Source organism: Gopherus flavomarginatus, chromosome 1 (genome assembly GCF_025201925.1).
Source record: "Gopherus flavomarginatus isolate rGopFla2 chromosome 1, rGopFla2.mat.asm, whole genome shotgun sequence".
In the NCBI taxonomy this organism is placed as follows: domain Eukaryota; kingdom Metazoa; phylum Chordata; order Testudines; family Testudinidae; genus Gopherus; species Gopherus flavomarginatus.
This window is the reverse complement of record NC_066617.1, coordinates 339,707,904-339,779,992: the sequence shown is the minus strand read 5'-3', so window position 1 is coordinate 339,779,992 and position 72,089 is coordinate 339,707,904. Positions and strand designations below refer to the sequence as shown.

The following is a 72,089-nucleotide window of genomic DNA, read 5'->3' as shown; positions in this document are numbered from 1 at the left end:
TTAACTATTCACGGAGGCTGTGTTTCTTCAGCTGTGCTTTCTATTTATAAGTTAAAGTTTATTAGATTAATAGATTTTAAGGCCAGAGGGGACCATTGTGATCATCTCGTCTGACCTCCTGGAGAATCATAGAAATTAATGATTCCTGCATCAAGCACATAACTTATGGTTGAGCAAGAGCCTCTCTTTTATACAGGTTTTCAAAACTGAGTTACTGTCAAGGTTTGAATTAGCCCTGTAGCTACAGGGAGGAGGTAGGGGCATCACTTCCCCACTTTCTCCCCTATAGCATTAGCAGCAGCTCTGGTGTGAGATGGGAGTGATCTGAGAAGCTGCTGTTTCCTCTCCACTATGGTTTCTCATCAGCTCCTCCACTGGTTGCCTGTTGCATGGCAGAGGAGGGAAGAGACAGTATTCCATAGCCTGCTTTCCTGCCATTCTGTGGGAGCCCAAGAAGAGTAGGGTAGAAGCCTATGAGAGCACCTAGGAAGGGATGACTGCTCTACCCCACCCCCCCATGACAGGCTAGCAGAGGATAAAGAGTAGAAATGTAAACCAGCAACCAGTTATAGCTCCTTGATTCTTTGTGTCAGAGCTACCTCAACAGTGCTCTAATCTGTGCCAGCCCTCTGTCATCCCAGTAGCTGGGTAAATAGCAACAAGTATACTAAAAACCAAAACACCCTAACAAAACACGATGCCACTGCACACACTTCTCCTTAGTATGTTGCCTGTATCTGAGGCTGCCCAAAGAGGACCGGAATCAGACTATGCTGTGAGTGAACTTTATTTCAGTATCAGAAAAATTAGTTAAAACAACAATGGAATAAATGGAGATATCCTATCTCATAGAACTGGAAGGGACCTTGAAAGGTCATTGAGTTCAGCCCCCTGCCTTTACTAGCAGGACAAAGTACTGATTTTGCCCGTGATCCCTAGGTGGCCCCCTCAAGGATTAAACTCACAATCCTGGATTTAGCAGGCTAATGATCAAACCACTGAGCTATCCCTCCCCCCACAAAGCACCTAAATGAACTTGATGTGATAGAGACAAATGAATATGAATTCTGCAAAAGAAAATTATGCCCCTCCAATCTACTAGAATTTTGGGGGTATAGTCAACAAATACTGGATAATGGAGAAATGGTTAGAACAATTTATTTGAACTTTCACAAAACTTTTGGCAAAATCCCTCCTAAGAGACCCTTCAGGAATTGAAGTAGTGAATGCTGAGAGTTAAAGTACTGTCATAGACTGGATTTGACTAAGATAGAAAACAAAGAGTAGGAATAAATGGCTAATGTTCATCATGGAAAGGGTTAACAGAGGGGTGCCCAAAGTTCCATAGCAGGACCAGTGATGTTTGTTTATTAATGATCTAGAAAGGGTGTGTGTGTGGGGGGGGTGCTAATGATTTGGTAAAACTTGCACAACACAATATTATTTATGCTAGTCAAGACTAAAAAAGACTGTCAGGCACATGAGAAGAACTTTTCAATGCTAGAAAAATAGGCACCAAAGTGGCAGATGAAAGTAATTGTGGACCAGTACAAAGTAGCATAAAAAAATAACTGTTGACAAATTATCCTGCACTGGAATAAATAATTCCACACACAGATAGATTCTGGAGTCCTGGTTCCACTAAAATCAGTGGAAGTTTTGTTATTGGCTTCAGTGAGGCCAGGATTTGATCCCTGGCCATCATTACTGGAAGTGCAATGTTAATCTCTTCTCTGTGTGAATCAGTGGCCAAAAAAAATAAATAAAATATTAGGGTGCATAAAAACAAGATGGAAACGAATATGGAAAAATATAATATACGATAAATCAATTGTTAAATATGTACTTGGGTTAACATGTGGTATTTGTGTTTGAAATCCAGAAAGTAAGACTATTTTGAACTGAGTTGATACTTTAGTAAGCAGGTAACAGCTTACATTTCTGAGTTTTTAAAGTAACTTTTGGTTAATCGTTAATGAGATTTTTTAATAATATTTGTTGGTCTAAGGTTGATTTGCAAATTGATGAAGACCTCTATTAAGGATCCATAGTTAGACCTAAATCAACTCCTCAGAACAGGAGAGAAATAGGATTAAAATAAATTTAAATCTTTGTGATAAAGGGCTTTGATTTATTGCAGTTTGATAAGTTTTTACGTCCTATGTTTAATTAATTCATTAATGTTTTACACGCTTGCATATCACCATCTTTGTTTTGATTTCTATCATTTCTTTTTTATCTCTAAATTCTATTTTGATTAATGAAATATCTATAAGAATTCTTTTAATATGAAACTCAACAAATCCTTGAGAAACATACTATAGATAGCTGAGTAAATAAAATTACTTAACCAATATGTGTTTTACTCACTTAACGGTACTGTTCTCACAGGAAGAAGAACATCCATATTTTACAGTGTAGTTAAAAAAATTATAACCCTCATGCTTCAGGGCACATGGCAGTCCCTAGATGCCTGAGATTAGGAAGAAATTCATCTTAAATGCAATTTATTCCATAAATGAGACTGGGTACCAGACTACATGAATCACTACTTTGATTTGGTATAGTAATTCCTACATGTCTTATGTTTATTAGTAGAACTGGTAGAATACTGCAAATATAGTGAGTGTTCCCTCAAATGCTGAATGGCTGTTCATTTTCACTATTTGCTAGCATTCGTGTGAAAGGTTTCACTCCTATCCAGGAGGAGTGGCTATTCTTTGTATGAATATTCATACCCCATACAAAGAAAAGTATGCATCTAAACAAGAATATTTACCATTTATTCATCATCTGGTATTCATTACTCTCCTCTTTTAGAAATTACATATGCAGTTTTTAGGGCAACTATATCATAGAAACATCATCTGCACCCCAGAAACAGGCTCTGGGCAACTAGGTTTGCCTGAATTCACTATTTTCATGGCTTTTCTGTGGGATCTTCTTCTCCTATTGCTTTATATGTGTCCAGTGCTTAGATCCCATCACTGTTCTGCTCTCCAACTGTATCAAGTTTAAGCTACTTGTTCTCCCTTTCGTGGCTCTCAACATCTCTTTTTCACCTTAACTGGAAAATGAATGGATGAATGTGTAATATGTAGGTGTCTATAAAGCATCAGGCTCTCCAGTTATGTTGCCATTTTGTTTTCTATTTTTAAAATGTGGATTCTCTTAGGAATTAATTCTGGGCCATAAATGTTCCTGAATGTAGAAGGAGTAATGCAGCTCCACTGCGTGACAAAAAGGATGACATGAAGCATCAGAGAAGCAGAGCTCAGCAGTTGGCCATAGAGAGAAATTTGGGGCTGGGAAGGGGAGAGGTTTGAGTATGACTAATGGATTGATGAGAGAGGGGATCTGCTGGCACCACAGAAATTTTCCAGTGGCCATGGATGGTAATGCAGCCTAGAGCGGTGTGGCTGCTCCATTCTCTGCTTTTGAGTTGAGGGAAGATTTTTATCCCCTAAGACTCCATGTAATTTCCTTGGGCACAGCCCATTTGCTCAGCCTGTGCTTGGGAGCAGAGTGTAGCTCTTGAGCAGTGGCAATGATGACAAGACACAGGAAGTGGTAGGACAAATATAAAATACTTTATGGGTAATCAAAAGTCCAGCCCATAATAATACAATAAATTACATAATGACAGTACTCGAACATTCTGAAGTTATTCAGACAGAGCTCCCAGAGCCTCAGGCCAGAGAACTGTACAATTTTTTTGATTTTTTAAGATCTATTAATAGATTAATAATACTGCATATAAAACAACTGTAACATGCAAGAAGGAAATCAATGGAATTAATCAGCAATTAAACCAGCTATTGCTTTTCATGACACTGACAACTCTCTTGACGTTAGGATCAAACTGGAACTGTCTTGTTCCTATGAAGAAATAGATGTATCCTAGAAATAAAAATAAATTGGATGGTTATATTTCATAGGTGAAATGTTTTCCAACAAATATTTCTAAAAAGCAAAATATAACATTGGCAGTACCTACTTAGTCATTTGTGTTAATTTCTGATCTTAATACAGTAGTGAAAATACGAATAATGATTCTCTTTTAAAAGATTTCTTCAACCTAGAGAAGCACAAGTATTCTAGCATAGTAAACTGTTTTTAAAGATTTGTTTTACTTACTACCATACTGGAAAGCAGCATCAATATTTTTGCTAATTCCTCGGAACTCATTGATTATCTTCTTTGGATAACCCTGATCCATGGACTGCCTGTTTTCATCGTATCTGCATAGAAGAAATATATTTACAATGTATGGTAAATAAATGACATTTAAAAAGTTGAAAACAAACCCTGACACATAAATGAGACTATTCTTGGTAGAAAATCCACTAAGAATGAGCTAAACTAACTGAACTCTTAAAATCCTTGCTATTCTGTTTTCAGGTTTGTGTACAAAACTTCCATTGAGCTTTCATCTCAGGAGTGCATGTGTGTGTATGTATAGGAGTTTTGGCTGAATGCGCAGGCAGGAACTACGTCTGGTAAAGATAAGCTAGAACCTGAGCTGGTAAGTTTACCTGACAGTTTTGCAAGGCTGCCCCAAATGAATAAAACTCTTCTAGTCTATATACAGCTTTGGCCACGCCATCCTAATCAATCAGTGCTTCTTGGGAAAGTGAAGCACCAGCACCGGGAAGCGGAAGGCCTGTATGTGTGACTCTGAAATCATATTTGTCTTAGTGTCAACTGCCTAGCAGATATATTATTTATTAAGCAAAAGTCACATGTATCTTTGATTACTGTTACATTATGCAGCGGTGGCACCAGCTCCCAGTGGAGGGACTGAGGCGGGCCAGACAGAACATTGCCACAAGGCCCTGCCCCCTCTGTGGCACTTCCCTGGGGCTAGGTCAGAGGCTGGAAGGGGTTAATCCAGTAGGTGTGCTCTGAACATGCCTAATGCCACACAAAATGACCAGTGAACAAGGAGGAGGCAGAATCTTCCCAGAGAAGTTTTAGCCCTGTGATTAGGGAACTCACTCAGGAGGTGACAGATTCTGATTCAGTTCCCTCCTCTGGAAGCAAGAGCTGGGCAGTACAGGGTGCTGGCTGCTCGCAGCTGGTAAGAGCTGTCCAGGCAGGGGGACCCAGCTCGGGGGCTGGCAGAACCCTCGGGGAGCAGCAACTTGGGGACTGGGAACAGAAGCCCAGGCCAGAGCGATTCAGTCTAGGCTACTGTTGGTAGCCCTGGATCCTGTACCTGCCCTGTGCAGCGTGCCCCAGCAGGCAGGGACACGGGCTGGAGACTGCTCTCCTTCACTCCAGTATTACTTCGCCACTGCTGCCGGAGCTAGGCACCCAGCGAGCAACTGCCACTCTTTCCACTGTGCCTTCAGAGCTGGATGGCTGGAAAGCAGCAGCAGCTACAGGGTGGCTGCCGGGGGCAAAGGCAAATTTTGGAATGGCTTCCCCATACCCCTGATATTGTGATTCCAAGAGTCCATTCAACTGCATTCTAAACTGTTTTCAGATGAAAAGCCGAAGAGCCATTGCAATGTGATGCAGGTATTAGTTCAACGGAGTAATTTATTGCAAAAGATTACTGAGCTACTATGAAATATAAACAAACCGTAATGACAAACTACTGTATAATCACACAGCATAAACCTATTTGACTGTTCACACTGAAGGAACAAAAATCCAGTATATTAAGACTTCTTTTAGTTGAAGTTTTTAGAGACACAGGAATATAATTTCAGAACATTACATCCTTTGGGTAATTCTTAAAGAACTGAAACAACTTTTAGATAATGTTTTCACCTCTTAGCTCAGATACTATATATTAATGTTTCTACAGGTTTTGTGTCTCATCCTCTAAAACACGGATCAGCAACCTTTGGCACATGGCTTGACAGGGTAAGCATCTTGGTGGGCCGGGCCAATTTGTTTACCTGCCGCTTTCTCAGGTTCGGCCGATCGCAGCTCCCACTGGCCCCAGTTTGCCGCTCCAGGCCAACGGCGGCTGCGAAAAGTGGCGTGGGCCGAGGGATGTGCTGGCCACCGCTTCCTGCAGCCTCCATTGGCCTGGAGCGGTGAATCGTGGCCAGTGGGAGCTGCGATTGGCCGAACCTGCAGATGCGGCAGGTAAACAAGCTGGCCCGACCCGCCAGGATGCTTACCCTGGTGGACCACGTGCCAAAGGTTGCCGATTCCTGCTCTAGAATATAATTACATCCCTGCCACAGATTTCTAAAGGATTTTTGGAAAAAACCTGTAGAAAGGTTAGGTTAACTTTTTCTATCAGACTCCCTGGATTTTAAAACTAACTTGCATCAAACCCTATTCAGTTTTGTGGAATCCAATTGGTTTAATCCCTATTACATTTTATTTTATGTTTCCATATTAATCCTCCAAGCCTATAGAGAGAATATAACTTAAGTCTGTTGAACATTAAATCTTACCTCCAGTACTTGTCACCTACAAAGAAGTATGTTTTCCCTGAATTCTCATCACTGAAAGCTGCATTAATTCTCTTAACTGTTTTTGGGAAGCCCAAGTCATAGATGCTTTTTGGGTGGTTATACACTAAGTCATACCCACTGAGGATCCAATATTTGTTCTCTGCAAAGAAAAAATAGAATTAATGCTTCACCGGCAGCTTCTGCTCATACTAAGCAACATCAGATCATCGCTTCTGGCTTAGTACTTTCATTACAAGGATGGTAACAAAGCAACTTAATTTTCAAGAGACATGTATAGCTGAGTAGTGATTCTGAGATTTCATTCTCTCCTTTACTTTCAGTAAATTAAGGAATGGCACTGATCTTTGTATTTTAAACATAGCATAAATCCTAGGGGAGATGTCTTTCATGGACAGAAATTAGACCTTGGAACAATGAGTCCAAGAAGAACCCTTCCCGTACACTTATACACGTTATACATTTTGGGAGAAGACTCCTTGAATTCTATGAATTGTTAAGTAATCCACCAAGAGTAGTTTATTGGGATGCAGAAGATTAACGATACTTGGGATATGTTCAGATACTTTGGTGATGGAGGCATATACATGTCTTAATAGAGGTATATACAGAAACTTAACTATTAATAAGTGCAAATGTCTTATCTAAATGATCAGGTGATTTTATGTATCTTTTCTCTCTCTCCCTCTCCCCACCTAAGTGTATCGTTAAGAGAGCTAGTTGAACTATTTCAAACAAACAGCTATTCTCATCAACAAACAGCCTTTTTACTAAACAAAGTTTTTCACAAACAAGTGTCAGCATTGTCAACATTTTGGGTCAGGAATGGGGATTGTGGAAAATTTTGTATCCCTTTTAATATTCTTGCCAAAATTTGTAATAAAAATATTATTGAAATTCTTCTTAAAATGTTTGTTTACCAAAAGTGGTCTCTTTTGAACACTTCCAAAGAAAAACAGTTTGACATTTTTCACATAAATAGGTTTATATTTTTTGACCACCTCTAGTAATTACCCTCACCTGTATGTCCTGTCTATGCCTAGATTCTAAAAGCTCTGGAGAGCTTTTATTCTCTGTGTTCTGTCAGGTACCTAGCAGACCTTTTGGATGGGGCATCAATAATTAACTAATACTCTGCTGAATGCTTTTCAAAACAGCTGCTAGTTCTTTGACTTAGTACTGAGAATTAGTGTATTCATTCAAGACTGCTAGTGCTCTAGTCCACAGCACATTTTGAATTTAGCCAAAGTGCTTCTTAATAGCTGTATGTTATTTCCTATGATAAAAGTAGATTTGAAGGAAAAGTGAAGCCATTTTCATATCTTGCTTTTCAGAGCATTTATATTAAATAGATGAGCAACCTTTTAATTTCATTATTCACACATTTTGGAGGCTTTTGTAATTTGAACATTTGAGTCATTTTGTGCAAGTTCTTCTAAGGAGAATTGCACAATCTGTGGAGCAAAGTATTCCCAGTAAATTCATATATCAGAAGAACTAACAAATGTCAGATTCTGTTACCTTTAAAAAGAAAAACTTGATCCCTTTCAACATTTTCATAAGCAGCTTGAATTCCAGATGGCAGATTTGGCCAGAATAAAGAAATGAAATTGAGTTCGACCTCTGTCATCTGAGGATGCTTGCGCCAGAAATACCTGGTTTAAATAAAATTTTCATATTAGAAACTGTTCCTGCACCTAACATAAACGTAATACAAAGGTGAAGTGTGTCTGATTCTGTCTCCCATTAGTGTTTGAGCCAGAGTGCGGAAAGGAGTGCTATGATTGCTATCTACTAGAACTAATCCTTTAGTAGTTTTGGTGCCAGAGGTCACATATTCTATCCCTGCCAATGACCTACAGTGTGGTGGAGTAGTGGCCCAGTGTGTCACATAAACATACCATTCCAAATCATGAGTTTGCTGCTGCCCTCTTTTCAGTTGAATCTAGACTGGTGAAAAATCTATCATTCCACTGATTACAGTGGCAGAGTAGTTGGAATAGAGTCTAGGGGGGAGTCCTGACTCACCTTCACCAGCCTTAGCCAATAGACCACTAACATTTAGGTTCCTCTCCTCTGATCAGAGTGGTGCATAGCAGAATCTGGGTCATAGTTCCCATTGAAAACAATTAGAATTCCTTAGCAACTACAGTACAGTGGTTGGTGCCCTTTAGCCATCTCACCATTTGATGCAGCCACTTTGGAAACAGCTGAAGCATTTTGTCATGCCTGAGAGAAATGTTAGGTAAAGCTAGGCACCCATCATCAGAGAATTTGGGCCACCTTTTGTATGTGATTTTTATTGTTAGCGCTACATTTCTAAGTGACTGTTTCCCCTCATGCCTCTTGGGAATTAAATGATCTGAAATATTGTTTCCTTTTAAGTACTGCAGTTCAAAGAAGTAACTCAGAAGTTCTTTGTTGTTACCTGCCCTTAAAGAACAGCTGTTCTCCACGCATGGTAGCGACAGCATCAAAAGTCAATTTGGGGTCACAAGTTCCTGGCGTTGTGGGTCCGGTTGGTTGAATGGGGTTATCTGACTGTCCTACATGAAGATTAAAGAACAGTTGGCATTGTATAATATGGAGAAATATAGCTGAAAACCAACATTATGAAGGACTTGGTGGACACACAAAATCTTCTCATGAGAAATTGTGGGGAGGTGGACATTAATCAGGGTTCTGCCAAGTAACTTCAGGTCTGTGGAGTTCCTAAACTCAGCACAAGTGAGGCTTAGTTTCTACAAAACTACTGAAGTGTGCAAGAATGAGCATGCAGAGGAGCTGAACTTCAGTGCAACCACCTTCACGGCCATTGCCCACCTCTAGTTAACAGGAGCTCAGCAATAGTGGAATTTCTCTGTGCAGCAACACTAGAATGTTTCCAGAATTAGTAGAATGCTTCTTAAAATATACATTTTTTATTGATTAAGCAGCATTCTGCATAAAAGTGAAATTAACCCAGCATATGACTAAATGTTTAATTTTCCTACCATAGATCTTTTGAATGCCGTTAATGTCATCCTGAGGAAGGCGAAATTCGTTAGGCTCAGTGTAGGAATAGGTGGGGTACATCAGGGCACCAGGATCAGTAGAATGAGACAGACCCAGTGAATGGCCAAGTTCATGGGCAGCAACAAAGAACAAGTTGTATCCTGAGGAATTAAAAAAAATGTACATTTAAAATAGGTGAACTGTGTTTGAATCTACAGTACAGCTGTCTAAGTAGGAAATACCTATACATGCCAGCTCAAAGCATATTAGAGACACTTGAGATTCTTTCAGTAATGTGCAAACATTACAATATAAAGAAATATAGAAGGAGAGGATTTTTTATATGGACATATAAACCAATCAGGCCCCAGTTACTGCTTCCCTTGCCCTTATTGTAACCCCCCAACCCTTCACAAATGACCCAATTTTCCTTCTTAGACGGATGTAAATCAGGAATAATGCCATTGAAATAAATGGAGGGTCACTGACTTTAATAAAATTCATCCTTATTTACATGAAAGTATATGAGAGGAGAATTGTAGTGATGCCCAAAAAACCCAGTCAGCATCAAACCCCTTTGTGCTAGGCCTGGGCATAGAAAAGCACTGTCCCTGTCTTGAAGAGTCTGTGATATTTTCAGCATGGACTGATGTTTCCTTGCTGCCAAAGAAAACTAACTTTTCTAAGCACCACAATTTCTTTAGTGTAACCCATCATAAAACGTGCCAGACTGAAACAACCCAATCTGAACCTCATCAAAACATATCATCCTACAGAGCCGTTTCCCTCAAATAAGTTTGTTGAAGAAGTGAGGTAGGAAAAACCAGTCAGAGAGTCAGATTCTGCTACCCTCATTCACACCCTGACATCAAAGGAACAGCTCATAGAGTAAGGCTCAGGTCCATGTAAGGACTTAGGTGCCTAATTCCCACTTTAGGCCTCTAAATCCAAAATTTAGGTGTCACTAAGATCCTCAAAATCCCTGTTCAGCTGCCACTTAACTCTGTAGGCACCTATGTTCCCCCAGCACCAAAATTTTCACTGTAAAAGTCCCCTAGCCATCCTATGTTTCTACCTCTGGGCAGGCACAGGGCTGCCTCAGGCAGGTGCCCAGACATCTGTGGGGGCTAATCCAGTAGATGTGCTCAGAACATGCCTAATGCCACACAAGATGGTCAGCGAACGAGGAGGCAGAGTCTTCCCAGAGAAGTTTTAGCCCTCTGATCAAGGCATTCACTCAGGAGGTGAAAGATGCAGATTCAGTTCCCTCCTCTGCCTGATGAGAAGGGATTTGAACATGGGATTCCCACCTCTGAACCACCCTATTAATATTTAATTATTTATACCCAGTGGATCAGCTTCAACAGGGGAGATTGAAAGAGAGTCACATCAGAATATCCTATAGCCCGTCTTTTGTGGGTCTGAGCCTGAGGGTATGTCTACATCTACAATTTTGCAGCGCTGGTTGTTACAGCTGTATTAGTACAGCTGTATAGGGCCAGTGCTGCAGAGTGGCCACACTTACAGCAACCAGCGCTGCAACTGGTGTTAGATGTGGCCACACTGCAGCGCTGTTGGGCGGCTTGCAGGGGGGTTCGGGGAACGCGAGAGCACACCGTGGGGAAGGAGACCTGCTTGCGGGGGGGTTCGGGGAATGGGAGAGCAAACCGCGGGGAAGGAGACCTGCTTGATTACCAGAGAGGCTTCCTCAGGTATGCTGGGATACCTGCTTATTCCACAGAGGTCAAGAAAAACGCTGGTGAGTGTCTACACCTGATGACCAGCGCTGGATCACCAGCGCTGGATCCTCTACACCCGAGGTTCGACCGGGTGTACGGCCAGCGCTGCAAACAGGGAGTTGCAGCGCTGGTAATGCCCTGCAGATGTGTACACCTCCTAAGTTGCAGCGCTGTAACCCCCTCACCAGTGCTGCAACTTTGTGGTGTAGACAAGGCCTGAGTTACAACTTCACATGAACAAAGATTGCACGATCTAATGTTGTATGAACAGGGGTAGTAATGAAGCTCCTACCCTTTGAGCCTTTTGTCCAATATTCCGCCTCATCGAAGTGGACATCTCCACCAATACCATTGCCAGGCTGAAAGGCATGAGCCAGGAGTCCATCAGGTCCATCAAAGGGAGAATTGTCACGATGATCTAAAAAAAAGGATAATTAATTTAATTCTTATTGCCAAGCACTTCTATAAGTGATGATGGCTAATGTTTGTATTAGTATAACATTCTTACCTCCAATTTCAAAAGACATCATTATATCTGCATTGCCATCGTAGATCCTTTTGAATGTTAGTGGTGACACATCACTCCAAACTTTAAACGCCTTTTGGATTGCTTCGTCCACATCTGCTGGATTCATATCTGGTGTGTATTTCACAATCCTTTAAAATAACCCCAAAAGTAGTATACAATTTTTGGTATTACACTTGTAGTTCATGTACAATATAATGTTTTATGCCAAAATATTTGAAATTTGGTGCCTACTGCTAAACACCTTAAAGCTACATTTTGGCAGCATATTAAGTGACTTGATTTTCAAATTCTGAGCATTTACAACTCACACAGACTTTAATGGTGGTTTCATCCTCCCTTTAAAAACAGAACACTTATCTAGGTGTCTAAATATGGAATTCAGTGCCTAACTTTGGAACTTTCGGCAAATCATATGAAAATTTTGGCCTTAACTCTTTTGCTCAATAAATTATTTAGACAAATGTTACCTGTATGTCAGATTCTTTCTTTCCCATTTTGGATTTCCATCAGTGAGGACATACTGACCAATATCAGGTACACCACACCTGGGCTTCTTTATCAACTTCAAAGTGTCAACATCTGGTTTCCCAGTCACTTTCAGCCCAAAAAATGCCTGCATTTCCTTGAGTTTTTCAGTTAGAGGCTTAATGTTTTTACTCTTAAAGCGAGACTGCTTGTCTGTTTCAAGCTCGTAGAAATTTTGTAGATAAGTCTGACAAAAACAAGAACAGTGTTTTGGGTCATTTGTATTCATTAAGTCCTGCAGAACAGTTTAAACATTTACAAAATTACACCCATGTGCCTGGGGTCTGTGTTTTCGAGGGGTCAAGACAGGTCACTTTCTGCAGGGATTTATTTAAACAGCAAGATATAATACAGTATAGTTTTCTGACTGACCTACTGATTTCCTGTTTTACAGTGAAAGCTTTTGCAACATGTATCTTTAAAAATCTAAAATTTACTCTTCAGTTATTTACTCTAAATTTGCATATTGCAACCTCTTCCCACAGCCCTTTCTCTCATGAGTAATTCAGTTGACTTCTCTGGGGCTGCTCAAATCAGTAAAGGCTGATAGGATCTATCCCTCAGCCACTACTCAGTTATGATTTCCAATGAAACCAGTGGAGGACACTGGATGCTTTTGAAGCCATCTACTTATCAACCAAATAATTTAGGAGCCTAACATTAGTTACACATTTAAAAAAAAAAAAAAAGAAGTGTTATAACATCTTAACAAGGATTATATAACTTAGTTATTTTTTGTTCTGCTGCTCCATTAAGGCTCTAATTCAGCAAGGTACTTAAACATGTGCCTAATTTTAAGTACACCCATTGAAGACAATGAGACTATTTATGAGCTTAAAGTTAGGCACAGAGTTAAGTACCTTGCTGAATTGGTGCCTATATTTTTATAGAACATCACAATCTGGTTGCTAGATAACATAATTAATGTGACGTTTCTGTAGTATTTTATTACTTTATTATATCACTTCTGACAGTCATAATCATAATTTAGACAAAACTAAGGTAGTGCCAAGGGGAAATATTTCCCTTAAAAGTTCTGCAACTTGGTACCACTTGAACATCAGGACTGTTTCTAAAAAATAAGAAATACAACTGCAGTTTGACAATTATAAGGTAAACTTTTGTAAAACTGATAAGAAGGTTCCTTCCTGCCTTTTAATTTAGAGTGTCTGAAATTCATAGCAAATATTTACCTTCACAAGCTGGATGTTTTTGTCATCTTCTGTTTCTGAAGACGCAGGAGCTGCAGAGGAGGATGCTACATACAATACCAGCAGAAGCAGAAGGGTCTTCATTCTTATCGTCACTTCTGTGCCTTGTAACACTAACACTGCTTACTCTATAGCTGCTACACACATGTCTCTCAGATAGCCCTGTTTATATAGTGACTGTGGATATCAGCTAGAAACTGACTCATTGTGTATAACTTCCTCTGATTAGCAAGGAAACCGATACATAACAATAGTTTCATCACCAAGGGGTGACACAACTAACAGAACTCCCTCCCCCCATTTTCACAATCATATAATATGATTAATAAGAAAGGAAGAGGTTTTCAAATGAAAGCGTTTTGGTGATTCCAAATTCCTTTCCTTCCTCTATTAGATTATGTCCCATCCAAGTGATCCCATTTTTTCAGAAAATTCAGAAAAACATTATGGTGTTTCATCATTCATAGTGATGAAAACAAACACAGCAACCTCCATCTAGAACACAGGTGGGGAAACTTTTTAGCCCAAGGGCCACATCTGTGTATGGAAATTGTATGAAGGGGCATGAATGCTCAAGGAATTAGGGGTTGGGATGCGGGATGGGATGAGAACTCTGGCTGGGGGTGCAGGTTCTGGGGTGGGGCCAGAAATGAGAAGTTCTGGGTGCAGGAGGGGGCTCTGGGCTTTGACCTGGGCTCTTGGGTCGGGGTGCGGAGAGGAGGTGAGACAGCCGGTTGAGGATGCAGACTGTGTGGTGGGGATGGGGATGAGGGGTTGGGAGTGTAGGAGGGTGCTCTGGGCTGGGACCAAGGGGTTAGGACGGCGAGAGGGGGATCAGGGCTGGGGCAGGGGATTGGGGCACGGAAGGGGGGCAGGGGTGTAGGCTGTAGGAGCCAGAGAGGGGACATTCCTCTGCTTCTGGGATTCGTGTGGAGCCATGGCACACGCGGAGTGGGCAAGCCCCCAACCCTGCTCACCAGCGGGAGCTTGAGTGCTGGATTAAAATGTCTGAAGGGCCGTAGTTTGCCCACCCTAATCCAGAAGATCACTTAAGTACAGGCTTGACCTTAAACTCAGAAGTAGCCCAATTGATCTCAATAAGATAATACCTGCAACTATATTATACTCTCCAAAGTCTTTAGTTCTTTGGGACAGGGACATTCAAAATTTACCCAGCCAGGGCTTGATTCTAATCTCACTGCAGTGTAATATCCCAATCCTGCATTTAGAGCAGGCCAATGTGCTTGTGTGGAGTCCCAGTGCACTTAGTTCCTGCTCCAGTAAAGCACTTAAGCAGGTGCTAAACCTTAAGTAGTCGAATGATCTCATTGACTTCAAGAGGAGCGCTTCAAGTTAAAGCAAGGGTGTAGACATTTGAATGTCCTTATTGCAGGATCAAGTCCTAAATTATGATTAACTCTACTGATTAAACCATTGTAATGCATTATAAGTGAAAGCAGAATAAAGCATCCCCCTCCCTGGGCCTTTGTCAGAACTAATCTTTTTTTAAATGAAGTGACAGCTGTCTAGTCAAACTAAATCTCTCTCTATCTTTTTTCATTCTAAACACTGCAGATTAATACATCCTCTGTGAGGTAAACTGTGAGAAACTGGCACAGGAAGTTTCAGAAATAGGGAAGGAATAAATTAATGCCAACATTTACAAGTATTAGCAAAATAACTCATCATGATGGATCTCCTTTTCAGCCACACATATCTTCAGTTTCAAGATTCATCATCCAAAGAAACACAATTTTTGATTATTCTTGTTTCATAATCATTTTCAGGAATTAACAAACAGTGGCACGTATCTTGGACACAACTCCAATGACATTGCATTACGTTATGTGTTCAAAGTTGTCATGCTCTTATTCATCGACTTGAGGCTGAAAAGCTGTCTTTGTTTATCTAGTCTAGTCCTGTTTGTGAAAGAGGCACTTTTCTATATACACTTCTCCTTCTTGTGTTTTATACAGGCTATTGTATTTTTAGTTTTGCTCAGCTATCCCATGGGTAACTCACTGCTTTGCCTTCTTCCTTTCTTTTATCATTTTGCCTTTATTTGGTTTTTGAAGGAAAACTAAACACATTTAAAAACATTATGGAACTTGTCTTCCAACTTGCTCTTGTTCAAGTCCCATTCTCAACTGGGCAGAAAGCAGGGCTGGCCCAAAAACAAGAATTCTATTTTGTGAAATGTTTTGAAGTTTTGAAATAGGTGGAATAAAACAGACCTTTCAAAACTAAAAACAGAACAAAACAAAAGCAAGAGAGAGACCTACCCAAGAGCAGCCAATAGACTGATATTTAGGGCACTCCCTAGAGATGTGAGAGACACAGGTTCAAGTCTATGCACTACCCAGTTCAGAGTAGGGTCTTTAACCCACATCAGAGGTGACTGCCCCAGCCTCTGGACTATTGCCTCTTGTGGAGTGGGGCTTTCTCTCTCTCACTGAAACTGATACATTTCCACACAAAGTTTGGCTTCAATGAATCGGCATTTTCCACTGATCAAAACATTTCATCAAAACATTTCTGACCATCCCTAGCAGAGTTTCACTTAGTCTGTCCCCAGGAAGTTCAGAATCCCCTCTCCATATTTAATGTTGATCTTACTTTAGACATAATTTTTTTCATTTAGAAAGTGGCACCTCTGTTATGCATATCTAAGGCACAGCTCTTTAACTGGACCCATTCTTGCTGCATTAGTTTCTTATTCCTGATACATTAGGACCCCATCTACATTGGAGCTCAAAATTGTGTTTGAATCTGCAGCCTACTTTCCTTTGTTCCTTATTTGTAACTGATAAAAACTTTAAACGTTCTAGTGATTTTCATCCCCAAAGGGCTGGACCCAGGGCCTCTTCCTGTCAGGGGATCCTGCCCTCCTCCCTCCCCCTCCCCAATAAAACAAGTCAGGAGAAATTCCTCAAGGGCAGCTACACTAGGGTTTCCTCCTACTGCAGGTTTTCCTTCATGAGGGGGCAATTTGGTCAGTAGTTTTTCCATTTATGCCATTTTAGTACTATGAAAATTGAGAACAACAATTTGCAATTCAGAAAGCCGATTTTAACAATTTCAGCATTTGCTGTAGCAAGAGTTATAGTCAGTTTTACCTTTCCACCAATAGGTGGCACTAGCAAGTTCTGTATTCATTCTAAGAGGACAATTTCTACATTTATGTGCAAACATCTTGCCCTGTCATTTGTACCCTACAGTGGTCTGCTTTTAATCTCCTCTGAAGCAATAAAAAGCAACGTCTTCATGCAAAATCATGTTATGCTGAAACAAGCTCTTTTGCTATTGAGTCATTTTTTTATGCACAAAGTTGTACACAAAAGCCATACACTGCTATTGTATATCAGTGTTGAATAAGTTACTATCATGTTTTCTTAAACTGCTAGAAAATTCACACTGGGGCCCTGCACATTTTGATACTAACTTGAGAAGAAGGAGGCCTCCCTATGAAATTTGTCTATTTAAGAGTTCATACAAGCTCCTGATGTGCGTTATTGTAAATGAGATGATAGCTAATGTTGGGACAGTTTCTTTAACCTAAGAGTATAGATTCTGCTTTAGGAGATTTATCAATCAATTATATAAAACAAATAAGATGTCCAGTTTTGCCAAAAAATCCATGACTTCCGTGACATTGGCTCAGGCCAGCAGCAATGCCAGGTGACTCATATTCCCTCAAATGAGGAGAGGGCAGTGGGGGAGGGATACATGCTGAATCTGTATAATTAGTCCGTTGTATTAAAACAGTAACACTCCAACAGGTGATAGATGGGGCCAGCTCCTGAGTTACACCTCAATGACTTGCACAGTCTCAGACATAATGTCATCAATTGAAATCAGTTGGACTCTATTTTAAGGATAGGCAAAGGAGCACCACCTTTCGAAGCCAATAAGCTGTTTCCTGAGTACACAAACTATATGGGGCAGATTAATCATTCTTGCAGGCACACCTCTCTGTGCCAACCTGGTCTGCTGAATCCCAGGCTGGAATTTACCCAAGGGAAGACAGGTGGAGTTTCCATCACAGTCACACACTTTGTTTGCCACTACGCTTCACAGATATACCCAGATTTGTATACATTCCAGGGAATCGACAGGAAATATGAGCCACACTCTCTATCTATTACTCCCTCTGGAATACCCACTGCATCGAAAAGAAGATCACCTCCATCTCTCTGAGATCTGGATAACCTTCTGTGAGCCTGCATCTACACTTACTGAAGTGATATTTCCTTTCCTTACATCCCTAAACCCAAATCATCCCCAAACAACCACAGTAGGGGCCACTTGACTCCTCCTGTCCCTCCTCCACTCCATTTGACTCTAACCTCCTGATAGCTTCTCCAGTAAAACATATTTGCATCTTTCTCTATTACATCCTCAAAGCCCTTCCTGAGCTGGTCTGCAAAGCTGAAATTTTATATGTTATTTAGGAAACTGTAAAACATTGTAAAATGTTGACATTTAACTTGTCGTTAGGCTTCAGAGTTAATCTCTATTGAGCCAAATGACAGCAATATATTATCTTTTAGAGCTATTGCTTCTGTCCATAATTACATTCAGACAGGTTATTATATTATATTCTGCACTGGGTTTCATCTGGAAGGTCTTTACCAGCAGCATGGCCAGAAAAGGAATTTTAATTCAATCTTCAACCCTATAGACAGTGAAGGGGCCACCAAAGCATTCATGATTGACATATTGGCCAATACTGGCTCAGCCAGACACATTCCTTCCATAAGGGAGAATAGACAGTGTGAATCCCTGGCCCAACTCATATCAGTTGCAAAACTTCCATTAACTTCAGTGGGGCCAGGATTTCATCCTTAATGGTGAGTACTTTTGAAAATCAAAATGGTTATTCAATTCATGTTCTAGTTTGTATTTTTCTTGTTTCTATGATGGATGTAGACAAAATTTAACATTGCCATTAACAGATGCATTTGATCGTCAGCACAAACACAATAGACAAAGGAAAAAATACTATTTTATGTTGGGTTTTTAAAAACTTTTTGGTTGTTGCAATAAATCATCATTGCAAGTTAGAGTTTGAATGGACAGAGGTGCAAAATAAGACTAAACTTTTTAATAGTGAGGGTGTTACGTAGTAGAAAACACTACTGCAGCATAATCTGGGTAAAACATTATGGCCTGTGTTATGTAGGTCAGACTACATGATCACAGTGGTTTTGCATCCAAGGATAGCATTAGCCCTTTTGGCAAAAACATCGCACTGGGAGCTCATGTTCAGTTGACTATCCGCTCCCATTTCCCAAAACCTTTTTTAAAGTCACTGCTTTCTAAGATAAAGTCCTAGGAATATAGACTACATTCTTTGTTCCAACATGTATGTCTTTACATTTAGCTATATTAAAACACATGTTGTTTGCCTGCTCCCTGTTTACCAAGCGAACTGGATCACTCTGAATCAGTGACTGGTCCCCTTCATAATTTACCACTCTCCCAATATTGGTGTCATCTGCAAACTTAATCAGGGATGATTCTATGTTTTCTTCCAGGTCATTGATAAAAGAAAGTTAAATAGCATAGGACCAAGAACCGATCTCTGAGAGACCCCACTAGCAACACACCTGCTCAGTCATAATTCCCCATTTCAAATTACATTCTGAGACTTATCAAGTAGCCAGCTTTGAATCCATGCTGTGTTAATTTTATCATTCTACTTTGTTAATCAAAATGTCATGTGGTACCAAGTCAAATGCCTTAGAGTTGTCTAGAGGACAAGGTGGGTGAGGTAATATCTTTCATTGGGTGAACAACTTCTGTCGGTGAGAAACACAAGCTTTTGAGTTTACACAGAGTTTTTCTTCAGCTCTGGGAAATGTACTCAGAGTGTAACAGCTAAATATAAGGTGGACAGATTTTTTAATGTAAGTAGTTAACATGTATTTGAGAGACCATTCAAGGTGAAGGGGCCTGTTAATGCCTCTCTAGTCATAGGGGGCAAGGGGAGGAAAAAAAGCTGTGTGGGTGGGGGGAGGGGCCCTAGTGTGTTACAGATTGTTGTAATAAGCTATAAAACCAGTGTCTCTATTCAGTCCATGATTTTCAGTGTCAGCCAAAGTAATGACAGGCTCATCTTTTGAAGGTATTGTGCAGGTTTCCTTTGAGGATGAGGACTGATAGGTCAGATGCAGAGTGATTGCTTTGTGAAAAGTGTTCACCCAGAGGTGGTAGGCGTTTGTTGCTTTAATCATTTTCCTGTGTGAATTTCTTCAGGAGTGTACTGATTGTTTGATTTCACTCACATAGTTGTTATGGGGCATTCAGTGTACTGGATGCGGTACACCACGTGTTGTGATAGCCATGTGAGGGACTCAGGGACAGGGCTGCCCACAGGATTCAGGGGGCCTAGGGCAAAGCAATTTCGGGGGCCCCTTCCATAAAAAAAATTGCAATACTCTACAATACTATATTCTCGTGGGAGCCACTGCAGGCAGGGGCGGCTCCAGGCCCCAGCACGCCAAGTACATGCTTGGGGCGGCATGCCGCGGGGGGCGCTCTGTCGGTCGCCCGGAGGGCGGCAGACAGGCAGCCTTCGGCGGCATGCCTGCGGAGGGTCCGCTGGTCCCTTGGCTCCGGTGGACCTCCCACAGGCGTGTCTGTGGAGGGTCCGCTGGTTCCGCGGATCCGCCAAAGCTGCAGGACCAGTGGACCCTCCGCAGGCACGCCTGCGAGAGGTCCACCGGAGCTGCCGAACCGGCGACCGGCAGAGCTCCCCCCGCGGCATGCCCCTCATGCTTGGGGCGGCGAAATGTCTAGAGTGGCCCCTGTCTGCAGGGCCCAGAGCAAATTGCCCCACTTACTGCTTCCCTGCCCTCCCGGGCAGCCCTGGGAAAAATAAACCTTCTGCATCTCGGCACAAACCCAGTTTTGAGAAAACTTCTTTGCAAGGTATCACTGGTTCTCATCATTAGCTAGTGCTAAAAGGCACTAAAGCTCATTAAAAGGGTCGGACAAATGTTTTTCATCAAAACTTTTTCTGGATCGAAAACTAGGTGTTTTTAAAAAGCAGAAAAAAATCACGGACAATGTCTGCTTTCCTTCAAAATTTGTTGTGGTTTTTTTAATTGATAAGCTAAAATTAGTCTGCCAAAACCTGAATATGGTTTGGGGTTTCAGAAGTGTGTGGCCAAACATTTGCTGCTTGCTGTGTTTGATTGTTTAAAGAAACCAAAAAAAAAATTCTGCTTAAAAAAAATCCAAAACTTTTGAACCACCTCAGCTTGTGACCAAATGCCTGAGCCCATCCAGTCAGAGATTTTTCCAGGTTTCTGATATTCTCCTGGCTTCCTTGACTCATATCTGTCTCCATAACTTTGGGTTCATTTAGGTTAGAACATAAGAACAGCCATACTGGGTCAAACCAAAGGTCCATCCAACCAGTATCCTGTCTACCAACAATGGCCAATGCCAAGTGCCCCAGAGGGAGTAAACCTAACAGGTAATGATCAAATGATCTCTCTCCTGCCATCCATCTCCACCCTCTGACAAACAGAGGCTAGGGACACCATTCCTTACCCATCCTGGCTAATAGCCATGAATGGACTTAACCTCCATGCATTTATCTATTTCGTAGAGACTGGCTCCAGGGGGGCCCTCAGAAACTGGAGATGGTTTCTGTGGGTTTGTCTTTAGTATAGCTTATGTACATACTCCACGAACTGAGCATTGGAGCTTGTTCCAGAATCTGGGATAAGCCTACGTTGTGAAAACTGAAATGCTCAAAATAGCACATGCATATGATTGGACACAGGGTGCTAAAATTAAATTAACCCAAGGGTTCTCAACCTGGGTGTCAGGACCCCTCAGGGGATCACGGTCGCGAGCTGTCAGCCTCCACCTCAAACCCCGCCTCCAGCATTTATAATAATGTTAAATATATAAAAAAGTGTTTTTAATTTATAAGGGGAGGTCGCACTCAGAGGTTTGCCATGTGAAAGGGGTCAGAAGTATAAAAGTTTGAGAACCACTGAATTAACCCCTTTGGAGCCTCAGGGAGTGTAGGGGAGGGGGCTCTCCCTTGGTAGGGTTGGAAGGATATTGCTCTTCTCATGTGATCCCTCCTCCAGTGGCTAATTTTAATTGAAGCTACCCTCCCCTGACATGAATCTCCCTATGGCACTGAAATTAAATATAGGCTATAACTTGGCATTTGAGAAGTAAAAGGGATGACAGCCCTAATGGAAAAGCTAACAGCTTGGCTCTTCTGCAAGCCTCAAACTGCTGAATGAGCTTTAGGGTAGGGAAGGCTGTGCCTCCCATACAGCCTGGCCCTGCCCCCTATCTGACCCCTACCCACTTCCTGCCCCCTGATGGCCCGCCCCTCTTCAGACTCCCCGACCCATCCTGCTCCTTGTCCCCTCACCATCCCCCAGAGACCCCACCCCCAACCACCACCCCAGGACCCCACCCCTGCTTCCTGTCCCCTGACTGCCCCAACCCCTATCCACTCCCCCACTGAGTCCTGACAGACCCCTGGAACGCCCACAATCCAACCCCCCCATTCCCTGTCCCCTGACTGCCCCCTCAGCCTCTGACCCCTCCCTGTCCCCTGACTGTCCCTGGGACTTCCTGCACCTTAGCCAACCCCCCCAGCCCCTTACCCCTGGCTCCCTCACCCAGAGCCTGAGTGCATCCAGGAGCTTCCCTTGACAGCTGCAGTGTGGCTCCGGCGGGGCCCCTGAGCTCCGCCCCCCTCAGAGCCACGTGGTAAGGGGCGGGGCTGCGAGCTCCAGGCCGAGCGGAGGGAGCTGAGCTCAGGCTGTAGCTCGCAGCCCCGCCCGCTTACCATGTGAGTCTGAGCAGGCGGAGCTCAGGGCCCCCGCCGGAGCCACGCTACAGCTGATGAGGAAAGCTGCTGGATGTGCTGAGGCTCCAGGAGAGGGGTGAAGACAGGATCAGGTGGGGCTGAGGAGGGAGCCTCAGCCATTCTCACGGGGGCCCCTGCAGAGCCTGAGGCCTGGGGCAAATTGCTCCACTTGCCCCCCACTCTGGGTGGCAGTGCTCAGGGATCTTAAAAGGTGTGTTGTAGGGGAGTGTTGATCATTGTAGAAGTGGAGATATGTCTGCAGGTTTTGCATCTGTTGTTTTGGTGCCACTTTGAGTTGGTGTGTCCTGGTCTGTTGGAAGGTTGATGATGAGCTTGGAGAGGTTGGAGGGCTGTTTGAAGGCCAAACGTGGGAGTTCAGGCAAGATTTCCTTCAGGAGGTGATCTCCATGGAGTACGGGTTGTAAATATTTGATGATACCCATTTGGGTTCCAGGCCTTGTCTACACTGCCTCTTTACAGTGCTGAAACTTTCTCACTCAGAGGAGTGAAAAAATATCCCCCCGAGCGATGCAAGTTTCAGTGCTGTAAAGTGGCAGTGTAGACAGTGCACCAGTGCTGGGTGCTGTACTCCTAGTACTGGTAGCTAGTCCCATCGTGGGGGTGGGTTTTTTACAGTGTTGAGAGAGCTCTCTCCAAGGCCTGGTGCTGTGACTTCATAGCCACATTAAACCCAATGTGGGGTAGTTGGTGACAACTAGGGGTATGCAGGTGGAGAGGCTAAGTATATTACATAAACACAATTACCTTTATCCACCAAACTAGTAATCCCATCAAAGTGAGGTGTCAAATTAGTTTGATAGTAGCTATTTTCCATAAACTCATGTTGATTGGTGTTAATTATATTACATTCCTTTAATTTTTTATTAACCATGTCAGCTGCTCCATCAGCTTGCCTGGGATCAGTGTCAGACTGAGAGGACTATGATTATCCAGATCATCCCGTTTATCCTTTTTAAATATTGGCACTTCTTGAGCTTTCTTTCAGTCTTCTGAAACTGTTAGTGTTCCAAGACTTATTGAAAATCAACATTCATGGTCCAGTGACCACCTCAACCAGCTCTTTTAAAACTCAAGTTATCTGGGCCCATTGATTTAAAATGTTTAACTTTATTAGGTGCTGTTTAACATTCTCCTAAGATCCTAGTGTAATGGAAAGAGTGTTATTGTATGTTAGGGCTACATTGTCTGTGTTTTCCCAAATACAGAACATAAATTTTAATTGAACACTTCTGCCTTTTCTGCATAAGTACTGATAATTCCACCCATCTAGTAATAGGCCAATACAATTGTTAGGATTCCTTTAGTTCCTAATATATTTTTTAAAACTCCTTATTGTCCTTAATTTTGCTGGCCATAGATCACTTCCTTCAGTTCCCCTCTAAACCAAGTGATTTTTTTTTTTTTTTTTTTTTACCAATCATCCTTCTTCCTCACTTATGGGATTTTGATTTTTGGATATCTGGTAAAGTGTTCTTAATCAACCCCCAATTATCTTTCTCATTTTTGTGATTAAATTCTTCCTCCTAGCTGATCAAGCTCATAATTGTTTCCAGCTTTCTGAATTTGGTCCTTTTAAAGCACTGGAGATATATATATATATGGTCTGGGCTTTATTCTATTTGCATATTATGAATGTGATCAAGTCCTCAGCATTTGTACCTAAGATACCATTCATTTTTAGTTCTATGAATCAGTTCCTCTTTATCTGTCAAGATGAAATCTAATATAGAATTCCGGTGTTGGATGCAACACTTTTTGAGTTAGGAAATTATCATCTTTTGCAAGTAAATATATCATCTGGCAAATAACTACAAAATCTCTATATATGATACATATTTACTTACATATACACATATTCATGCTAAGTATTGCATTTCTGTTATTTACAGAACTGCAGAATGTACAATAGCTATAGTTTGACTAATGGATGTACACTGAAACCTTCAGAATTCTGACTACATGTTTTGGACAGGGCCAGCTCCAGGCACCAGTGAAGGAAGCAGGTACTTGGGGCGGCCAATAGAAAGGGGCGGAAGTGTGTCTGTTTTCAGGGCTGCAGCTCAATCGGCCTGCTCCAGATCCACGGCAATTCGGCGGCGGGGCCTTACCTCGCTGCCTTGCTCCTTGGTGGCACATTGGCGGCAACTTGATCGGGTTCTTCTTCTTCTTCCTTTTGTTTCTGCTGCTTGGGGCAGCAAAAAAGTTGGAGCCAGCGCTGGTTTTAGAAATTAATTAATGAAAAGTAATCTCTGGTGTATTTACAGTATTGTTTACTTCTTTTATACATCATCCAGGACTTTGTGTTCTTAGCATGGAAACCAGAAATTAGTCTTTAGGACACGAGTAACTTTCTTGGCAATAGGATCAAACTCAAACTGCCGTGATCCACGAAAGAAAGAGAATAACTCTAGGAATAAAAGCAAGTTGAATTATTATATTGCACAAATAAATATTAAGCTGTTACAATAAAGTTTGCAATGGGCTAGAAAAGACTATCTGAGCCATCCACTCTAGCAATTTGCAGAACTGTTCTATCTAAATAATATCCTATCTGACATAGGAGAAAAACAAACTATTCCTGATCATTAATCAACACAGTAACTTTACTGTCTTAGGGCAAGACTGTCTGTGATATCCTTATTCATGCTGAGCAATACCTTACTTCACAAGTGCTTCCATTAACTACAGTGGAACTACTTATGGTGTAAGGTACAATGCAGCATGAGTATGGGTATCCAGATCTGACCCTTAGTACTGATCTTTTCATAGCCTTGTGCAAACATTAATTGATTTTCAACACACCTTGGGATGTATTTTTATCGCTATTGTACAGGAAGGGAAACTGAAGCACAGAAAGGTTAAGTGACTTGTCCAAGCCACAGAGGAAGTACCGGAGCCAGGATTAGCCTGCAGATGTTTCTGGCTCTCAGTCCTATGCATCCCATTTAACCATGTCTCTTATCACTTCTGAACCATTTAATGCTTCCTTACCTGAGAGTTTCCACTTACTTTTATGCTGGAAAACAGCATCAATCTTCCCATTAATTCCTGGGAATTCATCTTTTATCAGCTTTGGCTTCTTGTCCACCGACTGTCTTCTTTCATCATAACTGAGGAAAGTTAAAAACAATATGAAGACAATTAAAAAATAAGCCAAATGCCATGTAAGCCAGCCCCGCTCTTTACAGAGAGCCCGTTAACAGTGAACTAAGTGTAACCTTCTGGGTGTGGTGTTCTGGCCCCTCCAATGGCACCTAAAGAGAGAGCAATAAAATGAGTCTGCTCTACAGCCTTAGCTAACAACCAGTTGGCTTTTAGCTCGTGCAGTAGAGGCTCATGCACTAAGCTCCAGAGATCCCCAGTTTGATCCCGCCCACTGACAACAAGGGTCTGTTGGCATTACGTAAGCTCACTGAACACTTAGCTATTCTTAAACCAGATCCATAGATGGCATAAATCAGCACACCTCCAGTGGCCTCAGTGGAGCTACACCAAATTACACCAGCTAAGGAGCTGGCCTCTTGTGTTAATTACATGTGCATCTTTGAACATCATTCCTAATCTGCAAAATGTTTATTGTTTTTCTGCCTAATAGGCAGGATGTGGAGAAGTGAATTATCAGCTAGTGTATGGGAAACAGAAGACTATAGTCTTGCCTTTAAAAACACATCATTGAAATGTCTACAAGAACTGTTTATCAGGAGAAATCTGTGTTTTGTGGGCTCATTGTTATGCCACATAAATTGAGGTGCCATATGACTACCATCACTGTGCCACCAGCACACAGGCTGTAACAAAGTGTTTGCTGTAATATTTTTACTCAACATAGAAATTAAATCACAATCATGTTCAAACAAGATGAATGGCTTGACTGAAGCTCTCCAAGCAGTGAGTTTTAGGAGCGGAGGATCAGATCGAATCCTTTACTCACACTACACAGTTTACAAACTGTAACAAATCTGAAATCTATGGGAGCTAGCCACCTAAATAGCTTTCTGGATCTGAGCAATTGTCACTTGACAGTGATCATTATGCTGCACACCATGGTCTCTTGGAACTATTCCACAGGGAAACAAGTCACATCACTGTGCTCCACATGTATAGGTCACCTATCACTTGTGCTAAAAGAGAATCTCCTTTAACTGTTACAAGTATATAGGCTATGACACACAAAGCTGAGCAGTTTTGATTGCATCCAATAGAGAGAATGGTAAACATGCACACTAGCCAATTCACCGCAATATATGGCACATGTTTTGTGGCATAATAATGCCATCTGTTGGAAACTGGACAGAGGAACTGGAGATGATAATCTGAAATTTTTTTAACCCCCAGAAAAGTTTCTGATAAAAGCATTGTGCACACTTTTTACTCAGAATAATTAAGAATTATTGTTTGCTTTAAAATGTGCAGTAAAGATTTAGATGTCTTTTTTCTATATGTAAGTAAAATAATTTAAGCAAAACTTTATGTATCTTTAAAATAACTGTTTCATCTGCCTTTAAAGAATATTATTTTTCTACAGGCAGTGGTGACAGTGTAAGAGACTGGCCACCCAGTGTGCTACTAAAGCATCATAAGGCAAATTAAGGGTACAGTTATTAGTGATGTGGGTTTTGTTTGCTCAGTGGTCCCTATTACCTCATACTCAAAAATGTTGAACATGAAATCTTACCTCCAATACTTGTTAGACACAAAGTAGTACGTTTTTCTTTTAATTGCTTTATAAAGAGCTGCATCAATTTTTTCACACCCTTTGGGAAGCCCAAATCACAGATTTTCTTTGGGTATCCTGACAGTATAGTATCTCCTTTGACCACCCAGAATTCATTTCCTATCAAGAAAATTTGTTGAAAACATTTTGCCAGAAATATCTATTGAGAATTATATTCCTGTGGCTACAGTAAAAAATGGACCATTGCCTTCTGTTATATTTTAAACACACCTGGCAAAATCCATTCCTCATGTAACTCTTCTGAATGCTAAGGATGGCCCATGACTCAAAGAGCTTACAGTCTAAGGAAATATCCCTTAATGATCACCTCTGTGCAGGTAAGTCGGAGGCCTGTTGGTACTTGGGAAGAAAGATTGGTAATATTTATTAACCTTATTTGAACATAATAAAAGGTATTGGTTTGACTAACATGCTGAACAAAATTTGGAATGTTTATTTTTCCAAACTATTGTGCCATTAAAGGAAGATTCAAGCAAAATATATGATGTTGCTTTAAGACAGTCAGCTTACTTGTCTTTAAAGAACATTATTTCTCCACAGAAAGTGGTGACAGCATCGAAAGTCAGATTAGGGCCACAAGTGTTTGGTGGTAGAGGTTCTGTTGGCTCCATGTGTTCTATGGAGACAACAGATTCTCTTGGATCTTCAGGGGGATTAGATGAAGGTCCTAAGGGAAACAGTTTAGAGAAGAAATTAAAACTAGTATTTGATATTATAAAATTCAGATAACTTCAGTGGATCTGTCATTTTTATTCATGCTATAGTTAATATAACCATTCAACATGGATTTCATTAAAAGTTATTTGAACTTGTTAGAGGCTATAAACAATGAGTGATTAATAATGTTTGATTACCATAGAAGTATTGAATGCCATTAATATCATCCTGATGAAGACGGAAAGTCTTGGAATCAGAGTATCGATAAACTGAGTACATCAGTGAATCAGGGTGTCTAGAATGGAAGAGTCCCAGTGAATGGCCAAATTCATGCTCAGTTACGAAAAACAAGTTGGAACCTAAAACCAGCAAACAAAATATATAAAAGAAAGTTAAGTCTTTTCATGTTCTTGCCCATCAATGTGAAATACAAGCCACCCAATTGCACTCAGTACAATAGAGGTTTTTAGTGCTTATAGTAAACTCAGATGTAGTTGAAATACAACGAAGTACAATGAAAATACATTGAAGCACATCAAAAGCGCAAAGGTGCAGTGCTTGTAGGCCTGATCCAGCATGAAACAACTCCAGCAGAGATCAATGTGGATGAAGGAGTCCAGATGTTGTGATGCCTTTGGAAAACTGGGGTCTGAGGAAGCTAATTATGTGGGATGGTTTTCAAAAGTGCTGAAATCCTAACTTAGTTGGGAGCTGTTAGTTGTTCAACACTTGTGAAAATCAGCCACTCACTCAGGTATCTAACTATGGATTTAGGAGTCAGACTTTAGGTACCTCGTTTTAAAAATCCTACCAAGCCCAGGTATGTAATATTAAGAGTTGTTTTACACACCCTGTGAGCCTTTGGTCCAGTCTTCATCCTCATCAAAGTGAGCATCTCCGCCAATACCATTGCCAGATGCGTAGGCATGAGCAGCCATCCCACCAGAACCATCAAAGGGATTGAAATTGTTGTGAACTAAGAATGTAACAAAGTGCAATAGAACTCTTTTTGAGTTTGCAACACTCCAAATTCCTCTGACATACAATTTTGACAACCCCATTATTTGTTAATTTTTACTGAAAACCAGAAAATTTTGATTTTCTAGTAGATCTGCAGACACTAAACAATTGGAAGTGAAACAAAAATCTGTCCAAATGGAGGAGAGATCATGAAGCCGTGGGTATTGAGTAAGGACTGGAGATGGACATGAATGCAGGTACAATGGCTTGGTGGGAGGAGAAATAAAAAGGAAAGGAAGGTAAATAAAAATAATGGCGAGCTGTTGTACAGCTTGTATTTATACAGTCAAACCACAAGACAAGTATTTGAGAAACCAAAATGATGACGTATCAGAGGGGTAGCCATGTTAGTCTGGATCTGTAAAAAGCAACAAAGAATCCTGTGGCACCTTATAGACTAACAGATGTATTGGAGCATAAGCTTTGTGGGTTATGCTCCAACACATCTGTTAGTCTATAAGGTGCCACAGGACTCTCTGTTGCTTTTTACAAAATAATCACATGACCTTTTATTGTTCCCTCCACCATCCTCCACTACTTTCTGTTCTCTTTACCCACCTCATCATGTCTAATTATGATCCTGCTACCTCCTATGCACATAGAAGAGAGCTTTGGTGGGAGAAATGTCCCTGAGGATCCACCCACATCATCCCAGTAGGGGGTGGAGTTTGCCCTCCTTCACCACAGAAAAGCCCCCGAGGGGGAGCCAGCCCCAAGCGCTGAGCTCTGTGGCCCTTATTTAGTAAAGCACTTTAACCTGTGCTTACCTTTAAGCATGTGAGTAGTCCCAGTGACTTATATGGAACGATAGTCATGAGTAAAACTGCCCTGATTCTGTGCAGATGTCTGCCCAGGCTGAACATTATACATTATGCACAGTCCCGTTGAACTACACACAGTGTGTAAAGTTATGTACAGATATAAATCTTTGCATTATCAGGGCCCTAGATTGTAAACTCTTTGGGGGTGAGGACTGTGTTTTTGTGTGTGATTGTATAATGCTTAGCACAATGGGATCCCCATCCTAATAAAAATGATAATAATGAACAATAATTTCAGGAAAAATCATTCACAGACCTCTGGATGGTAATATTTACAATGATTATATATAGATAGATAAATAGATAGATATATTTACCTCTGGCTGCAAAGGAGATAAATATATCTGCATCACCTCTGTCAACCCGGGTAAATGTCAATGGGATTACATTGCTCCAGACCGTAAAACTTTCTTGATGGCTGCATATACATCAACTTGGGCCATGTCTGGTGTATAGTTCAAAATCCTTTCAAATATAATATATGGAAACAGCTGAGTTCTTTACAATATTTATCATCTACTTAGAGCAACTTGTTTCCCTTTCATTCAAGAAAACCCCTCTACTACTGCATGGTTACCCGTATGTTAGGTTCCTTTTCCCCCATTTTGGTTGTCCTGCAAAGGTGGAGAAATCAGCAACATCAGAGACTCCACACCATAGTTTCTGTATCACCTCCAGAGTGTTAGAATCCAATTTCCCAGTCACCTCTAATCTGATGAATTCCTGCATTTCTTCGATTTTGTTGACTATGGGACTATCGCTTTACTATCTTAAAACAGGCTTCCCATCTGTCTTAAAACCGCTAGTAATTTTCCAGGTACTTCTGATGAAACACATATATATTAAGACACTAGGTTCTTTTTTAGATCTTGGAAAATAATATTAAATATTACGACATGAGAGCTACCCTGGGCTTCTGCTGCTTGTTCCCTCTGTGTCTCAAGAACTTACTTTGTTTAGAAACTTCGTAAAACTGAAATTAGTTCTCATTTTCCATTTATATTAATACCTTGACATTATCTTGTTGTGAGATAATCTGGCTACAAGAGTTCTGCATGAATGTTTTGCAATTGTACAATAGGATTAATGCTCAGAACACATTCAGAATAAACATTTGCCCTGTAAATGGAACACTTTGTGATAAAACACCTTAGACTTACTCTCTGTTCCAGCACTCCATGCAGTATTTAAAGACAGACAATGACTGATGTTTGAAGAACACGATTGAAAGCATGAGTTGCCAATAGCATTACATTTTATCATGTGCAATGATTCGGACAAAACGAAGATGCTGCTCCTACAGTCACTTATGCAAGTGAGACAAGAAGATTACTTGTGTGTAAAGTTATTCACGTTTAAATGTTTGTGGTATCAGGCCCCTAACTGGTGCCCTGTAATTTTAAATTGCTTCCCGCAAAATAATGTAAAACAAAAAAATAATAAGATGCTTCCTGGCAAATTTCTATGGTTCATGATGACAGTGCTGAATTATTCTTCAGAAATATTGCCTCACTTTGAACATTGCACATCCATTAAAACAGCACCCAAAACAAACACTTTCCAAGTTTTTGAAACCAAGTGCCCCCTTCAGGAAAATGAAACAAGTCCTATCCACTCTTTTACTCCACCATTTTAGAAGGGCAGCCTTGGGGAACTTTTCACAGACAGTGTGTCACACCCCTCCAGGAGGGCATACTTCTCTTTTTTGGGAAATACTGAACCAGACTATTCACTCCATCAGCATGTATAGGGTCAGATCCTCAGCTGGTGTAAAGCAGCATAGCTCCATTAACTTCAATTAACTCCAGCTCCGGATCTGGTCCTTTGTGTCTGCAATCATTACCGGAACAAGTTTCATATCTTCTTCTGCATTCCTTTTTGGATCTATTGGAAAAGCACAAGATGTGACACATAGTAACAGCAGAAACAGAAGGTTCTTCATTCTTTTGCTTCTATGTCTTGTCTTTATGAAGATCTCAATCTCCGCCCACTACATTCAAGTCTCTCACATATCCCTGTTTATATAGTACTTGTGTGCTTCATAAAGTCAGGTGTAGCCTGACTCACAGTTTAGAACAGCCTCCAATTACCAACAGAAGATATGCAAACACTGGTTTAGGCATGAAAAGCTTGACAGATTTCATGTGAACTGCCTCCCATCTCACTCTGCCCCTTTGCAAATTTTGCAGTCAGACAATATGATTAATACTCAGGAAACAAAATGATATTCCTTTCCTTTATAAACTCACTGTTTCTTCAGGTAAGAAAAATATTATTTTGGTTTTTTAAATAATCCAGCCTTCAGCGTCAGAACATTGATGAATGTCCTTAACTTTAAGCATCTGAACAACCTGAAATCTCTCAGGTGCACAAAGGAAAGCACAGATATAAGTCTTTGCAGAATTGTGGCCTCTAATAAGAAACAAAATGAAACCTTGGCAGGTTCCAGTTTTTTTGTAGTCAAGTGAAACAAGTGTCTTCTACAGTCACATGTATTTTGGGAGAAATCTCGTTGTTAATATAATGCCATAATCTGCTCACTTTACCCATTGGAATAGTCCTTGTGCTGTAAGACACTGAAAAAGCAGTGCTGACTATTTGCATCACTTCCAGGTTATCTTTAATAACGTTCTTAGCTCCATTGGAACCACCTATGTCTCTCTCTGCCCATTGTTCCTGCCTGTACTACCAAGCAACAATCCCATGCAGCAATTACAACTTGATTCTCAAGCCTGGTTGAGGTAAACTGAATGCAGGAATTGAGGATGGGGTAAAGGACTGTTGCACCACCACCTTAATTCTGGAGACAGTGAAGGAAAAGAACAATAAAAGCTAGAACAGTCCTTAGGAGCTGCTCTATCTTACACTGTGCTGAACATGATATAGAATAGCAGAAGTGCACTGTGCTCTGACTATATCTCCTCCTTCAACATGTCCCCCATAATCTATCACCACACCCCTGGTGCTCCCTTACACTGGGAGCTGTTAACAGGGTGATATGGGAATGTCCTGCTGGCTCTATCCTAACAGAATCTCCCTTATTCCAGGGGTGATTCCCAAATGGCCGGTTCGGCCTGCTTTGTGGCCCTGGTATACCAGCAAAGCCAGAGTACTGAGCCACCACAGAGCCCAGAATCCAGGCCTAGTTCTTATGCTTTGGATAATATGTTCCTCTCTATTGTCATGAAGCTTTCTCTCTGCTTCATATGGTGCATGCACCAATCAGCATCAGCATCCTGGATATTGGACATGAGGCCTTAGAAAGTCCCCTAAAATTCATAAGCTCAAATTCTTCACTAATGGTTTAACACCACTGTCTCCACCTCAGGGTGGAGAATTATCTTTTGTTTCATTCTCCACCACAAGGGGAACAGGATGCAACACGAAGTAGGCAGAAGGGCCTTCATCCAAAATATAGTGAGAGATGGCAATAGAAGAGATTTCTGAAAGGAGAGGTACATACATTACAGATACCTTTGCTGAATTATTTCCCTCTGGGACACATCAGTGGAAACCAGCAGAAAGGAGCCCCAGGGGATAGGTGTCATGATGAAGTCTCGAATATCTGCTTTCTCCCCCTGGATGGTTGGTTGGTCTTGTTGGAACAGGACACAGGATGGAGATTCAGGAGGAAGCAGACACTTGGTCATAGAGCCTAAATTTTCCACACTCATCATTGTTTGCATTAGAGGTCCCATCCACGGGGCACTGGGAAGGTTTTAGTGAGTTTGTTGTGGTTCTTCGATTGCCAGGACTCAGCAACATAGTCAAGCGTGCCCCATTACTAACTTTTGTCCTCTTATTCTTTTCCCTCTTTTTCCCCTTTTTTCTCTTTTCCTCTTTTTCTTCTTGGTGCTGTCCATCACCTACTAAAATCATTCACTTTTCTTAGTTTCTATATCATCCCATTAGAAACTTTCATAGCCGCAGAGATGTTTTTTGAGGCCCTACCCATGAAGAGATCAAACCTGGAAGTGACCTCCATAATGAGAATCTCTTGTTCTTCCACAGAGATTTGACTTGCTGATTGCTACCCTCTCCTTTCTCAAAGTCTCTCTCTCAGGAATGTCTCATACCATTGTCTGGCCCTTGCTATGCCAGAGTCTATACCCCCACCAGCAGCATTCCCTTGGTCAGAGCCACTAATAACAGCACCAGAAGAAGACAACATCTTCCCATGGGCACAATGCTGAGTAGAAGTCTCAAAATTTGGCCCTTTTCAACTGTGTTCATGCATGCAAGTTGCCAGTCAGCATATGTAAATACTACTTTAAATTGTACAAATACAAACCTGAAAGGAAGAAGATAAGAGTAGGGGTCCCCACATGGCTTGCCTGTGAGGTAATGAGTACGGTTTGTTCTGAAAATTCTTCACACACCCAGCCATATTCTGGCCACAGTGTACTCTGGCAGCAGTGTGGGAGCCACAGGCTAAAGTACAAGAGTGAAGACCCACACACGAGGAGCTTTTGAACTGTAAAACTGCAGCTCTGGCTGTGCCACTGGTGAGTGGCGTCTAACGAGAGACGTTTACATCTCCTACCTGGCTGCCAAACCCTGAGGCTAGTGTGTTTAAATATGGAGCCATAGGTATGTATTTTGTTGCTGAGGATGCCAGCCGCAGAGGGAGTGGCATGTACCTCTCTTCTGACAGCTGCATAAAGACAGTTCATGGGAATGAGATAGTCTTTGTTTAATGGCAGGGCTTGCTGTCTTGCTTGTGCCTTCTGTGTGGCTCCTGGTGGATCTCCCTTCCTTTCCAGCCTAGGGTGTGTGTTCCCTCCAGAAGCCTAATCTGCCATAATTTCCTCTATGACAATAAGGATGTTGGATCCACTAACATCACTTCATGCAGGAATCACTTCCAGGTCAATCTTCATGCATGTGTATCTAGATAGGGGACTAAACCCTGCCTGGCCAAGCAATGATGGAAGTGATTTTCCAAATCCTCTGAAAAGTCATCTCCCATTCAGGCCACATGAGAGCATTCATTTCTCCAGCGGGGATGTCCATATCGCAACTCCTCTGGAAATTGCCTGCTAGGAGCATTATAACTTTGGTTTCTCTTTCCTATGAAGCAACTCAGACTGGCCACTGCTGCATACTGGACTAGACTGAACAGTGATCTGATTGTTTATGGAAAATCTGGACTGTGTATATGCATTTGTTATAGCAATAAGCAATGAGATACATTCATAGAATCATAGAATCATGGTTGGAAGAGACCTCAGGACGTCATCTAGTCCAATCTCCTGCTCAAAGCAGGACCAACACCAACTAAATCATCCCAGCCAAGGCTTTGTCAAGCTGGGTCTTAAAAACCTCTAAGGATCGAGATTCCACCACCTCCCTGGGTAACCCATTCCAGTGCTTCACTACCCTCATAGTGAAATAGTGTTTCCTAATATCCAACCTAAACCTCCCCAACTGCAACTTGAGACCATTGCTTCTGTTTCTGTCATCTGCCACCACTGAGAACAGCCTAACTCCATCCTCTTTGGAACCCCCTTTAGCTAGTTGAAGGCTGCTATCAAATCCCCCCTCACTCTTCTCTTCTGCAAACTAAATGACCCCATTTCCCTCAGCCTCTCCTCATAAGTCATGTGCCCCAGCCCCCTAATCATTTGTGTTGCCCTCTGCTGGACTTTCCAATTTGTCCACATCCCTTCTATAGTGAGGGGACCAAAACTGGATGCAATACTCCAGGTGTGGCCTCACCAGTGCTGAATAGAGGGGAATAAACACTTCCCTCAGTCTGCTGGCAATGCAGCCCAAGATGCTGTTGGACTCCTTGGCAATGAATGTACACTGCTGAACTCATATCCAGCTTCTTGTCCACTGTAATCTCCAGATCATTTTCTGAAGAACTGATGCTTAGCCAGTTGTCCCCAGCCTGTAGCAGTACATGGGATTCTTCCTTCATAAGTGCAGGACTCTGCACTTGTCTTTGTTGAACCTCATCTGATTTCTTTTGGCTTAATCCTCTAATTTGTCTAGGCCACTCTGGACCCTGACCATATCCCTACCCTCCAGCATATAGAATTGGAAGGGACCTCAGAAGATCAACTAGTCCAATGCCCTGCTCAGGACCTATCCCCAGACAGGTGTTTGCCCTGACCCCCTAGATGACAGCCTCAAGGACTGAACTCACAACTCTGTGTTTAACAGGCCAATGCGCAAACCACTGAGCTATCCCTCCCCCCATCTATCTCTCCCCCCAGTTTAGTGTCATCTGAGAACTTGCTGGGGGTGTAAGTAATCCCATCATCCAGATCATTGATAAAGATGTTGAACAAAACTGGCCCCAGGACATGACCCCTAGGCCACTCCGCTTGATACCGGCTGCCAGCTAGACATCGAGCCATTGATCACTACACATTGAGCCCGACAATCTACCCAGCTTTCTATCCACCTTATAGTCCATTCAACCAATCCATACTTTTTTTACCTGCTGGCTAGAATACTGTGGAAGACCGTATCAAAATGTTTGCTAAAGTTAAGGTATATCACATCCACCACTTTCCCCATATCCACAGAGCCAGTTATCTCATCATAGGAGGCAATCAGGTTGGTCAGACATGACTTGCCCTTAGTGAATCCATGTTGAATGTTCCTGATCGCCTTCCTCTCTTCCAAGTCTTCAAAATGATTCTTTGAGGTCCTGCTCCATTAATTTGCTAGGGACGGAAGTGAGGCTGACTGGTCTGTAGTTACCCAGGTTCTCTTTTTTCCCTCTTTTAAATATGGGCACAATATTTGCCTTTTTCCAATCATACAGAACCTCCCCCAATTGCCACGAATTTTCAAAGATAATGGCCAATGGCTCTGAAATCACATCAACCAACAACCTTAGCACCCTTGAATGCATTAGATCTGAACCCATGGACTTGTGCACGTCCAGCTTTTCTAAATAGTCCTTAACCTGTTCTTTCACCACTGAGGCTGCTCACCTCCTCCCCATACTGTGTTGCCTAGTGCAGCAGTCTGGGAACTGACCTTGTCTGTGAAGACCGAGGCAAAAAAAGCTTTGAATACTTCAGCTTTTTCCACATCATCTGTCACTATGTTGCCTCCCCCATTCACTAAGGGTCCCACACTTTCCCTGACCATCTTCTTGTTGCTAACATACCTGTAGAAACCCTTCTTGTTACCCTTCACATCCTTTGCTAGCTGCAATTCCAATTGGGCCTTGCCCTTCCAGATTACACCCCTGTATGCTCTAGCAATATTTTTATACTCCTTCCTAGTCATCTGTCAAAATTTCCACTTCTTGTAAGCTTCCTTTTTGAGTTTAAGCTCACTGAGGATTTCACTGTTAAGCTAAGCTGGTCGTCTGCCATATTTGCTGTTCTTTATGCACTTTGGGATGGTTTGTTCCTGCACCCACCATAAGGCTTCTTTAAAATACAGCCAGCTCTCCTGGACTCCTTGCCCCCTCATATTATCTTTCCAGGGGATTCTGCCCATCAGTTCCCTAAGGGAGTCAAAGTTTGCTTTTCTGAAGTCCAGGGTCCATATTTTGCTACTCTCCTTTCTTCCTTTTGTCAGGATCCTGAACTCAACCATCCCATGGTCACTGATGCCTAGGTTGCCACCCACTTCTACTTCCCCTACCAATTCTTCCCTGTTTGTAAGCAGCAGGTCAAGAGGAGCATGGCCCCTAGTTGGTTGCTCCAGCACTTGTACCAGGAAGTTGTCCCCAATACTCTGCAAAAACTTCCTGGATTGTCTGTGCATTGCTGTATTGCTCTCCCACCAGATGTCAGGGTGATTGAAGTCCCCCATTAGAACCAGGGCCTGTGATCTGGAAACTTCAGTTCGTTGTCTGAAGAAAGACTCGTCTACATCATCCTTCTGATCCGGTGATCTATAGCACACGCCCACCACACATTCTGACAGTGTATGTTTATTCCGGGCCTGATACTACTCTGAATGCAGTCATTAGGTTTGCACATGACTTTTGACACCAGTGATAACAGGGTTGGATGCACACTACATAGACAAGATTTTAAAATGTGACTGGTGATTGTGGGTGCCTTGGATTTTGGGTGCTCAGTTTAAGACATCATAAAGGGACCTGATTTGGGTAAGTGCTCAGTGCTCTATCTATGAACAATTTCCACCTGGTGTTAACATAGCTATATCCAGTTCCAGTCACCAGATTAGAATCATAGGACTGGAAGGGACTCGAGAGGTCATCTAGTCTAGTCCCCTGCACTCACGGCAGGACTAAGTATTATCAAGACAATCCCTGACAGGTGTTTGTCTAACCTGCTCTTAAAAATCTCCAATGATGGAGATTCCACAGTCTCCCTAGGCAATTTATTCCAGTGCTTAACTATCCTGATAGGAAGTTTGTCCTAATGTTCAATCTAATCTGCCCTGGCTGTAATTTAAGCCCATTGCTTCTCATCCTGTCCACAGAGATTAATGAGAACAATTTATGTCCCTCTTCCTTGTGACAACCTTTTATGTACTAGAAAACTGTCCCCTCTCGGTCTTTTCTTTTCCAGACTAAACAAACCTAATTTTTTCAGTTTTCCCTCATAGCTCAGACTGACCTGAGCTGCATTCAGATTAGAGGCCTGAAGGATATAACCCCTTGTCACTCACCTGAGCCACCAAATCTCCTGCCTTTGCCATCCTACACCCCCATATTTAGCAATACCTTTATCTAGGGTTCATAGGCAGCAGGTTTGTAAATGGTTTGGTGGTGCCCAAAATGGTGGTGCCCCCCCGATCCCGCCCTGTAAGCCGATATAAAATGAAGCTACAACACGTCAGCACCACAAGATTACAAGGGTCAATTAAAAGTGGAAAGTCAGAAGGAGCACTTGCCTGCTTCAATATACGGTATTATATTTTGTTGCACCTGTTGTGACAAAGTGGGAATGTTCTTAATGTTTTCTCTGAATACTGTCTGGATGCCTCAGTTTCCCCCTCAAGGTGCCAGCTGAAGGTGTTGGGGACAAAGAGATCAGGTGGCCTCCTTGTCCAGAAGAGACACAAAGGCCAGAGGAGGGAGTGTCAGTTTGGAGCTGGCTGGGGAAATGGGGAGAGGCCCAGAACTTGGGTCTGGGCTCCCCACCCCACAAGATGGACCTTACTGAGGGGTCCTGTTTTCTGTACCTACAAGCTCTGTTTTAGACTGTGTTCCTGTCGTCTAATAAACCTTCTGTTTTACCGGCTGGCTGATAGTCACGTCTGACTACAGAGTTGGGGTGCAGGGACCTCTGGTTGCCCCAGGACTTGCCTGGGCAGACTTGCTGCGGAAAGCATACGATGTGGAAGGGCATACTGAATGCTCTGAGGTCAGACTCAGGAAGGAGTAAGTTTCTTGCCCTGGAGACAGTATGCTCAGAGAGAGGAGGCTCCCCCAGAGTCCTGACTGGCTTTGTATGGAGTAGTTCCAAAGCATCCCAGCAACCTCTTCCACACCATGCGCTTCCCAGAAGTCCACACAGGCACTGACACTCTCTCCTCTGGCCTTTGTCTCTTTTCCAGGCATTAGGAGGCCACCTGATCTCTTTGTTCTCCAACACCTTCAGTTGGCACCTTGCAGGAGAGTGGCCTAGGCCATCAGTTGCCCAGAGACAGGGTTTCGCCCATTCTCTGTGCAGACGGCATCACACTGGCTCTCTAAGGCTCTGCAACAATCACACCCCCTTATCTCACCATCTAGATCCTTGAGACATGCATAGGGGAAACTGAGGCACCCACACAGTATTCAGAGAAAACATTAAGAACATTCCCACTTTGTAACGCCTGTTTACAACTAGTTATATACTTTAAAGGGTGTAAAATAATCAAGTATTGTGGTAAACACAATGATACTCCAAACTGACCACCAAATTTAAGGTGCACATTTTTCCCCTCAGGTGAGGGCTCTGGGGTGGGGCAGGGGATGAGGGGTTTACAGTGCAGGAGGGTGCTCAGGGTTGGGGTGCTGGGGGCGCAGGCTCTGGTGTGGGGCATGGCTGGGGATAAGGAACTTGGGGTGCAGACAGGCTGCCCCAGGGCTAGGGCCAGAGAGGACTCCCCCACCCCCCACTGGCAACAGCAAGCTCCAGGGGAGGGACCCCTCCTCTTCCCTCTCTCCGGCAGCACAGTCACTCTGCACCTCAGTCACTGCACATGCTCCTAGGGCCTCTCTCAGGTCCAGAAATCCCACTTGCCTCCCCTATGGTGGGTACTGGGGGGGGAGGGATTGCCATCACGTGTGGCCTCCCCTGCTGCTGCCCCTCACCATAGCCTCACTGGGGATGGGGCTGCCCCTTGCCCAGCATGGGGCAGGAGTGGGGACTGCAGGGTGGTGGCTGGGGTGGGGGATAGGGTGTCACAAAGTTCACTCAAGCCCCAGCTGCTCAGGTCTAGGAAGCCCCTTCCCCCAGCTCCCCTGTGGTGGGTGGGTGGGTGCTGGGGGTGGGGGCAGACTGCCATCACATGTGGCTTCCTTCCTCCCCTGCTGCAGCCTGCTGCCCCTCACTCTAGCCTCACTGGGGATGGGGCTTCCCTTTGCCCAGCATTGGGCAGGAGTGGAGGCTGCAGGGGGGAAGGGGTGGATCACAGGGTCAAACCTCACCAAAGCCCCAGCAGCTGCTCAGGTGAGTGAGGTCGACTCCAGATGTCCATCTCCTGGCCGGAAGTCCCCTTGGCATCTCTTCCAGTGGGTGCTGGGGGACAGAAGAGAGGGCTCCCAAGCAGGTGCATGCCTCCTCCCACCTCCCACTCCCCCTCCCCCTCCTGAGGTGCTCCAACAGTCTGCTGGCCGCTGCTCTCTATAGCCTTAGGCAGAAGCAGCGGCAGGCAGCCGGCAGCACAAGCAAGGGAGAGAGGCACGGGCTGTTTTTTTTTCAGGCAGGGAAGCCCTGAGGTGGGGGAGAGGCGATGCTCAGGGGCACGCGAGGGGGCGGTGGAGCCCTTCAGGCAGGTCCAGGGGAGAGACCCAGCTCCAAATATTGATGGAGCACAGCTCCCATCCTTGAATATTCCTGGTGCTTGGGCGCCTCGAGCCCATATAACCTACCGCCCCTGCTAGGGTTATGTCAGTCCCTTCTGCTTCATTACAAAAGACACGAAGAAATTATAACAGTTCAGATAGTGCGTGATGATAGGATCAGTTGTTTAGAATAATATTGTAATGAACTGGGGGTGTGACTGCCCTCTACTGGATGGAATCAGAACTACTCAACTGCATGTCATAGGCCCTGCGTAAAATCGCTCATGTAGTCAAGATGTGCTTTAGGAGTAAACATACCAGTGCTCTATCACCAGAGCACAGTAAACTTCCATGTGGTCACAGTGTCCAGCATAATGCTGACGCTCAAGGTCCTAGATGTCTTAGAACTATCAACTCTTATGAAGCAGGGAGTGAACATATAGTGCTGTGATTCTATCTTCTTCTTCTACTATCTATCCCCTTCCCTTAAGACCATTTCCCTGAAGCTGCCCACTTACTTCTGCCTCTACTCTATGTGGCCTCTACACCTAGTGAAGTCCCTTAAAGTCATCATATTGCCTGAAAGGCTGAGCTGGGAGTTCACACTGCAGGGCAATTCAATTAAATTCACTGGCCCCTTCTCTAGAGCTGCTGACCAGAAAGACCAGGAGGCTGGACCAAAAGAACCCAAGACAGTTATATACACAAACATAAAATAGCTTTATTGCTCAGTGACAGCTTAATAAATAGCCTAAATACAATACTAAGATAAGTTAAAGCTATATATTAAATTTAACATTTCCTCTGTTATTTAAAATAATATTTATCAGAAATCACAGCTCTTATGTGGCTCAGACATAAAGTAAAAGATTAACAATACTGATTAGAAACAAAAAATTTATGAAAAACCATCTCTAACGCATACAAAATTGGGTTCTGTTTCTTTTGCACCATCACCTTGTGTGTCTGCTCTTATTTGCAGTCAAACCAACTATTGCTCTTCATTTCACGAATAACTTTCTTGGACTTGGTGTCTATCTCATACTGCTTTGATCCATCGAAAAAATAGAAATGTCCTAGAAATAAAAACAAAATGAATAATTACTTTGTACAAATGTATATTCATTCTCCTCCCACAGACAATGCTGCAAATTAAAATGTGTACATGTAAAGAATCACCCTTACTAATTTCTATAATGATTCTTGAATCTATGGAAATGCAAATTTTCCAGTATATTCAACTATCAAAGTATTTTTTTCTATTTACCTTTTTCCTGAAAAGCAGCATCAACCTTATTGCCAATTCTTGGAAAGTCAACTGATATGCGTCTTGGATAACCCTTCTCCATGGATTTGGTGACTTCATCATAACTGAATGAAGAAATGAAATGAAAATAATACATAAGCATGTGATATTTAATATTGAATCCAACTGACCTTTACAAGAAGTAAGTCCTGCCCTTAGCTAAAACTCACTAACCATGAACTACTGTGAACTCATTGAATTGTATCAATTCTTACTACATGAATACTTTCACCTTTACTAGTCTATGCACAGTTGTTCTTAGCTATTCTGACTAAACAGTTTGTTTTTCCTACTTGATTGCTGTTAGGATGCAAAGACATTTCGGTACATGACTTTCTTTGTGTTTAGGAGTTGTCGATGGGACTAGTCACCTGAGTGAAGCTAATCATACACATAAGACTTTGTAGGATGGGGCCTTGGTGAGCACTTAGTTATGTCTCACCCAAGAAGAAATATTGGTGGCTTTTGTGTGTGTGTGGGGGGAAGTGGTTACAAAACCTATCTATTTGTAGCAATATTTTCTGAATTTAATTTTAGAAGCAGATGGAGTTCAGTTCCCCACTACACAGGACAGCAGGGGTGCTGTGAAGTTCAGCCTTCCTCTAGCCCTGATCGGGTAACAGTTGAAATAAGAGGACGTGCTGGTCTTTCCACCCTCACACGTGTCCCAAGCTTCAGAGACTTCCCAGTTGAAATTCCGGACGAGGCCCCCCTGTAATACCAACAGACCCTGGTATTCAGCGGGTGGGATTGGATCTGGGACCTCTGGAGCTAAATGCATGAGCATCTACTGCATGAGCTAAAAGCCATATGGCCGTTAGCTAAGGCTGTAGAGCAAACTCATTAATCTCTCTCTAAGAGGTCTCGGTGCCACTCAGTGGGACAGAACACAAGACTCAGGAGGTGTATGGGTTACACTACCAGCTCTCCTACCACTGGAGGTGGGGCGTACCACTTGGGCGAGACAGCTCATGGTAGGCATGAGCTGCAGGGACACCACAGGCACAAAAGAGAACTCAGTCAGGGCCAGGAGATGGGCACAGGGAGCAGCCAAAACACAGGGTCCCTACAGGCCTGCATCACACACAAGGATCAGCCAATGCTGAAAAGGAGGGGGGTACCTTAAACTTGGACTAAGAACAGACACTGGAAGGGCAGTCGAGATTTTTACTGATGGATTTATGATGCACTCCTATTAACTGTTCTTTGCAATGACTCCGGGGCTCAGCCTGTGCTAATAATGGTGCTGGGCTGGAACTCTGCAGTAGAGCATTGGTCACAAGAATGAGAAAACAAAAATGACTAGAAAGAAAAGTGAAAGTAACATCTCTATTCTCACTGACCCAAGTGAGAGAAGGGCAAGGACAACAGATTTAAATGTCTCTGCTAAGCTCTGTACAAACCTGTAACACAAAGCCAGTCCCTGCACAAATTACACTATTATACTATAATGACCTGGCCACTGTGTTGGTGTCCTGCCTCCTGCTGGACAAAATTGGATAGGTTCACCTGTGTTATAGGAACATACTACAGTAAAAGGTACAGGTCACTGCTTGTGAGGAGCCGCCCGAGATGAGTGCCCCCCAGATCCAGCACTCCGCACCCCCTCCCATGCCCTAATCCCCAGCCCCACATCCCCTCCCACATGCAAATTCCTTACTTCTTAGTTAACTGGAATTCTTCACTTACTGGCACCCCCCGTTCTCCTAACATGCCCAATAAAAAGACTTTTACTGTACTAGCAGCAAATGGAAAATGTTCTTTAACTCGAGTGTTTTAAGAAGAAGAAAGATCTGACTTCTATCTCTATTGTCATTGAAATTCAGCTTAATAGTGGAGCGTGCGGTCATGAAATCCTACTCAAGGGAGCCACAGATTTGTCATAATTCCAAATGTAAAGGGTTAATAAGGCTTTAAAGAAGGTGCATGGATTATTTGCTGAGAGAATTTAATCTTACCTCCAATACTTGTGACCTACAAAGAAGTATGTTTTTTTGGTATTCTCGTCATAAACAGCGGCATCAATTTTCTTAACATATCTTGGAAAGCCCAGGGTGTGGATGTTCCTAGGAAAACCTGGATGTACAGAGTATCCACTGACAACCCAGTATTGATTTCCTGTCAAAAAAAACAAGATAGAAAAGTTCAATAGGGACTTTTGATGAGATTAAGTAGTATCTAAGTACAGTCGTGGCGCCTCCCCAAAGAAATGTTTATGTTCCCTATGGGGTGAATTCCATTGATAGCACTGAATTTGAAGATAATCCTTTCAAGCAAGGCAGCTGAAATGTTTAAGGTTTCAGGACGCTTGGATTTTTTGCTCTATAAATTCATTAGAGTAGTTAAAAAAATTTTTTCCCTCCATGGGATCTGGGATAGTTCAGAAACTCTGGAAATCAGGCCACTTAGTTAGGTGCCTAAATACGAATTTAGTTGACTAAATGTAAGCACTCCATTTTATATAACTGATCTTCTCACCTGCCTTAAGCACATCATTTAACTTCACTCTCAGTTTTCCTCTCAGTTATGAAATAGGCATAAAATCTTATTTCACAGGACTGTTGTGAGGTTTAATTAGTTAATGACTATGAAACTGCATTTTGAAGTGAAAAGTTATGTAAGTGCTAGGTGGTGATGGTTATTATTAATAATAATAATAATAATAATTGCTTCTTCATCTCCACATGTAAGAAGAATATCTAGAAATTCAATAGAAATACCTTTAAAAAGAAACACTTGATCCTTCTTGTCAATTTCATAAGCAGCTTGAAAGCCAGATGGTAGGGCTGGCCAGAAGGAAGAAATTAATTCATGCTCAATACCTGGGAAATAAGGACTCTTGCGCCAGATAAACCTGATTGAAAAGACAAGTTGCTTGCTTATATAATCATATTTTACCATTAATGCATGAGATCATCAACAGGGAAATTTAATAAAAATTCCAACTGTATGAGCTGTACATTTGTTCATCAGTTGCAGGTGGTGGGACATGCCCCCAACCCACAGATCATGTCCCCTTGGAGATGCAATGCCCATTTCCTAGTGCCCTCTTCGCTGCTACAGAGAAATCCTGTTCTTCTATTTATTTGCACTGGGGTTCTTCCACTCTGCCCTTTTACCTCACCCTTTCCCTCCCATTCCTTTGGTCCCCAGTAAGGCACAGGGCAGAGCTGAAACCTCTCTGTAATGCTGTGTCAGGAGGAATCCTTTTGCCCACCAAGTAAATGCAGCTATCACTTCAGTGCAATGTATCAGCTCTTTGACAGCGCGCAGCAACAGTAAACTGCATTTTTAGCAGGGACATTTAAGAATAATTTCTTCCATTGAATCTTCAGGAGGCATTTATGCAGGCAGAATGTCATTCCCTGAGTTGGTATTTAGCCAAGACCCTGGGGATGCCACTTTTATTCCATCTTGCAAGAAGTGCATTGGGATCTTTAAATGACCCATTAAAGGGTTAAGTATCAGATCTCATTGAAAAGATGGCACCTCTAACAGCAGAGTGTCACCAAGCACTGCAGCTGCAGCCTTAAGTCAATGCTGTCTGGAGGTGAAGAATGCCACCTACTGAATCACCAACTACACTTTCTATAGCCCCATAGTTTTCCCTTTAGATCTGCCATCCGCAGCCTGACACCAGTCTGTCAAGAACAATGCTTCATGTGATATGGCTGCAGGCTAAACTACAATGCTCTGATTGCACAATTGGCATGGAAATGTAACAGACCATGCACAGGATGACTAAGGATGATTTAAAATACTAATATTTACTCACCTGTCAGAAAGCCCAGTTACTTCGCCCAGGTTGCACGGGCAAGTAGAAATTTGTGAGGTTGTGTTGACTATACATTTGGAAGGAAATCCCCCCTCTTGAACTAATTGTCAAAGCATTGCCCTTACAAGTGTAATCTAAGCAAAACTTGATGTTGACAAAACAGAAATAATTTACCTGTCCTTAAAGAACATTATTTCCCCACGGAGACTGGTGATGGCATCAAAAGTCAAGTGAGGGTCACAGATGCCTGTGGTTGATGTTTCTGTGGGTGTTCCTTTAGATGGTGTGGAAGCTGGTGGCTCAGTAGAGGTTGGGGGTCCTTAGGGAAGAGGTTAAAAGCAGAATTGGAAGGTCAGTTAGTATTGCTATCCCAGAGCTTGGAGAACAGCAGTACTGGGCCAAATTCTCAGTTGGTTTGAAACAGTGTTTTCCCATTCTATCTAGGTAATTATATGGCCACCACTGAGCCATATTTTCTGAGCGCTTCACAATCGTTAATGTATTTATCTTCACAACACCCCTGTGGGAGAGGACAATGCTATTATCCTCGTTTTAAGGATGAAGAAACTGAGAGGATTAGAGACACAGAAGCTCTATGGCGGAACAAGGAATTGAACCTGGGTTTCTGGAGTCCTAACCTAGTATCCTGACCACTGCCTCTCTGATCTCCTCCTTGATATGAATGGAGCTGTGCCAATTCACATCTGCTTAGGAGCTGGCACAAGACTGTCACAAAGTTTCATACAGAAACGTATGTAAACCTTTCGGATTAGGGATGCCCAGGAAGCCACCTCTGCAGGAGGGCGGGGTGTGTGTGCCTAATGTGCATGAAGGGGTCGCGCTATGTGCTCCTCCTCACAGCTAACCAGCTGAGCTGGCTCGTGCAGATGGAGTTAGAGTGAGCCATGGCGTTACTGGCTTCTCATCCCTTTGACTATGATTAGCGCCCAGAGGACACAAGAGGGAACACAGTCCCTGTGTAAAGGTAAGAGCAAGGACTACAGTTACAGCCAGCCCCTGTACACTGCTCTTATGGCGGAGGTGCCTTACCCCCTTCACGCCCCCCACAGGTAGGCCACAGTATGGCTCTTGGTTACACATTCTCATCTGATTGTTTGTAACCTGTATGAGAGAGACTTTAAAAAAATGTGATGTTTCCTCCTTACCATATAGGGTCTGAATGCCTTCAACATCATCCTGAGGGAGTCTGTAGTTTCTGATCTCTCTCTGCAGATAGGCTGGATACATCAAGGAGCCAAGGACATTTGAATGATGAAGACCCAATGAGTGGCCAAACTCATGAGCAGCAACAAGGAACAAGTTGAATCCTAAAAATATAAAAAGCATAGCATACATGTAGGTTAAATAAATGTCCCTGTAAAACAATAGGAAAGGACGGGTGAGGTCCCAGAGGAGCGGAGCAGGACGAACATAGTAGCTATCTTTAAAAAAGGGAAACAAAGGGTATGTCTACACTGCATTGTAAATCTGGCTCTGTGGGACCTGGGATTGGGAACACAATGTTTCCAAGCCCATACTTAAGCATCCATACTGCATTGTAAATCTGGGTTCATACTTGCTGGACCCAAGTCTCATAGCCGTATTAGCCCATCCATATGACACTATACACACCCTCTGACTCTGGTCTGCAGCTTGAGCTGTGTCCACCCTGCAAAATGACAGGGCTTGGATCCAGGTCACAGTGGAACTCAGGTTCTGAACCACCACCACCCCATCCCCACCACCCCTTGAACCGCCCCACACACAAAACAGGGCCCTAAGACCCAGGTCCTTAGTGCTTGCTGATCTAAGTCAGATGATTTGTATGTGGACAGAAGAGGGGCTTTGGTGCAAACCTGAATAAGAGCCCGGGGCTTAGTGTGTAGCATTGATGTATGCAAAGAGGTCCAAGGGAATTATAGACCAGTCAGTCTAACTTTGAGTCATGGAAAGGTACTTTAAAAATTCTTAAACAATCACTTTGTAAGCACCTAGAGAATAAGAAGGTTATAAGGTATATCCAACATGGATTTGTGAAGAACAAATCATCCCAAACCAATCTCATTCTTTCTTTGACAGAATTACTGGCCTAAGTATAGGAGGGAGGCAGTAGATGTGATATATCTTGATTTAAGAAAGACTTTTGACATAGTCCCACATGACATTCACATCAACAAACTAGGGAAATCTGGTTTAGATTAAATTACAATAAGGTGGGTGCAAAACTGGTTGAAAAACCATACTCAAAAGTAGTTACCAACTGTTCACTGTCAAACTGGGAGGATGCATCTAGTGGGGCTTGTCTTGAGTCTGGTACAATTAAATATTTTCATTAATGATTTGGATAATGGAGTGGAGAGTGTGCTTTTAACATTTCTGGAGGAAAGATTAGAATTCAAAATTACCTTGATAAATTGAAGGACTGGTTTAAAATCATCAAGATGAAATTCAATAAAGACAAGTATAAACTACTTGAAAAATCAAACAAACAACTGCAAAATGGGGAATAACTGGTTAGGCAGTAGTACTGCAGATAAGGTTCTGGGGTTATAGTGGATCACAAATGGAACCTCAGCCACAAATGTGATGCAGCGGTAAAAAAGATGAACATGTTTCTGGGATATATTAACAGGAGTGTCAGATGTAAGACACAAGAGAGAATTGTGCTTCTTGCGAGGCATCAGCTGGACTACTGTGTCCAGTTTTGGGTGCCACACTTTAAGAAGATGTGGACAAATCAGAATGCATCCAGAACAGAGAAACCAAAATGATAACAGGTTTACAAAACATGACCTATGAGGAAGGTTTAAAAAAAGCTGGGCATGTTTAGTCTTCAGAAAAAACTGTGACAAGAATTAGTTTTTGATTCTGTAGAGGGTATTACACATTTTTTCCTCTGAAGAAACAAATATGAAGCCAGCCAACATGAAAGCTTCTGCAGAAATATCCCTCCTTACGTATAACCAAGGTTTTATTCATTTTGATGAATTCAGAGGCCAGAAGAAGCTATTATGTTTTTCTTAAATGACTTTCTGAATAACACAGGCCATGGAATTTCACTCCATAATTCCTGCATTGAGCCCCATAGCTTGTGATCCCATAATCTAACCCACGATAAAGCACACTAGAGAGAAGCACCCAACATGTACCACAAATACACTCATCCACTGAACACACATTGTTTTCCCTACACAAGGTTGTTAAAAGTTATCATCACTTTATTAATATATTTTGTTTTAAAAACCTCACCCTAAGGGCACAATTCCATGCCATACACTAGTAATGCCTATTGTCTAACTCAGTCAAATAGTCCATGTCCATGGTAATTCCAGTCACTCCACAGGGGCCACAGTTGTAGTCATTGCATTGACTTCAGTGGAATTACTATGGATTGTCAGAACCTGAACCATTGATTTCAAGGAGAATTCCGCTGAGAAGTACACCAGGCTCAGACCCTTTATATGTAGTTATTACTAAGCTGCATTACTTTTGTGCCCTCATCTCTCTCCAGTGTAAAAATGAGCTAATAGCTCTTACAATCAAATACTGCACAGCAGAGCATGCTAATACAATGGTAAGGGATACCTACCTTTCAAATCTTTTGTCCAGTATTCATCCTCATCAAAGTGGGCATCTCCACCAATACCTTCGCCCGGTGCATAGGCATGAGCGAGGGTTCCACCCACTCCATCAAAGGAAAAGAAGTCACCATGAACTAGAAAAGGATACATAAAAAGTGTGATTCTTCTCAATCAGGACTGTAAATAAAGGAGTCAGTACTTATCATTGACACATGGAGATTCTCTTACATCTAGCTGCAAAGGAGATCATTATATCTGCATTGCCTTCATAAACTCTGGTGAATTTCAGTGGGGTCATACTGCTCCAGACGTTCCAAGCCTTCTCAATCGCTTCATCTACATCAGCTGGTTCCATATCTGGTGTGTAGTTCAAAATCCTTTAAATGCATAATAAGGAAATAAATTTAGGCAACTAAAAATGCAACGAACAGGACATGTACTTAATGTTAAACATTTTGCTTCCTTGTTGTCTGTATGTTACTATTTGTATGTCTTGTCTTTTTAGACAATATGCTCCTTGATACACAATTTATGTCTACCTCTGTGTTTGTTTAGTGCCTACAACAATAGGGCTTTGATCCTCATTCAGGTTCCTAGGTGCTACCATAACGATAAGAATAAATAGTAAACATATAAAACTAATTCTTTCTGTAATTCCCAATGGCAATCCAGGAAACACATTGAAATATTACCTATATTTCAGATCTGTTTTTGTCCATCTAGGAGACTTTGGAAAGATTCTGAATTGACCGACATCAGGTATTCCACACCTGGGCTGCTTCATCACCTCCAAAGTATTGGAATCCAGTTCCCCAGTCACTTTCAGCCCAAAGAATTCCTGCATTTCTCGGATTTTGTCAGTTATGGGTTTGCTGTTCTTCATTTTAAAGATAGGTTCTGCCTCTGTTTTAAGTTTATAGTACTTTTCCAGATATTTCTGATCAGAAAAAAAACACCCACATTTTATGACATTCATGTTTCTTTTAGAATGTATAGAATAATCTTAATAGTTATATAGTTAGTCCTGCGATCTTATTATGATAAAAGACTAGTTCTTCCTATCAGCTTTATTCATATACATTGTTTACAATCATTACCTCAGCAAATTGCATGTCTTCTTCATTTTTCTTCTCTGTTTCTGGAACTACTGGAAAAGCAAAAGAAAATGCTACACAAAGTAAGATCTGGAATGCAAGACTCTTCATTTTCAACATCACTTCTTTATCCTACCACTAGTTTAACAAAATCTCTTAGTCTCTATCTTTTCTGTGCATGTCTCTTCAGTGTCCCAGTATATATATCACTTGGGTGCTCTGTAAAGTCAACAGTGACATGACTCACAGTTTATATCATCCTCTGATTTTCCACAAAACATGCACAATGCTACTTTTAGCAGTATGACTCACTACAGGTGACCTCGTCTGAAATCCCTTGATTTTGCAATGTTGTCAGAGGATGTCCAGGATACTTTCCTATTTCTCTCCTTCCCATTTTTTCCCCTTTCCTTTGTAAATTAGGCAAACATTTTCAAACCTGTTCAGCGCCAAAAGTCATATCTAGACATCTGCATAAATGTAGTCTGATTTTTCAGAAGTGCTAAAGGGCTGCAGTGTGAGAAAAAATATTATGTTAGCAAATGTTAGAGTTGTCTTAATCTATTAAGTTGTTCCAATTTGTTATCAGTAGTTGTCTTGTTTTATAGGCTAAAATTGTAATATGAAATTGTTTTGCTTTAAAATAATTTTGTTTTGTTACAAGTCTAGTCTGCTTGTTAAAATATTGGTTAACTGTCCCCTTTGCTGTTCCCTTTAATTGCTCGTTAGAACATTTTTTAGCCATTCTTTGTGTGAGTGCGGATGCAAATGTGTGAGTAAATAAGAAGAGATGCCAGCAGCAGATGGGATAACCACCAAAGAGGGAGTGAAGAAACAAAGACACCAGTATTATCTCCTCCTGATGCCAAAGAGTGCAGATTAACAACCCTAAAGTACAAAGGTATCCACCCAAAAACAAGAACAAAATTCCAGAGAAGAAGATGAAAGATGGTTATGTATACAACCAGTTCTTTGATAAACAATGCAAGCATGACACAGCAGGACCCATAGACTTGCATGAGAACTAACTGCTGTCAAAGATGAGCGAGAACAACAGAGCTTTGGGTTTGTTCTGCAATAACAACGGAGCATCAGACATGTCCAACTTGAGGCCCGGCTCCCTCCTTGTGTTCAGTCTAGCTGGCCACTAGGCTGACTCGAGAAACGATAAGGACTGGGAACTATAACACCAGCTGCGGAACCTTTTTGGTGTGTGTGTGTTTATGTAGATACCTATACTGACTTTGATGTTTGTTTAGCATTTTAAATAAATTCGTCGTATTGCCTTGTCCCCTGAAAAAGATTCTGTGAGGTTTTATAAGCATAACAGCAGTTCCCGCTAAGGTGCATCAGAGCAGGATTTTCTCCTGCACACAGTACAATATCTGCACAAGTTATTCCTTGGCCTCTTTATGCCCTACAAGATTGACCCAGGCCTGAGGACAGGGCCTCTGTGCATCTTGAAAAGTCAGTAGGATCCCTTCCCTCAGTCTCAGTTGTTGCTATTGATTTCAGCAATATAGGCTGCCATGCCAGTTAAGCTGTGTGTGCATACATGGTCCTTAGCATACAGTCTGGGGCAGATGTGCCTGGAGTCTGAGGGAGAGGAATCCTCTCTTGGAGTATGTTTACACAGCATTTTGGAATGAACCTCCCTGCCTGCATCAAGTGACACGAGCTCTCAGACCTTGCACTAACACTCCAAAAACAGCACTTTGAAATTGCAGCTTAGGGATCCAAAGCCTGCAGATCTTGAGTTCCAGTCCAAGCTGCCACTTCAAAGCACTGTTTGTACAGTGAGCCCCCGAGCCCAAGACTCTTGAGCAGGTTGGGCAGTTTGCTCCATAATGCTATGTAAACATACCCTATGGGGGATTCATCTAACCAAAAGGCTGGAGTAGACGCTGCTGCCCCCTTTTGTGGCAATAGTGAATTTTTGGCCCTGTCTTCTGGCCCACCCATATCCCCCCCACACACACACACCCCACACAATGACATGTACAGGCCTCAGTAGAGCACCCCAGAACCACACTGGCCCTCTGCCCAGGGAGTCTCCATGTCTATGAAGGAAGGGACAGGATTTGCCCTTTGATGAACTGAGTGAACAAATCTATGTGTGCTCAGTGTGTGGTTATCAAATGTGCCTAACTAGGTCAAATGAAGACCAGTTTCCTTTGGAACAAGGCCTTGCACTGTTCCTCAAGCCAGATGTCAAGTTGCAGATCTCAGCCATTGTGGTACTAGGATTGTTTTTAAAAGGCTGTAAAAAATTTGCTGTTGCTGAAAAAGTGTTTTCTTTATTTCTCTCTCCTTTCTTTTCTTTTTCCCCCCCTCACATTCAAAAATGGCTAAGTTGTATTTCAGATCAAATTTCCACTCCCACCATCTCCTTCCCAAACCATATTTGTGGACAAACCAACTACGGGAAATGTCAGCTTCCAAAAGTGAATGTTTCAGAAAGATGCAAGCAACTAATGACAGGACTAAAATAGAAATAGTTGTGCAACCTTAATTCAGGAGCAACATGATTAGCACCCCACTATAAATAATTATATCCCCTCTAGAAGAACCAAGTATATCTAATAATGGGTGTTGCCAGAATACGTCCTGGGGAAGGTACGAGTATCCATATCATAAGGTTATCCCAGTTTGATTGCTAATCCATGGGCTGTACCATAGGATTTTATGTGGGAGAGTAGGACTTTGACCTCACTTTCTTCCTGCCTTTGCACAATGCTTGAAATGCTGTATCTCATTCAATGGCATTTGACAGATGGGACCATAATGTTCTTATGTGTAAACTTCAGTCCCTAGGATTGGTAACTGAGCATGTTAGTAACTAAAAAATTACAGACCAGATTGTGTTTAGCTCTTGCCCAGGGCTCTCAGAAGGGTGAGGTAGGCTAATGAATAAGTGAGTTTTGTAGGTTGTCAGAGAGCAGTTCCCACATTTCTAAGTAATGGTACAGGAACCATGGCAGGGGTATCCAGGAGGCATTGTGACTCAAATCATCCCACTGAGGCACAGTTCCTTTTTTGCTTGCCCCTTGTTCTGGGGGTAGACAGGGAGAGATAAGTAATCTGCTACTGGCCTATACCAGTAGCACCATTACAATTGACTGCACTGCCCTGTGTATGTGTGTGGGGGGGGGAGACCAGGAGCCACCCTCCTGCTCCGGATGGGAGATGTACAGAGTTTAAAACATATATTGTACAATACAGAAGTGAAAAAGCAGAAATCCCTACAACAACAGTGACAGGCTCTCAGAAAGCAGTGCCCACTTCTACAAAAGGGACTTTCAGTGATCTAGTTTAGTTACTTATATCCATCGTTAGAGTGACTGAGCACCCCACAGTCCTTAATATATTCATCCTCACAGCACCCCTCCGAGGTAGAGAAGAGCTATTATCCTAATTTTATAGGCAGGCAACTGAAGCACAGAGAGGCTAAGTGACTTGCCCAAGGTCTGTAGCAGGAATTAAACCCAGGTCTCCTGAGTCTTCAGGCTAATTTCTAACTGCTGGACCATCCATCCAGTATTATGGATCACCACTAGTGCAACATATTTCTCCAGTCCAACTCACATGGTTGTCTGAGGTCTCAAAATGTCTCTTTAATTAAATTTCAACAGTACTAAACTTTTCTGCAGATAATCAAAATCCCGCAGTGCTAGCTGGAAATTTTGTGATTTCTTAACTACAGATATTTGAAATTCTACTCAGAAGTAGAATTTGGTGCTTTGGCAATTTTGGTTTATGGAGAGAAGGAGAGGAAAGATAAATTAACAGTCAGAAACAATCACACTCATATCTTGAATTTAGTAAGGCTTTTGATACTGTCTCGCATAACATTCTCATAAACAAGCTAGGAAAATACAACCCAGCTACTATAAAGAGGAGGCATAACTGGTTGGAAAACTGTTCCCAGAGAGTAATCAGTGATTCACAAGTAAGCTGGAAGGGCATATCAAGTGGGGTCCTTCAGGGAACAGTTCTGGGTCCAGTTCTGTTCAATATCTTCATCAATGATTTAGGTAATGACATAGAGAGTACACTTATAAGGACTTGTCACACAGAGAGCCAAGCTGAAGAATCAAGGCCTTGACAGGTCTAGGGATGGCAGAAGTAGCTAGGTCTTTTCACTCTGTCAGAGCAGGTGGTGGCCTATATGAGAACAGGTTCCCATTACTTTAGTGCTGCTACTACTTACTGGGTAGGAGGTGAAATCATACAGACTTTGAATGACCAGAAACTCTGGCTGCCCACCTGGCAAGACAGACCCATCCTTTCATTATGCAGCCAGATTCCAAAGACCCTGCTGATGACTGAGGTGTCCATAAGGACACATGCATCCGACGAAGTGGGTATTCACCCACGAAAGCTCATGCTTCAATATATCTGTTAGTCTATAAGGTGCCACAGGACTCTGCTGCTTTTACAGATCCGGACTCACACGGCTACCCCTCTGGTACATAAGGACAGAGACAATCCTAATGTTTATTGGAACCTCTAGGGGACCCCACCAGGTCTCACAGCTCTCTCTACATACAGTCTCCCTCTACCCTCCTTGCCTTCTTCTGTATCTTCTTTGGAGCAAGGACTGTGATTCCCTCCAAAGTCTTTGAGGAATGCTAAGCAGGACCACTGCCCACCTATAATCATAAAGGATGGAGATAATCTGCTCTTTCCACCATACTGCAGCCATGAGGAACATGGATCACCCCACCACAACCAACAACCATTGTTGCTGGCCATCTGAGAGAGAACACACTAAATGCAGCCACTCCATCTAACCAAATGAATTAAAATGGCTTTAACTATTTATCCTGCTGACTGCCTAGGGTAGACTCATCCAGTTAGGAAAACAGGGCCAATATCATGCGGCAACAATGATTACCAGATAACCAGTGCAAAATTTGAAAAAGCAATCTGAAATTTTGTTTCTAGTGCACAGAAATTTTCAAGTTTCTGAAAAATGGCTTCTCGTTTGATAAAGGTTCCATAAGATTCAAACCCAGATACATCTTAATAAAACAGTCTGATATCAAAGAGACTACAGCTGGACAAATCCACTTTAAGTAAATTATCTGATGAATTTAACCCTTTTTGTGTGTGTGTTTGAGAATTTTGTGTGAACAAATTCTGATTTCTGCAAATATCTTAGCTATTCACAAATATGACCCAAATTAGTGGAATTAACATGTGCCAGGCTAAGACTTGCTTGCAAACCCTTCATTATAACTACCCATTCCTTGTCACATGATACTAGTCCACTGTCACATGGCATCATTTTGGCTTCCTAATTGGTTGACCGAGACTTTAAAAGAGGAATAAAAAGTAACAAATTGTGAATAACAAGCAGTGAATAATGAAAAGAGGACCATCTTGGACACACATGTGAATGTGGGCATTTGTATGAAGAACAGACATTCATATGAACAAAAGCTGCTCATGTGAATGTTCCTGAATAGCGTTTATTCATGTAAGGGTCTAAATTTACTGAATGAATGCTTCCCTGACAGCTAGCTGGGAGGGGGAGAGACTTTGGGTGTTTTTATGTAAATACAGTTTGCTCCCGCTCTACTGAGATATCCAGCAGATACAGCAGTGTTTTGCTCAAAGTAATCAACTTTTGCTGGTGTTGAGTTACAAATCACTTTAGTACTAAATGCAGGGGAAGTGAAATGCAGTTACCAATGTTGTAATTATTATAGGACTACTGGGAAGCAGGACTGTTCTTAACCTGTCCAAAATGAGGGGCGCTAGCCCTAGCTGAAAGGATCTTGTTTAGCCAGGGGCTTGAATGCCAGAGATCTGTAAAAATAAGAGGGGTGGGGGGTTCCCCATAGAATATTAGGGGGGGAACTAGAGACCTCTGGAGGTCACTTAGTCCAATCCCCTGCTCAAAGCAGGACTAATGCCAACACTCTGGTCTGGTTTAATCTGTTCCTCCCCACTGATCAAAGAAAGAGCTACTGAGGCTTCATTAGGAGCTTCTTTTGGTTATTTGAAATGCTCAGTCAGAGCTGAAATCACTTGAGATGGGGCAGCATTTCTGCCCATCCTGCAAAGAACTGAAAATCATTAAGAGACTGATGTACAGTGGTCACAGCAGAAAGGCAGGTGGTAGCAGAAGGTGACTGACAGGCAGCTGGTGAATGAGTGGTTGGAGAGCCACAGCGAGTGGCCAGCAGGGCAGCTGGTGGAGAGGCATAGGAAGTAAGGTGCCTCCTTACCTCCACCCAGGGTGGGAGGTAAACTCTGCAGATGCACCTCTGAACACTGTGTCTGCACTGACCAAGGTCCCTCTGTCACCAACAGAAATTGTTTCAATGAAAGGTACTAAGTTACCACCTTGTCTCTCTAATTTCTTCAATAATCATCATTAAAAAAAGTTGAAGAATGAGTGAGGATTTTGTTTTTCTAACCACCCAGAGACAGGATGAAAAACAAATTCATGACTTTTAGCTTCAATTATTGCACACACTTTAAAGTAGCCAAAGAATATTTGTTAGGGTGATTTTTGTGGCTGAAGGAAGCTGACTCACTTTCTGTCTATATTTTTGGTGGTACTGTGACTATCCCAAAATTCAGCTTCAAATTATTATTGTTCTGAATTCCAGTCAAAATTCTGACACCAAGCTTTAGGTAAATATATTTTTCAGTACCTGTTTGAAAGTGAATGGTAAGGAGGCAGCACAGCTTAGTCCCTGTGATAACTGCACCATGGGTCTTTTCCTGATGGCAAGTCAGCCTGGTTTGGGTGAGGAAAGGAGGCACTGTTCCCTTTTGGTCTCCTCTCACATCACCAACTATTTCTTCTCCCTGTCTCCTTATGATTTATTAATGACAGCTCCCCTATTGTGCAGTTCCCCTGTCCCATTCAGGCACTTTTTCTTTCCTTCTCAAGGTTATTGCTGTACCACTCTGTCATAACCTTTTAAATGTAAAGTAAACCAGAAAAACCACTTTATTTGCATGTGTATAGTGCTGGTATTTGACTCCTAATGGGAGTGCTATTGTGTCACAAAAGACCCTTTTGTCACAGCTTAATGGTTCCTTGCTTAATATGCAAGCCAGAAACTGCAAGAGAGAGCAGAGAAAAAAAAATTCTCTCTGGTTCCTTTTAAAACCAAACTGTTTCTCTCTGCTTAAAATCCCCTAGCAGAGAAAAGAAAAATATAATATTCCTACTGGCTTCTGGATTCTTTCTTTCCCACAAACGCTGCCACTCGTCATAACCTATTCCCAGACTTGGACCTTAGCGTCCAAAATATGGGGGTTAGCATGAAAACCTCCAAGCTTAGTTACCAGCTTGGACCTGGTAAAGCTGCCACCACCCAAAAAATTAGAGTGTTTTGGGGCACTCTGGTCCCCCCAAAAACCTTCCCTGGGGACCCCAAGACCTAAATCCCTTGAGTCTCACAACAAAGGGAAATAAACCTTTTCCCTTCCCCCCTCCAGGTGTTCCTGGAGAGATACACAGAAGCAAGCTCCGTGAATCTAAACAGAGGGATTCCACCCTCTCTATTTCCAGTCCTGGAAACAGAAGTACTTCCCTCTTCACCCAGAGGGTATGCAAAGTCAGGCTAGTAAATCTAACACACACAGATTTCCCCCTGACTTCTTCCTCCCACCAATTCCCTGGTGAGCATAGACTCAATTCCCTGGAGCTCCCCACTAAAGAAAAACTCCAAGAGGTCTTAAAAAGAAAGCTTTATGTAAAAAGAAAGAAAAATACATAAAAATGGTCTCTCTGTATTAAGGTGACAAATACAGGGTCATTTGCTTAAAAGAAATATGAATAAACAGCCTTATTCAAAAAGAATACAATTCAAAACATTCCAGCAACTATACACATGTAAATACAAAAAAAACATATAAATCACTATCTGATCTTTTGTACTTACAACTGGGAAACAGAAGATTAGAAAGGCAGGAGATAGAAATCCTCTCATAGCGGAGAGAGCATACAGGCAGAAGACAAAGAACTCAGACACAAACTTCCCTCCACCCAGATTTGAAAAAGTCTGGTTTCCTGATTGGTCCTCTGGTCAGGTGTTTCAGGTTACTTCTTTCCAGGTGTAAGAGACATTAACCCTTAGCTATCTGTTTATGACACACTCCTTTCCCCAATGTCAGATTGCTCCCTACTTGTGAGCCAGGCAGACTGAAAAAAAGCTGTGTGGAGGGGGAAAGAGACTATTTGAAATGGAAAGATGGCCTATGATAAGATCAAAGGTGTGGAAGTCAAGATCTGGGTTCCATTTCTGCCAACTGCCATAAACTTCCTGCATCACCATGGGCCACTCACTCATGCCTTGATTCTCATATATAAATGGGGGTTAATAATACTTCTTTTCTCTTGCAAGCGTTTGCACACAGGAACTGTCTTTTACTATGGATTTGTTCTGTCTCAATGTTAGCTGGAGCCTCTCAATAATATTCTAATAGAAAATAGTAATATTAATGTTTTGTATTTATTCAAATTCTAGTGGGCATACAGGCCAGGTTCCATTGTAATGATACATGGAAAAATGATCTACGTGACTATCAGTGGCTGATCTCAATTATTAGGGATGAATTCCCGCCACTGTCTTGTAAAATCAGTTTCCTCTCCTCAAGAGACATTAACAGTAACAATGATTAAAGCAGTTCCATATTTGTATTTAGTGGATGTGTATAAACAAATTACTTGAACCACATTTCATTTCCCAGCAGGAATGTTTAATCACGAGGTTTTTTTCCCCAAATTTGTGATCTTAAGTAGTGTTATAATTTGTTATGATTATGTCATGACTCTTAAAAGCAGAGATAGGCCTAAGCCAAACACCCCACAACTTTGAGGAATGGGGGAGGGAAATCTAGATCCAAATTTTGAAACTTGAGCCCTCTCAATCGAGCTTTTCTGTGAAAAGATCCTGTCATTCATTTCAGAAGACCAGTTTATTGGAGCTAGGTATTGACTTGAGGCACAACCTGGAGTAATGGGTAGTGCAGAAAAGCAACAGGAGTTGCCTCTGAGACACAATTCATTTGCTGCTTCCTTCTTGCTCTGCTGGCCTCTTCCAGTTTCAATTTATGACACCCTCCCATCAAACCAGTTCAACTTTTTGGGCCACCAGGTGTGGGGTGTGACCAAGTCTCTACTCACCTTTTCCAGCAGAACGGAAAGTTAGTAAACATGCAGCACCTATTTAATCTTATATACATGAATCTGGGTAGCCTGTATAGATGGGTAAGGTGAGTTCTTACTTCCCCTCACTCCCTTATGTAGGTGGTTAATCTGAGTCACAATCTGTAGTGATTTGTGTTGATGTAACCCACACACCTCCTGGGTGGGGTGTTCTGTCCCATCTAGTCCCACCAAGACCACTTAGAAAGAGCTTATGAGTCTGCTCCACAGCCTTAGTTAACACTGAGCATGGGGAAAGAAAGTGGGAGGTTCTGCAATTTGGACAATAGAAAATTGTCTGTCCCATTGGTCTTATACAGGATATTTATTATTTTGGATATTCAGGGAATCTTACCAAGGACTTTGTGTCACTGGTCTTCAGTGGGTCACAACTGAGAATACCAAATTCAGGACAAACGGCTGAGAAATAGGGCAGACACACTCCAAAACTAATGGTTAGTCTTCAATAAAATATACCAAACCAGCAACAAAAGTAAACTGGCTAACTGTAAACTGGCTAACAAAAGTAAACTGGCTAACTCACCACACTGGCTAACAAGAAGGCAGAAATGCAACCTTCTTAGGTATTCCAGTCCTGGATTCAACACTAGACTAAATGATGAGTGGTTATTTAAAAACAATTTAATCAAACAAAGGGTTCTGATGATCCCAAAGGACCAACCACAAATCCAGGTCAATATATAACTCAGATATTACCCAATAATCACGCTGTTGCCAATCCTTTTGTAGCTAATATCTAAAGGTTTATTTATAAGAGAAAACAAAGAGGTATGGTGTCCAGACGGCCCGATATTATCAGGACAGTCCCAATTTTAGGGGACTTGTCCTGCATCCTGATCTTACATTGGTCGGGAAGCACTTTGTCCTGATATCGGGACCGTCTAGTGGAGAAGGACCGCAAGCTGCCGCCAGTGCCACTCACCTCTTCTTCCTGGGGCAGCTCCCGGTGCCCGCTCGCAGTGCAGCCCGAGGCACAGAGATGTCAAGGAGGTCTCTGCCACATGCTGCAGGGGCGGGGCTTGCAGGTGCCAGCAGTGGGCAGTGGGTAGCGAGCCCCCTGCCCTCCCCCCCGACCCGACCTGACCTAACCCGCCACCCTGGGAGCCAGAGGGACCTGCCTGCCGTATGCTTCCTGGGATCTGCTCCAGGTAAGCACCGCTGGGACTCACCTCGCCTCCTGGCAGGTCCAGATGGCTGGGGGGAGCGGGGGGGGCTCTGCATGCTGCCCATGCCTGCAAACCCCATTCTCCAGCTCTGGCAGCTCCCATTGGTGCCTTTCCTGGCCAATGGGAACCACCAGCCACGGAGCTCGTGCTTGTGGGGGGCGCAGCATGTGCAGAGTCTGGAGACTCCCCTCGCCGCTCTCACCCTAGGAACCAGAGACCTCCCAGCAGGGCTGGTGAGTGCGGCCAGGAAAGGAGGCAGGGTGTGATGGTGAGTGTCTGGGAAGTGTGTGTGGGGGTGCTGGGCTGTAAGGGTGTGGTGGGTGCTGGGCAGTGGGGGAGGTTTGTGTATTTTTGGGTGCTAGGCAGCGGGGACCTGTTGGGAGGCGTGCTCGGAAGTGGAGGAGAACTGTGTGTGTTTAAGGCACTGGGCAGGGGGGGTCTGTGTGGGGCATTGTGTAGTTGTGGTGGTGGGGCTGGGGGAAAGGCACAGGGAAGGAGGGGAAATCTGTGTGTACTGGGAAAGTAGCGAGTGGGGGTGTTCTGGGTGGGGTGCTGGGCAGCTGTGGTGGGGCTGTGGGTGGGGGAGCTCTGGGTAGGGGTGGAGGTGTGCACAACACTGTGCATTTGTTGTGGGGGAGCTCTGCTCATAGTGGGTTCAGAGGGTGTAAGGCATAATGGATCCAGGGGGCACTGGGAGGGGGAGCTGTGTGGCGCAGGATGAGCCCACCCCCAACAGGAAGGGGCATGCTGGTAGCACAGGGACAGCTGGACATTGTGCCTCTGGCCATGCCATGCACGCCCCATTTCCCCTGGCTGGCCCTGCCCTTCCTGCTGCTCACCTCCTCAACTGAAGGCGGGGGTAGGAAATGCGGGGGTGGGTCCCGGCAGTGCTTACTTGAGGTGGCTCCCAGGAAGCAGCTGGCAGGTCCCTGAGGTAAGTGTCAGAGGCTGCATCCTCCTCCCCAGCAGAGTGTGTGCAGACCGGTCCACCTTGCTCATGGCAGAGTCAAGAAAAGAAGGCACCTGCCTCTGCACATGCTGATTCTATGCAGAGCAGGCTGGGGCTGAGCATTGCTAAGCTGCTGCTGAGTTCACTTACCCACATTAGCAAGCAAGGATTGCACCTGGCAGCATACATGTTCTTGATGTACAATGAGGACTCCATTTGTCCCAATATTCAGGCAAAATTTTACATTTGGTAGTGAAATAGAAAATTAGTTGATTGGGAATGTCCCATTAAACCAGACTGTAATTGGTTATCTACTGGCAATTTTGGGTTTTCAGGTTGTTTTCCGGTGTAACGCAAATTTACGGTAGGAATATGTAGTTTACAGTTCTGATCCACAGTACATAATCTAGGACAAACTACAGTGGGCACGTAATAACACGTAAGAAGCACAGAGACTTTCAGTGGCTAGCTATCTAGCTAACAGTCTTCAGCCGAAAACCCCACCTGAAATGATAACGGCAAGGGAGGAGCCAACTACCAAAACCCAAAAAAGACAGTGCAGATACAGGACAGAATAGGAAGCCACTTACATCTGGATTCGGAAATCCTATGAGTGTGATTCAAAAGCCTTTTGTAAAGCATGGAGGAAGGAATTTAGCATTTGCCATGGCAGTGAGTCTGATATTAAGCATCATGCTGAATCAAAAAATCATGAACAAAACACCCAGACTCACAAAAGCAATACCCTGGTCTCACATTTGTTCAGCAAGCCAAATGAATCCTTCAATAACAAGGTTATCACTACTGAGCTAACTCAAGTTTACAACACAGTAGTCAATCAACACTCCTAGCGCTCATGTGACTGTGAACTTAAACTGACGCCTACCTTGTACCCAGATTCAACGATTGTGAAGCACCTCAGCTGTGGCCAGACTAAAGCAGAGGCATTGATCAAAAATGTGCTGTCACCGCTCTCAACAGAATTTTTAAAAGATCTCAGCAAGCCAGACGGTCCCTATTTTTCAGTTGCCACAGATGCATCTAACAAGGGCAATGTGAAAACTTTCCCCTTATCACTGAGATACTGGACACCTGAATATGGGGTCCAAGATAAACTGTTAGACTTCTATGAACAAAGAGAAGAGACTGCAGAGGCAATAAGCAACACGTTATTTGAAAAACTTGCGACACATAAACTAGACCTAAATGAAGTGTCTTCCTACTGTGCTGATAATGCAAACGTGAATTATGGAAAGCGACAATCAATGTACCAGAATTTAAAAAAACAAAATGAAAATATCTTGCCAGCAAACTGCCCTGCCCATGTTGTGCACAATGCCGTGAAACATGCTAGCAATACCTTACAAGTTGACATTGAGACTCTGGTGATTAAGAAGTTCAATCATTTCAGCAGTTCTAAGAGAGTAGCAGCATTGAAGGATATGTTTGACTTTGTGGATATGGAGTATGCCACTTTACTCTGCCATGTTCCGACGCGCTGGTTGAGTCTTTTCCCAGCTGTAAACAGGCTTGTAAATATGTGGCAGGCTGTTAAGTGCTACTTTGTTTCTCTGGGCAGTGAGAAATGCCCAAAATTTCTATGGATGCTGTTCTCAGACAGGGAAAACTGTGAACAAGGTGAGGGGCCTAGCAAAGTTGAGGTTCATTTGTTTTTCCTCCAGAATGTCCTGAAAATCTTCAATGATACTGTGCTCTGTTTAGAAAATGAGAGTATGACAGCATGTGGTATATGCCATAATGAATACTCTGAGAATTAAACTTCAGCAATGGAAAAATGACATATTCTTTGGCTCCAAAGTTGAAAGTGCATTAACTGTGATGCTGCCTGTCACTGCTGCATGTCTCCAGAAAGACTTCATGAAATTTTACGATTTGTCAATCCCAGGACCGGCGCCAGTGTTTTTGGCGCCCTAGGCGCATGGCCATTTCGCCGCCCCGCGCACCAGTCCCGCAGCTCCGGTGGACCTGCCGCAGGCGTTCCTGCAGAGGGTCCGATGATCCCACGGCTCCAGTGGAGCTACCGCAGGCGTATCTGTGGGAGGTCCACCAGAGTCGCGGGACCAGCGGACCCTCCGCAGGCACGACTGCGGCAGGTCTACCGAAGCCGCGGGACCAGCAGACCCTCCGCAGGCACACCTGCGGCAGGTCCACCGGAGCCGCCTGCTGCCCCCCCCCAGCAAAATGCTGCCCCCCCCAGCAAAATGCTTCCCCCCAATAATCCTGGTGCCCTAGGCTATTGCCTAGGTCACCTAAATGGAAGCACTGGCCCTGGTCAATCCTATCTTTGGCAAAATGGTTTGATTTTTCAACAACTGGCTACTTGTTCAATACCCAGTGCTTCAACATCAAAGTTAATAGGGTATTTGAATACAAGGATCTGTCTGTGGCCATGACAGCTGTAAACCTTCAGATAACAGTGGATCTTGATCAGCTCTATGATGAGTACTGTATCATCAAAGACATCAACTCCATGTTGGAGCCTGAAAACTATTCAGTGGGGAAGTCTGGTCTCAAGTGCTGAGAAACAAGGACAGTAGCACTGAATTCCTGAACATGTCAAAGCTGGTGTCATACATGCTCAGTATACGCATAAGCAATGCATACTCAGAGCGTGTATTTTCAATCATGAAAGGTGTATGGACTGATGTCCAGAATTGAAGCAGCATAGACTTTGTGCGGAGTGAAACCCTTGTCAAAATGAATTGCCAGATGAGTTGCAAGGACTTCTACAGCTTTGTGATTGCCCAGAAGCAAGTCATGACTATGGCAAAGTCATCCAAGAAGTACTAGACTTCTGGCATATCTGAGAGGTATGCAAATTGGGAAGTTGATTTATTGACTGAATAAAAAACCTGGCCCTTTACTCCTGTTGTTTGTTTAGTGTACAAATAAATCTGTATTTCTAAAAATGTATTATGACTAAGTCTATAATTTAAGCCCACTGATTCCAGACCTCTGTGATGTAGTTTGCTTCAGCTGTCCGTGGCTGAAGCTGGGGCTGAAGGCAGGACTGGGGGCCTCCCCTCTGTGACTGAGGCTGGAGCCAGAGCTAAAACCGGGACCCTTTGCTCCCCTGCCCTGCAACTGCATCTGACTTTGCAACTAGGATCCTGCGCCCCTGTCCTGCAGCTTCAGCTGGGGGCTGGAGCCGTAGCCTTGTGCCCCTGGCCCCATGGCTTCTACTGGGGGCTGGAGCTGGGGGCATGAGTCCTTGCCCTGTGGCTTGTGGTGCTGGCTGCAGCAGAGGCTGTACAACTCCACTTGCAGCTTCCTAGGGCTGTGTGTCCCCTCTCAGGGCTCTGATCAGGGCTCTGCACCTGTGTTTATCGTCATCGTCATCTCCCACCCCCCGCACCCTCTTCCCCACTCTTGCGATCTGGTCACCCTACAAAGAGGTGAGTGTTAAAATTGGTTAAAGGAATCAAATACATACAACAATTGCAGAGTTCTTGTATCAGGTTTGGAGCAGCGATGGAATAAACTGCTGGCTTGTTAAGTCTCTGGGTGCTACCAAAGAATTGGAAGGTCCTCAGTACCTTGGTTAGAGTGCTCCCATAAGTCCATAGTCCAGAGGTTAGAGCAGGAAGGAGGCAAAACTGAGATGTTCCTAGGGTCTTTTATAGCTTCTGCCCTGTGGAAAGAAACTTCATTGTCCCAAACAAAGCCCTCAGCATTGTTTGTAGAAAAGTACAGGCAAACAAGATGGAGTTTAGTACCATGTGATACAGTCACATGCCCTTGGATGCTTCAATGAGTCATAGCAGAAGCAATTATCCATATTCTAGCTAGACAGTCCATCCAGAAAGTCCACTAAGTGAGGATGGGCTTCTTCCATGGCCCATTGCATTCATTGATGGGCCATCAGTTTAAACATTCCCTTCACAATGTGCTGGCTAGACTGGATGTAAATATCTTTGGGTATTACCAGGAGCAAACACAGTTGAAATACAGTGACATAGTCAATATTCAGAACTCCAGATACAAAAATGATACATGCATACAAATAAGATAATCACATTAATCAAACCATGACTTTTCCATTGACACCTTACATGACATACTTTGTACAAGATTTACTGCAATTGTATAACAGTGGCAGCTACAATGATCTGCATGGTCATATTTTACTCATGTAACATCACACTTTGCTCTTAGATTCATATTGTTTGATGCAAAACTGGTAACTGATACAATTCCCACCATCTGTGATTTAATCATCCATATGGTCTTTAACTTAATGGCCCCTGAGTACTGGTCCATGACTGAAGCACCTAGGTTCAATCACAAGATACATACAAAATAATGATAAGTGTCTCGTGAGTTGCACCTTTGTCCTTGGGGCTAGTGACAGGAAGTGGAGGGAAGCATTGAGCCCACTTGTTCCTATAAGGTGATGGTAATATCAGCAATAATAATTGATATTAATGCTTCCCTTCAAGTGGCTATTTCCCTGAAGTGAGCTGCAGTTAGGCCATTATTCAGGAAGCCATTACTCAATGCTGGCAATTTTTTTTAATCTTCCTAACTGGGGAAAAAGTATTTCTTATTGATAGCCATAGTTGTCAGCTGAAGCCCTCAGATTTCCTTGAGCCTTTTCAGTCGTATTGTAGCTCTAGGCAGGACCGGCGCCAGTGTTTTTGGCGCCCTAGGCGCATGGCCATTTCGCCGCCCCATGCGCTGCTCCCGCGGCTCCGGTGGACCTACCGCAGGCATTCCTGTGGAGGGTCCGATGGTCCCACGGCTCCAGTGGAGCTGCCGCAGGTGTGCCTGCGGGAGGTCCACTGGAGCCACGGGACCAGCGGACCCTCCGCAGGCACACCTGCGACAGGTCAACCGGAGCTGTCTGCAGCCTGCCCGGCCTGAGATTAGGAAGAAATTCATCTTATGTTCAACTTATTCCATAAATGAGACCGGGTACCAGATTACATGAATCACTACTTTGATTTGGTATAGTAATTCCTACATGTCTTATGTTTATTAGTAGAACTGGTAGAATACTGCAAATACAGCAAGTGTTCCCTCAAATGCTGAATGGCTGTTCATTTTCACTATTTGCTAGCATTCGTGTGAAAGGTTTCACTCCTATCCAGGAGGAGTGGCTATTCTTTGTATGAATACTCTTACCCCATACAAAGAAAAGTATGCATCTAAACAAGAATATTTACTATTTATTCATCATCTGGTATTCATTACTCTCCCCTTTTAGAAATTACATATGCAGTTTTTAGGGCAACTATATCACAGAAACATCATCTGCACCCCAGTATTGTAGAAATAGGCTCTGGGCCACGAGATTTTCCTTAAATAGCCATTTTCATGGCTTTTCTGTGGGATCTTCTTCTCCTATTGCTTTATGTATGTCCAGTGCTTAGATCCCATCACTGTTCTGCTCTCCAACTGTATCAAGTTTAAGCTACTTGTTCTCCCTTTCGTGGCTCTCAACATCTCTGTTTCACCTTAACTGGAAAATGAATGGATGAATGTGTAATATGTAGGTGTCTATAAAGCATCAGGCTCTCCAGTTATGTTGCCATTTTGTTTTCTATTTTTAAAATGTGGATTCTGTTAGGAGTTAATTCTGGGCCATAAACAGGAACAACTCCAGGCACCAGCATTCCAAGCTGGTGCTTGGGGCGGCAATCTGCAAGGGGTGGCAGTCCCTGTTGTTTTGCCCCCAAGCAGCACACCGAATTGCCACTGCGGGCGGCAGGGGCAGTCCATGTGCCTTTACGGCAGCATGCTCGTTTCTGTGTCGGCGGCATTTCGGCAGCAGCTTCTATGTTTTGCTGTCCACGGCGGCTTCAGCTAAACATAAGAAGCTGCCGCCAAATTGCCGCCGCCACGGAAACGCACCTTCCGCCCTAAGGGCACACAGACTGCCCCGCCGCCCGCTGCAGCAATTCAGTGTGCTGCTTGGGACGGTGAAAACTGTAGAGCTGGCCCTGGCCGTAAATGTTCCTAAATGTAGAAGGAGTAATGCAGCTCCACTGTATGACAAAAAGGATGACATGAAGCATCAGAGAAGCACAGCTCAGCAGCTGGCCGTAGAAAGAAATTTGGGGCTGGGAAGGGGAGAGGTTTGAGTATGACTAATGGATTGATGAGAGAGGGGATCTATTGGCGCTACACAAATTTTCCAGTGGCCATGGACGGTAATGCAGGCTAGAGCGGTATGGCTGTGTTGATTACAGATTGCTCTCACCCCTCGCTCCACCGATATGGCCACCAGGTGCCCGTTATCTACCGGGTAATGAGCGTTGGGGTAGGGCGGAGGTTCGATCACTGGATGCCCTGGGGGGGGGTGACAAGTGCCCAAGGGTAGCGACGGGGATAACGCAAGCAATCAGTCGTAGTGTTAAAGATTGAGGATTTATTAAATGAGTCACAGATAAGGATAAGGGACCACACGATTAGTTACAACTTGGGCTTACAATATAATACTAGAACAAATAACACAAACACTACAATTACAAATAGAAGCTGGCCCTGGTATTTTTCTAAGTCCCAGTAATTATGCAGGTCGTCCCAGGGGTTAGTAAAAGTAATATTGGTACTATTAGTAACCATAAATGCAGCAGCTAATCTCACTAAACACAGGTCGTGAGGCTTGACTGGCCCCCCTTGCTTTCAAGGCTTCCTGGTCAATGGGTTTCCCCTAGCAGGAGCCTTGGGGCGGCTGGAACCAGTCTTTGCCTCTTATCTAACAGCACAGTTATACTTAACAGCTAATTCTACTTACACATACAAACCACGAAAGTTTCATTACGGCCGGCAAGCAGTCAGGCTTCAGGAAATGCGTGAGCCTGGGAGAGACCTTCAGGGTGATCAGGCCTGGATACGGTTCGACGGAAATTCATGTTCTCTCCACCCGTCCCCGGGAGGGGGCCGACAATATATAACGAATTTTTCGTCATAATTTATGATAAGCCAATTGCGGGGTCGCGAGTGGCTCATGCCCATACAAGGGAGGCAATTGGGCCCCAGCATCTCTACCCAGGAAGCGACTGTCGCGGGGGAACTTCCCCTCCTCAGGTCGGCCGACCGCAAGGTGCTGTTTCCTGTTACAAGTTCTGCTTTCTGAGCAGCTACGTGATCAGTGGCAGTTCTGGGGGCTGGGGGAAAATTCCGTTGGGGGGTGGAGGCCGGAGCACCCGCTGTCTGGCCCTGGGGCCCAACTTGGGGGTCTAACAGGCTGCTCCATTCTCTGCTTTTGAGTTGAGGGAAGATTTTTATCCCCTAAGACTCCATGTAATTTCCTTGGGCACAGCCCATTTACTCAGCCTGTGCTTGGGAGCAGAGTGTAGCTCTTGAGCAGTGGCAATGATGACAAGACACAGGAAGTGGTAGGACAAATATAAAATACTTTATGGGTAATCAGAAGTCCAGCCCATAATAATACACTAAATTACATAATGACAGTACTCGAACATTCTGAAGTTATTCAGACAGAACTCCCAGAGGCTCAGGCCAGAGAACTGTACAATTTTTTTTATTTTTTAAGATTTATTAATAGATTAATAATACTGCATATACAACAACTGTAACACGCAAGAAGAAAATCAATGGAATTAATCAGCAATTAAACCAGCTATTGCTTTTCATGACACTGACAACTCTCTTGACGTTAGGATCAAACTGGAACTGTCTTGTTTCTATGAAGAAATAGCTGTATCCTAGAAATAAAAATAAATTGAATGGTTATATTTCATAGGTGAAATGTTTTCCAACAAATATTTCTAAAAAGCAAAATATAACATTGGCAGTACCTACATATTCATTTGTGTTAATTTCTGATCTTAATATAGTAGTGAAAATATGAATAATGATTCTCTTTTAAAAGATTTCTTCAACCTAGAGAAGCACAAGTATTCTAGCATAGTAAACTGTTTTTAAAGATTTGTTTTACTTACTACCATACTGGAAAGCAGCATCAATATTTTTGCTAATTCCTCGGAACTCATTGATTATCTTCTTTGGATAACCCTGATCCATGGACTGCCTGTTTTCATCGTATCTGCAGAAAAGAAATATATTTACAATGTATGGTAATTAAATGACATTTAAAAAGTTGAAAACAAACCCTGACACATAAAGGAGACTATTCTTGGTAGAAAATCCACTAAGAATGAGCTAAACTAACTGAACCCTTAAAATCCTTGCTATTCTGTTTTCAGGTTTGTGTATAAAACCTCCATTGAGCTTTCACCTCAGGAGTGCATGTGTGTGTATTATAGGAGTTTTGGCCCTGCCTGCCCCGTGGCACTTCCCCAGGGCCAGGTCAGAGGCTGGAAGCCAGAGTTAGGCAGTACAGGGTGCTGGCTGCTTGCAGCTGATAAAAACTGCCCAGGTAGGGGGACCCAGCTCAGGGGTCAGCAGAGTCCTCGGGGACCAGCAGATGTAGGGGGCCAGGAACAGAAGCCTGCGCCAGAGCGGTTCAGTCCAGGCTTCTGTGAGTAGCCCTGGATCCTGCACCTGCCCTGTGCAGCATGCCACAGCAGGCAGGGACACAGGCTGGGGACTGCTCCCAGTACCCCTCCAGGGCTTACTTCGCCACTGCTGCTGGAGTTGGGCACCCAGTCAGCAACTGCCACTCTTTCCACTGTCCCTTCAGAGCTGGATGGCTGGAAAGCAGCAGCTACGGGGTGGCTGCCGGAGTGCAAAGGCAAATTTTGAAGTGGCTCCCCCATGCCCCTGATATTGTGATTCCAAGAGTCCATTCAACTGAATTCTAAACTGTTTTCGGATGAGAAGCCGAAGAGCCATTGCAATGTGATGCAGATATTAGTTCAATGGAGTAATTTATTGCAAAAGATTACTAAGCTATTATGAAATATAAACAAACCATAACCACAAACTACTGCATAATCATACAGCATAAACCCACTTAACTGTTCACACTGAAGGAACAACAATCCAGTATATTAATAGTTCTTTTAGCTTGAAGTTTGAGAGACACAGGAGGACAATTTCAGAACATTGCATTCTTTGGGTAATTCTTAAAGAATTTACTAGATAATAGTGTTTCTACAGGTTCTTTGTCTCATCCTCTAGAATGTAATTAATCGCTGCCACAGATTTCTACAGGATGGTTGGAAAAAACCTATAGAAAGGTTAGCATTTTCTATCAGACTCCCTGGCTTTTAAAACTAATTTCCATAGAACCCTATTCAGTTTTGTGGAATCCAATTGGTTTAATCCCTATTACATTTTATTTTATGTTTCCATATTAATCCTCCAAGCCTAAAGAGAGAATATAACTTAAGTCTGTTGAACATTAAATCTTACCTCCAGTACTTGTCACCTACAAAGAAGTATGTTTTCACTGAATTCTCATCATTGAAAGCTGCATTAATTCTCTTAATCGTTTTTGGGAAGCCCAAGTCATAGATGCTTTTTGGGTGGTTATACACTAAGTCATACCCACTGAGGACCCAATATTTATTCTCTGCAAAGAAAAAATAGAATTAATGCTTCACCGGCAGTTTCTGCTCATACTAAGCAATGTCAGATCATCGCTTCTGGCTTAGTACTTTCCTTACAATGATGATAACAAAGCAACTTAATTTTCAAGAGACATGTATAGCTGAGTAGTGATTCTGAAGTTTCATTCTCCCCTTTACTTTCAGTAAATTAAGGAATGGCACTGATCTTTGTATTTTAAACATAGCATAAATCCTAGGGGAGACGTCTTTCATGGTCAGAAATTAGACCTTGGAGCAATGAGTCCAAGAAGAACCCCCTCCCGTACACTTATACACGTTATACATTTTGGGAGAAGACTCCTTGGATTCTATAAATTGTTAAGTAATCCACCAAGAATAGTTTAATGGGATGCAGAAGATAAACAATACTTGAGATGTGTTCAGATACCTTGGTCATGGAGGCATATACATGTCTAGGTAGGTGTATATACAGAAACTTAACTATTAATAACTGCAAATGTCTTATCTAAATGATCAGGTGATTTTATGTATCTTTTCTCTCTCTCCCTCTCCCCACTTAAGGGTATTGTTAGAAGAGCTAGTTGAACTATTTCAAACAAACAGCTATTCTCAATAACAAACGGCCTTCTTACTAAAACAAAGCTTTTCACAAACAAGTGTCAGCATTGTCAACATTTTGGGTCAGGAAGGGGGATTATGGAAAATGTTGTATCCCTTTTAATATTCTTGTCAAAATTTGTAATAAAAATATTATTGAAATGCTTCTTATAATGTTTGTTTACCAAAAGCAGTCTCTTCTGAACACTTCCAAAGAAAAACAGTTTTGACATTTTTCACATAAATAGGTTTTTATTTTTTGACCACCTCTAGTAATTACCCTCACCTGTATGTCCTGTCTTCGCGTAGATGCTAAAAGCTCTGGAGGTCTTTTATCCTCTGTGTTCTGTAAGGTGCCTAGCAGACCTTTGGATGGGGCATCAATAATTAACCAATACTCTGCTGAATGCTTTTCAGAAGAGCTGCTAACTCTTTGACTTACTACTGAGAATTAGTGTATTAATTCAAGGCTGCTAGTGATC

The 72,089-nt window shown here is 42.9% G+C and overlaps 2 protein-coding genes and 1 pseudogene across 2 annotated transcripts; all 3 read right to left on the bottom strand.

Moving 5' to 3' along the window:
* Positions 1 to 3,582: 3,582 nt before the first annotated feature.
* Positions 3,583 to 13,627, bottom strand: LOC127036870 (interstitial collagenase-like). Its single transcript, XM_050928146.1, has 10 exons — positions 13,418 to 13,627; positions 12,167 to 12,411; positions 11,679 to 11,827; positions 11,463 to 11,588; positions 9,431 to 9,592; positions 8,866 to 8,983; positions 7,959 to 8,092; positions 6,420 to 6,579; positions 4,138 to 4,241; positions 3,583 to 3,900 (listed from the first exon to the last, which is right to left on the bottom strand). Exons 1-10 carry the CDS (start codon positions 13,517 to 13,519, stop codon positions 3,800 to 3,802), a joined length of 1,401 nt encoding a protein of 466 aa, XP_050784103.1. The 5' UTR covers positions 13,520 to 13,627; the 3' UTR covers positions 3,583 to 3,799.
* A 10,986-nt stretch (positions 13,628 to 24,613) lies between these two features.
* On the bottom strand, positions 24,614 to 33,217 carry LOC127043835 (stromelysin-1-like; annotated as a pseudogene).
* An 8,006-nt stretch (positions 33,218 to 41,223) lies between these two features.
* Positions 41,224 to 50,383, bottom strand: LOC127037098 (stromelysin-1-like). Its single transcript, XM_050928593.1, has 10 exons — positions 50,239 to 50,383; positions 49,834 to 50,078; positions 49,370 to 49,518; positions 49,150 to 49,275; positions 46,727 to 46,888; positions 45,735 to 45,879; positions 44,506 to 44,639; positions 43,744 to 43,903; positions 41,747 to 41,850; positions 41,224 to 41,555 (listed from the first exon to the last, which is right to left on the bottom strand). Exons 1-10 carry the CDS (start codon positions 50,353 to 50,355, stop codon positions 41,452 to 41,454), a joined length of 1,446 nt encoding a protein of 481 aa, XP_050784550.1. The 5' UTR covers positions 50,356 to 50,383; the 3' UTR covers positions 41,224 to 41,451.
* Between the last annotated feature and the right edge of the window lie 21,706 nt (positions 50,384 to 72,089).

Coding starts and splice junctions, on each gene's coding strand:
- LOC127036870 (XM_050928146.1), bottom strand. CDS start 13,519: ATGAAGACCCTTCTGCTTCTGCTGGTATTGTATGTAGCATCCTCCTCT. Junction 11,828..12,166: donor AGAAAGAATCTGACATACAG/GTAACATTTGTC, acceptor GTTATTTTAAAG/GATTGTGAAATACACACCAG. Junction 8,984..9,430: donor CGGCATTCAAAAGATCTATG/GTAGGAAAATTA, acceptor ATCTTCATGTAG/GACAGTCAGATAACCCCATT.
- LOC127037098 (XM_050928593.1), bottom strand. CDS start 50,355: ATGTTGAAAATGAAGAGTCTTGCATTCCAGATCTTACTTTGTGTAGCA. Junction 50,079..50,238: donor AAGACATGCAATTTGCTGAG/GTAATGATTGTA, acceptor TTTTCTGATCAG/AAATATCTGGAAAAGTACTA. Junction 46,889..49,149: donor CTGGACAAAAGATTTGAAAG/GTAGGTATCCCT, acceptor TTATATTTTTAG/GATTCAACTTGTTCCTTGTT.